We start from the raw sequence: 72,089 nt of genomic DNA, 5'->3' as shown, positions 1-72,089 counted from the left end.
ATGCTGCAAAAGCTAAAGGCATCCTGGGCTGCAGGTTCAGGGAAATGGTCCTTCCCAGCTACTCAACACTGGTGTGACCACAACTGAAATTCTGTGGCCAGTTCTGGGCTCCACAGTTCATAACAGACCTGGAACTATTGTAGAGAGCCCAGTGAAGGGCCATGAAGATGATGGAAGGACTGGAGTAACTCTCTTATGAGGAAATGCTGAGACTACTGGGACTTGTCAGCCTAGAGAAGTCTCAGGGGGACTTCATCACAGTAGATAGATAAATAAGGAGGGTGTGAAGAGGATAGAGCCAGGCAATTTTCAGGTTGTGCTGAAAACCAAACACAGAGCAGTAGACATAAACTGAAACTCAGGAGGTTCCTTCTGAACATCAGGAAACATTTCTTCATGGTGAGAGTGATTAAATACTGGAAAAGGTTCCCTAGAAATGTTGTTGAGTTTTTCCTCTTGCAGACTTTCGGAACACATCTGGATATGATCCTGGGCAACCATCTCCAGGAGACCCTATTTCATTAAAGGTTTCGATCACATGGCTTCCAAAGTTCCCTTCCAACTTCAAGCATTCCATGATTCTATGAAAAGAGTGTTCTAGAAACACTGTCACTGTCAACATAGGATTCTAAGTGAGTTCAGCAACACTGGCTGCAGAAAAATGGAATACATCAGTAACTGAGACACAAGAGATGAATATTCACATCCTAGCAGTACACACAGTGAGAACAACTGCATTTTATTTAAAGAACAAACAAACAAAAAAACGTATGAGACCTGGACAGAGGCTGCTTAATGGGGACCTATTTGATGACTTGGTGTAAATTTTCCTTAATCATTATGAAGTTCTGTATTCTACTTCACAGCAATTCTTATGTATTTTAACATGCTTATTGTGGCTTACAACAACAAAATTCTGGGTGAGCTGTAGGGCCAGAATATTTATTGTAAGAAGAAGGGAAGATTGATTTGTTGCCACAGACAAAACAGGAAATCTGGGATGTATACCCAGTTTTACAGCAGACTTCCTATGAAACATCCAAACTGTTAAAACTTATCTAAAAATACTGTAATTACTTTTCTGTGAATTTCGGTAAGTAAAATAATAATAAAAAATAGGATTACTTCTTTCACCACATGCTTCCCATTTGTTCAATACTATTTATTTCTATAATGAACATTTACAAATATAATGCTATTTGCAAAGTTTTTAAGAGATTTGGAGGAAAATGCAAAGTGTTACCATTGTTTCTTAGTCAAGTACTAAGAGTTCCTTTCAGAGTATTTAGATCAAGGCATTGACAAACCTCTAAATCAACTTCCTCCACACCCCAGCTCTTCCCCTGATGGTGCAAGGCTTATAGTGCTCCCATCAACTAGGCGGATCCTCTCACCAACAGTAAGAGTGAAGCCACCCAACGTTTAACTTTGAAAAAGGAAATGCATTTTCCTGAAAATTTGCCAGATTCTACTCCACCCCTAAGACTCTGCACTGATTAGTTTTACACAGTTTATCGTTATGAGAACTGCAGAGGAGTTAGTGATCCTTTACTAATTTATCACTGCATTTTTAGTGACAGTGACTCATTTTATTGCTTTATAAAAGAAAGTATGACTGAGAAAGTGTGCAGTACTGAACAGGGTACATAAGTAGGGTTATAGCTCTTAGGTGATTCTGGAATTTTCTTTTGAATTTGAGAAGTTGTTCCAACAGTTGAAGAGGGGTAGGCTGTTCTCTAAATGTCAAATATTTAAAAACAAGAGTGAAAGAACAAGAAAAACCATATTGTAATTAGAGATATTTAAATATACATATATAAAAAAAGATTATTTATGACAACAGCTTTGTAAGCTCTACAACACTAAATTAGAAGATAAAGAAAATAAGATAAGTGCATTACATCCAAGACAGTTCCTGTAAGTACCATACACAATGAACTACTTACAAAAGATCCACAATAACCCACAGCATGAGAGATATAGCTGCTTCAGTTCTCATTCCACTGTAATAGCCTTCAAAACAAACTAACAAGAATAAATCTTAAGATTCATCCAAATCTTAAGATTCACCCAAAGAAATTCTTAGAATAGATAGTAAGCCAAACTATCACTATTTCTGAATGATAATCTATCTCAACAATCTAATATTTTTGCCAGAAGCTTTATGAAAATATCAGTTACCTCTACAATGAAAACAACCCTCAATTACGAACATTATTGATGACTACACTTTTAGTGCAAGAGCTCTCCATCCCCCAGAATAAGAAAGCAGGCAGATGTGGCAGGAAACCAGCACAGCTTGGCAAAAACCTGCTGGGCAAACTGAAGGAAAAGAAGGACAAGTAAAGGCAATGGAAGCAAAGATATGTCACCTGGGAGGAATACAGGGTTGCTGCCTAGACGTGCAGAGATGGGATTAGGAAAGCCAAGAAACAGACTGAACTGGACTTGGTGAATGAGGTTAAGAACACCAAGAAGGGATTTTATAGATACATTTGTCAAAAGAGACAGGTCAAAGAGAATGTACCTCCTCTGATAAGTGAAAAAGGAGAACTGGCTGCAACAGACATGGAGAAAGCTAATGTACTCAATGAGTTCTTCGCCTCAGACTTTCACTGACAACCAGGATTATCATATTTCTCATGTCACTGAACCTCTTGGTGGGAATCGGGTTGAGATCAAACTGCCCACCACTGTAAGAGCAGAGCAAGTCCAAGACAGACTTATGAGACTGAATGTGTACAATTATGATATTGTAGCTGAGTTCTCTCCACCATATTTGAAAAGTCATGGCTCTTAGATGAAGTTTCCAGTGACTGGAAGAATGGAAACATCACTATCATTTTTAAGAAAGGGAGGAAGGATAACCCAGGGAACTAATGAGCCTCATCTCTGTCCTAGGAAGATCACGGAACAGATCCTCCTGGAAGACATGTTAAGGCAGATGAGGGATGATCAAGTGATCTGAGACAGCCATTATGGCTTCCACAAGGGAAGGTTTTGTCTGTTCAGTCTGGTGGTCTTTTATGATGGAGGGACAGCAACAGTGAACAAAGGGAAGGAAACTGATGTCATCTACCTGGACTTGTGCAAGGCCTTTGATATAGTCCCCCACCACATCTTATCTCTGTATTGGAGAGTTATGGATTTGAGGAATTGAGTATTCAGTGGATAAGGAATTTGTTGGAAGGTGCAGCCAGGTTAATTGCTCTATGCCCAGGTGAAAGCCAGTGATGAGTGGTGATGCCCAGAGGTCTGTCTTGGGACTGGTACAACATCTTTATCAGTGACACAAATAATGGAATTGAGTGCATGCTCAGCAAGTTTGATTCTATGATTCTAAGTTTGCTGATGGCACAAAGCCAAGTGGTGCAGTTGATATGGCAGAAGGAAGGGATGTCCCCAAAGGGACCTTGATTAACTCAAAAGATGGGCCCTTGTGAAGATAATGAGGTTTAACAAAGCAGAGCATAAGGTTTTACACTGGAGTCAGGGTAATCCTAGATAAATATACAAACTGGAAAAAGAACTTGAGAGTAGCCCCCACTGAGGTCATGGTAGATGAAAACTTAACATGATTGATAAGTGTAAGCTTACAGTCTGGAAAGCCAATAGCATGCTTGGCTGCATCAGAAGGGGGGTAGCTAGCAGGGCAAAGGGAGGTCATTGTCTGTCTCTACTCCACCACCATGAGGCCCTAGTTGAAGTATTGTGCCCAAGAAACCTACTATTGATTGAAAAACTGTTATTCCTAGGGCTTATCACCAGACATATATCTTATCTTAAGGCCACATAATTTCAAAAGGAATTATGTGCAACATGCTTCACAGAAGTATTTAATAAGTGATTAATTTTGTAATTCACAACTTAAGCTCAGTAATCCATCACACAATAAGGTCTAAAAAAAGACACATGAAAATTAATTCTATGTTTAGACAGCATCTGAATTTATTTCATCACTCAGCATCAGTTTTTACGGAAGAAAGACTAGGAAGCTTCATTTTAATTTTACTGATGACTCATTTAATGTTATGCACAGAACTATTGTTGAAGAGATAAATCTGTCCTAAAGCAAGGAAACAGATTTTTAAAATGATTTACTTTCCTTAAGCCCTTGGATAAGATTCTGGTTTCTATTACACAGCTGTAAGGAAACTGTTAGGTCATGGCTTGAGTTGGTGTTTGAGCACCTGGTGAAGGGGTGTGTCTGGTCCAGGGAGCACAGGCTTCTCAGGTGCTTCCCAGGTGACTAGAAGGTGTGGACACAGGGTGGAGCCACGCTGGGCTCATATAAGGACCAGACACAGAACAAAGAATGCAGAATTGGCAGAGTTTCTCCTTCACCAGTTGGGTAAGTTCAGCTTGTCTTTCTGTATAAAATCATTAACTGTTTTGTCTTGGAAGGGATCTTTAAGATCAGATAGTTCCAGCACCTCTGCTGTAAGCAAGGACACCTCCCAATAGACCATATTTCTCAAAGCTCTATCCAGCATGGCTTTGAACTTGTCCATGGAAAAGGCATTCACAACCTAACTATGCAACCTGTTCCAGTGTCTCGCTGCGAACACAGTAAAGAATTTCTTCCTAATATCCAGTCTAAATCTATCATCTTCCAGTTTAAAATCATTTCCCCTCGTCCTATCATTACGTGCCCTTAGAAAAAGTCCTCCCTAGCTTTCCTGGAGGGCCCCCTTTACCAGAAGGCTGCTATAAGGTCTCCTTGGAGCCTTCTCCAGGTTGAAGAGCCCTGGCTTACTCTGCCTGTCCTCATAGGGCAGGTGCTCCAGCCCTCTGATCAGCTTCATGGCCCTCCTCTGGACCTGCTTTAACAACTTTATGTCCTTCTTGTGTTGGGGGGCTCAAGAACTGGATGCATACTCCAGGTGGGGCCTCGCAAGACAGAACATTGCACGTGGCCTTGTTGAACCTCATGAGGTTCGCAGGCCCACCTCTTAGCCTGTCCAGGTTCCTCTGGATAGCATCCCTTCCCTACAGGGTGTCAACTGTACAACTCAGCTTGGTGTCACGACATTTGTCACAATTATTGGTCCACATGTGAATGCTTTGCCGGTATTGCTGAGAGCTTGTTAGGAGTAATTTTGCTTATTTGTGAGCAGAATAGTGGCCACAGATATAAATAAAATAGAAACAATTTCCTTTATTTTTTCAGAAGACATCAGGCTACTATTTACGAGTTTCCTCAAATGCATTCTCTTTTTCTGCCCATGTGGAATTCAAGGACTCTGGAAATTCCTCCAGGATTTTTGGCATCCATTCGTGTAATCCTACCACATTTTAGAAAAATAATGAGCGTGGATCTGCCCTGGTATCACAGAAAATCTGTCCATCTTTATGTCCATACAAGTAGGCATTCTCAGTATTTCAGGTTACAGTTAACACAGATCTTTCTGGGACTAAATGCAGTAAAATTTTATGCACGTGGCAGTGAACTGCATGGACTTCTCACAGACATTAGATATTCAAAACTTCATTTTCATAGGATTGTGTTAGCTGTCCTTCTCTCTTGGGCACCAAAATCCTCCATGACTCAGAAAACTGAAAGTTAATTACTATTGGTTCTCAAAGGAGAGTTGCTTTTTCAAGCTCACAAGAGGAGCAATGCCTCCAATCTCCCAGACCTTTTAACATTCTTACTATGTTTAAATAAATTCTCAATGGTGGAAACACATGTACGTAGCAGCACAAACAAGGCCTAAGTGAACCCAAAATCTAGCTACTCCAGGTAGTGAAAATAACTGAAAACTGTAAATTACTTAGCAAGGTACTGAATACCACAGCATTTACTAATACCTGATATATCATTGGTACGTTTTACATAATCTCCTACTTCTGGGCAACTTGATCTAATGAAAGATATCCCTGTTCTTGGGAAGAAGTTCAGAACTAAATTATTAAAATCCTATTCAAAATTATGCCATTATTTTATTTTCTACTATCAGAGAAAAAAAATGTAACTTTACTATTATTTCCATTATTTTAGCAACCATGCTAAACAGAATGTGGTCTCATGAGGAACAAAGATGAAACATGAAGTTTTCTGTACATGCAGGATTTCTGGCACAAAACCATTTGCTACTTCCTTCAGGTTATCCACAGGAGCCATTTATATAACAGTACTTACCATAGTCATTGATGTGACAGGTAAACAGAGGGAAAAGGAAGAAAAAGGAGAGATATGTCTCCCAGAACGTACGTACAGAAGAAAAGCCTGAAAGAACCAGAACCTGATTTTCTTTTCCTTAAGAATTTATCATCTTCATTAGAAAAAAAAATAGTAGCAGCAAACAAAACTAACTCACAGCCAACTATTCTCCTTATAATTTTGCAAATCTTCTCTTACTGTTCTGAATAAAAGATCACCAAGAAATACCAATAATGGTCTTTGAATAACCATGAAATGCTCTAGATTTGAAGGTTTTATGCAACAGTCATATCAGAATACTAATAAGGACATTATTCACATCCTATTTTATCTGATGTTTTCGTCAAGGACCACAGAGAGAGACCGTAAGCCATATATTTTTATGGTTATCTAAAAGGCCCACTTTTAGGACCTGAGACAAGTGATCCAAACAATAAAAAGGACATTTCTTCCAAAGAGGAAGTGATAAACAATTCTGCTGAGCATGCACAATTCCTACCAAAATATTCTGTGCCACTCTTCCTGATTTAAAACTCATCAAGTCAAGCAGTAGTTGTCCTACCTTCATAGCTCCTCATTGAAAGGCTGCCCAAAAGGCTGCCTGCACACTACCTGCAGTTGTCAAAACAGCTCATTGTTTTGCAAGTACATAACTTTCTCTGGCTTTTTTTTTTTTTCTTTTTTTCTTCAAACAGCCATTTATCTTGCATAGGACATAATGACTGTTTGAAGTGGTTAGTGTTCAATAAATATCATAGACCCCATCAAAGCTAATCAGGAGAGAGCTTGAAAGTAAACATCAAAAAATTATATTGTTTAATCAAAGTAAATCATTAAACCCAGAAATACCTCATTGTAAAAGGACTCTACACCTTTCAGGTATTGTACTGGAACTGTTGAATCACAGCCTGAACCTCTGATTGATCACCTGAGGCAAGCATGGAGTCAGCTGTGGGAGCACAGGTGAAGGTAATTTACCTGTGTGACTGGAAGGGGTGGAGCCTGGCTCCACCTCTCCTAGACCCCCCATTTAAGGGCTGACTGCCCCTGAGGAAGCATCTTTTTCTGGAGGTTGCTCATTGTGGAGTTTCTTGCAAGCCTACACCACTGGTGAGTACTTTCCATTTTTTTCTGATTGTCTTTTCCACCATGATAATCTTACTAGCCTGACTTCTCTTTATTCTTATTGGTCTTATAGCATATATAATTTATCTTCACTGTTAATTTTGGGTACAAGAAATACCAGTTTTTCCAGGTTCTCATTGTGGAACAGTGGCCTAATAAATGAAAGGTTGGTCACCCATTTGTAGTTAAAAATGATAAAAAACAGTTGTGGTTTAATGTAGAGAGTAGGTAAACACCACAGAGCCTTTCACCAAATCTTTTCTTTCGTCCCAGTAGGGTAGGACATAAAATAAGGGGGGAAAAAAGGTAGAAAGCATAGGTTGAGATAAAAACTATTTACTAAAATGAAAGAGAGAGAAATAACTGTTATGATATGTATAAATATATGTATGTATGTGTAATTGAAACAAGTTATACCCAAAGTAATTACTCACTACCTGTTGAACAATGTCTCTGGGTAGGGTCCCTCCCCCTGCCGTCTTCCCTCTAGTTGTATTATTTTTCACTTTATGGCATATGGTAGAATATTCCTTTGGCCAGTTTACGTTAGCTTTCCTGGTGCTGTCTACTCCTAATTCCTTGTGCCCCTGATTCCCCTTGCTGTGAGGTCAGTATGAGAACCTGGAAAGCTAAAATGTTTTTGCCTTTGTGAAGCACTGCACAGCAACAACTGAAACATCCATGTGTTATCAGTATTGTTTTTCTCCTAAAACCAAGATACAGCATCATAGTAAACACCATGAAGAAAATCAAATCTGTTTCAGCTAAAATCAGGACAAAAATGAAAAATCTTTCTACAAAATGTGGGCAGATCCAATCAGTATTCTGGTCAGGAGAGAATAAATGCTTGCCTGTAATCTTAAAGGCACTGAATAGATTTTGTGTGTGATTGATTAAAACAGGAGCAAGCACTTTAAAATGTCCCAAATTATCATAAAACAGTATTTTCACTAGCTGCTTCTTTAACTGTGATATCATAGGTTATTTTCATGGATGAATCATACAAGACATGACTGAAAAGCTGGAATTTAGGCATTCCTCTAGACTAAGGGTAAAACAGCTATTCTTTGGCTACTCGTTTTTATAAATAAGTATAGAACCACTGAATGCTGAGTTGAAAGGGACACACGAGGATTATTGAGTTCAACTGCTGTCTCCACCCAGGAACACCCAATATTCAAACCCTCTGTCTGAGAGCAATGTCTGAATGTTCCTTGAACTCCCACAGACTGGGGCTGTGACCATTGCCCTAGGCAGCCTGTTTCAGAGCCCAGATACCTTCTGGTGAAGAATCTTTTCGTAACACTCAACATGACCCTGCCTGACACTGCTCCATCTGATCTAGCTCAGTCTACTTTGTGTGAATTATAATCCACTTCATAGTTTTCTTCATCATAGTAGTAGGAGTTTATTGCTATCGAAATTTCTTATTTTGTGTATTTTGCTAAGCCAAAGTTATATTCTTGTAAGGATTGGGTTGAATTTGCCTTTTTTCTGCTTGTTTCTCACACGTTTCTAGTATTTGCATGTGGTCACATCAGAAAAATGTGATACTTATTCCTCTAAACATTATAGGGACAATCTAAGCAAAGTTTATGCAGCATATTTTCCAATGATACCAGTGTAGTAGTCAAAATATCAGACACACAACTTCTTCATTCAGAGGAGTTCACAGTTAAAGGAAGAAAGTGAAATAAAAGCTATCTTCTCTTTGATATAAAGTTTCACTTTGATTTTTGTATTGTACTTGCTTTAGAAGATAAGATGTTGTCTGGTCCAGCTCCTTAATGCAACTAGTCCCAGTTACCCTTCACAGATCTTCAGGTGTGTCCCTGAAGACTTGTTATTCTACCTCTGTACACAGAAGAACTTACACATTTCACTGATAATTTAACAAACCCCTCTTTATATGTCACTTCAGCTGACTTGATCTGCCACCATACGCCCCACTCCTCCTCAATCCAGCTGAGTACCTCGAACTTTTTTAAAGACACAACTGTGAACTTTCAAAGGAAAAGAAAATATTCTTCCGCCCTGGAGATTATTGCTTGTCTTGTTAGTATGTTAGTTATTACCTACTTGTCTGCTTCCCACAATCACTAGGGCAGGAACAGCAGGCACAAGCAGTTTTGCTCCCAAAATCAATGTACAGTCAAGCTAATAGGATCTGGTTAAGCTGGTTTTAATCTGAGAGGACTGTTGATTTGAATCAGAACTAGTAACAAAAATGTAGAAGAGCAAAGGGGGGGGTGGAAATAGATTCAAATATATGGGGACCACTATAATAGCTTTCATTCCAGTGCATATAGAAAAGTATCAGTTCAATTGATAAGGGGAGTCCTAATCTTATTCTTGCTGAATGTTTAATTTGGAATGAAGTTGGTAGGCTTATTTCAATCTTTCCATTTTATGTCATCATAATATATCTAAGACAGAAGAATTAGAGTCCCATTCTTGAATGAGTTACCTCTTCTTTACACACAGAAATGTTGCATAGTGTCTCATTTTTTTTTTTTTTTTTTTTTTTTCTTCCAGCCATCCCTAAGCAGTCACAAATCTGTGGCTAATTGTCAAATGTCTTCCTCTTTCCTCTGTGAGTGATTAAGTTTAACTATTAGGGAAGATAGTAGTATGGGAACTGCTGGGTCATGGCCTGAACCTCTGATTGATCACCTGAGGCGAGCAATGAGTCAGCCACAGGAGCACAGGTGAAGGCAATTCAGCTGTGCTGCTGGAAGGGTTGGAGCCTGGCTCCAGCTCTCCTGACCCATTTAAGAGCTGACTGCCAGTGAGGAAGGATCTCTTCTGGAGATCCACTCCCCTGAAGTTTTGTGGTGAGCCCAGGATGCAAGTAAGCATCCTTTCTATTTTCTTTTTGTTATCATAAACTGCTTTGCTTAACTCTCTTGTTTATTTTGTAATTATGACATCTTAATATTCATTGATGACACAATAGTATTTCCAGAAATAAAATATTTTGTGGGGCATACCCTCTGTCTCATATTCAGATGGGCAGTTATAAATTGATGACACCACAGCTGACTTTTCCTTCAAATAATGAAGCTTTTCCTATGTAACAACATGTGAATTCTAACTTGAGAGATATTATCCTTTATGAACAGTTTCATTGCAACTTCATAAATCATCTTTGTAAAGGATTTCTCCACGTTACATGAGCAAAATGCTGAACCTACCAATCCTCCTAGCCTTGAGTCTTGGGATAGCACAAAGGCATGAAAGATAAAAGAATGTGTTAATTCTTCTGAAAACTCTAGACTCAGCTAACGTAGAGAAGCAAATATGCCTGGCATTGCTTATTTGAAAGGTGCCACTGTCCCATTTTCACAGAGAAATATAACTAATGGTAATCTATTATCAGCAAAATAAGATAATGTCATCTATACATTTATTTATTTGAAAGGATAGTCTTGTTTTTTTACTTTCTACTATTTGGTAATTATACACTGCTATCAAGCCTACAGTACTTGCAAATTACTATTAAATCAATTTTTATATGCTAAAACTATAGGAATGTCCCTAAAATTCAAGGGATTTACCTGGGAACTCTGTGCCATGGTAAAATGATTATGACAAACATATTTATTCACTGATAATCTTTTACAGTGACTAGCTTCAAGGCTTTGGGTCAACTGATAGTTTAAGAAAAGAAAGAATGTGGATATACCACAACAGTACATTTGATTAAGTGCATAATCCTATTTGAAACTTTTGTTGGGGTTTCAGGGTTACTCTTGGGATACTATCAACATGAGAAACAAACATCAGTAGCAGAAACCAGTCATCTTAGTTAGCAACTGTTAGCAGATAATGTACTTCCGAATTTGATTTTTTTATGTCCTTAACTTCCTCTACAGAGCCCCCAAGGTCAGATAAAAAGGTTTGATTTTTAAAGATATTATCTTTAATGTCCTAAGGTGTGAAATCAGCATTTGACTGTCTGCCAGTCGCCTTCACAGAGGAGTCCCTCTGGCATGTACCTCAGTGCTGGGTCAATATGATGACATTTTCACGATTTAACAACTTTCACTATTGACAGAATCATGATCCTTATGGCACTTGGCTCATAAAGACATCTGAAACAGAACTGATATCTAGTTTGACTGTGTTTGAACAAGAAAGACAGAATGCAAAGTCACAAAGAACAGTGATTTGTCTCACTACACTACAAAAAAGGTGAAGAGAGTCCTCCCCACCTACACACAAAAGATATTTGGCAGAGCAAGATCTTTCATTGAGAAGTATAATTTCAGATTAGAAGAGTGATTCCGTATGTTTACTAATAAATAATCATCTGATAACCTGTTAAATTACCTGCCAACATCATATTGGCTTATTTTGTGTATGAGCTGCCCCAGCTGCTAAATAAGACAATAAAACTAAATCGACTCTCTTGTGAAATTTGCGAAAACAGTCAGCGCTGTTCTAACACCTGCAAAGTCCTTTGATTTCAATGCCAGCAGAAATTGGAAAACATTATAAAGGTGAATTCTTTCCGTATTCCTTTCCAAGAACATACAAATCTTAGGGTATGGAGAAATAATCATTTAATTGCAAAATGTTCTGTTTACCCGTCAATTTCTAAACTATGGTCTCAATTATGGTCTGCACTGAAACAAACTTTGAAACCTTTAGTAAAGGACAAGACTGTTCAAGACTTCTTTGGTTTTAAGCTACTTCTTAATTTTTGAATTCAATAACCAGAAAAAGTGAGAAGAATAGATATCATTTTCATATCTGAAAATAAGAGTGAATTGTTCATTGCTTTTCTTTTTAAATTCAGATCACCACTAGAATAATCAGCAACCTACTTAGGCATAGTGAAATCAAAGATAACAGAACCTTAAGAAACAAGATATGCCAAGCAGTATGAAGAAACAGGTAATTAGCTATTTACATTTCTTAGTAAGTTAAAGTTCCTTAAAAGTGCCTTATCTACATTTGACAGGTTATACTGCCTTGCTAAAGCAATGTCACTGCTTCTAGTAAAAACCATGGTCATGACATGAATTGCTTCCGATTTTCTAGCCAGGAAGGTCAAGTGGAACTGCCTGCCTTTATTTATGTCTCAAAGTAATTTAACTTGTACTTATATGATGCAAAAGAAAATGCAAGCTCAGAAAACACTATTGGCTAATTTACTTTACAAGGAAAAGCAAAAATTCCAGTCATTTACAGAGTTCTGGGAATCATCATTGAAGTAATATTCATACCCTGACTACATTTCCAAATGCAACTGCCAATAGGTGTGTCAGGTTCCACTTTCCTTCCCTGATGGAAGAGGGAGCCTTGGAGCTTAGAATAAAACAAAAATGAAACAAAAACCTTCAATTGATTCCAAGTACCTCTTCATTAACAGATCCAGCACAGGAATCACTGCTTGCACTCTCTGACTGGTTTAGACTTTGCCTTCAAGCTATTTATTCACATATGTACATCATAAGAGAAATTTTTATACTAAGTAAACAATTGTCTGCACGTTATTCATGCTGGCATAAGACTAGTTCACTACTGTATTTAAGGCTATAAATTATCCTTCAATCCATCTGAACTTCAGTCTCAGTCATATATAAATGCATAAACATACATGCACAGAAAGGGACTGACATATTATGAGTTCTGGTAAGTAACTCCTTGGAATTATTCCTTTGAAAAGGTTACACTGATCTGTTTGGAATCTGCATCCTGCCCACTGTTTTTTTTTTTTTCCTCCACTTCCCCTCATATTACTCACCTCAAAGTATAATGCTTTCTGGAAATCTTTTTAGCTCTCCTACCTGTTTTTATCCAGTTTCTCAGATAATTTACTTGAGGCTCAAAGAAATTAAACAGTTTGTGCAAGGTCGCATAAATCTTGGCTCAGCCAAAATCAGCATTAAGAACTAAAAAGAGTGCACACAAGATAGGGAGAAAAAGGTGAAAACCTCAGTGCTTTGAGGGTTTTTGCTGTAGATAAGTTTAGATAAGTGCTAGCGCTGTCAAGAAAGGATTTTCTTATCTGCTTCTGTGAAGCAGGTCCTTGATTGTGCCATACAACTATCTGCTCACACAGAATGAGCCAGGTTCATCACAGTTTTTCTCCAGTTGTACCACTGTTAAAGACAGAGTGGAGTGGAGTAACAGGCAGTGTTGCATTGGATCCTTAAAAATGGAAAGGCATAAATAACTGCTGGTAGCTACATTAAACCCCCTGCTGCATAACTATTTGTTTTCTTCTTGAAAGTTGACAGAAAAATAGGATGCTAGTCTTTCCTTTAAAGTAAAAACTAACTTTTTTTTTGCCCTCCTTTTTAAACAACCTCATGCTTATGCCTGAAAGTAGCCACATTTAAGAGAATTGTGTGAAATACAATAAAAAAAAAAAAAAAGGGCTTTTAACAGTGGGTAACAAAAGGTAATGAAATATTATCTATTTTACTGTTACTGTAAGCATGAGGGGAAAAAAAGTTTTGAAAAACTGTAAAGAATGAGAGCCTCATACACGGGAAAAGCTGGTCTCAAAATGTGTTAAAAATGTGTAGTTTCAAAATAGCATACATTTCTAAGGAAAAATGAGGACACAATGGTATATTTATCATTCTATTAAGTGTAGATGAGGTTATCATGCTATATAACCTTTATATACTTCATAATGTTGTTTCATTATTATTTCTTATCACTACCCCAGCTGCATGTCAACAGCATTATGATTGTTTAAAGTCTGTATGTTTTCAGGTCTAAGAACTGAAACTTATAAAAGGTCTACAGAGGAGGAAAACGTTTCAATTCATTCCATTATTTTCTTAATTTCTCCAGCCCTCAAAATCCTTTGTACTTAAAAGGAAACACTATCACCCCCTCTCTAAAGGATTAGCTTGTGCTTCCAACTGATCCCTACAGAAAGGAAAAGATTTCAGCTGATTGCCAATTTTTTACAATATCCACCCTCTGAAATTCAAATTTGTCTTTTTTTTTTTTTTTTTTTTTCCTAAAGGGTCCCGATGTTTCTTCCTACAATACCACCTTCAAGTTCAATTCCAAAAATGCAACTTTTTATATATATTTTACTCTTGAAAGGGACAGGATAATGTAATAGCTTTTACAGTTCTAAGTGTATGTGGCACCAGATTTTCTTATGCCTCCCAGTGCTGCAGATAGAAAACTCAGATTATTCCAGTATCCTTCTAGAGGTAGGAAATCACTCATTATGCACTTTTTTTAATTACTTTCCACTATTTTAAAAAAAATCTGTGGCCAAACTCCTTGGAGGTTTTTGGTTTCTTTCCTACAGAAAAAAACTCACAGTATTTGACATGCCCTTCAGCATCAGTATTTTTGCACTAGAATATATCTTCCCTTTGTTCATTATCAACATCTATTTCTGTATTTCCATTGGGAAATATCTGAACTCATAAAGCAACGAGAAAGAGCATTAATCCATTCATTAGCTGAGCATTTGATCTTTTCCAAGGCAATCAGGACAGAAAAAAAAAAAAAGACAGGAAAAAAAAAAGCTGTTTCTGATAGGTCTTTGAAGACATAATATTTAAAAAATCTCAAGAAGCAGCCTACCAAATGTCTTAAAAGATGTGCAGATATCGAATTATGAAGCCTAAAATTTTTACATAATAGGTAGTTACATGATCAGGGGGAAAAAAAAAAAAGGAGCAAAATCCCTGCAATGTAAAATATTGCTATTCATCTTCATCCAATATTCACTCTACTGGTATTGCATCTCTTGCATGTTAAAACATAAGGATGAATTATTTTTTCCCTACTTCCCTCATTTTTTTTTTTTTTCATTTTCCTCCAGCAATTTCATCACCTCTGCAACCCAAAGTAAGCCTACAATGTTATATGAAATAGATATGTCAGTATGACTCCAGACATAAGGATGACAAGGTTAGATTATTTTCTTATACACATTTCAATGAGATTATTTTATGCCTCTAAACACATTTGTGGAAACACTCCTTCGGCAAGCACTGGAGGAAAAAAAGGTAGTTCAAATTTCCTCTTGCTCAGCTTCTGTGTGCTGAAGTATTTATATGGTGCAGATTTTACTTTGGTTCAGATACCAATCTCAAATACCCTGAAAGAACAGTTAGGCAGGATTTTAAGATAATGCTGGTAATTTTGTGCTGGCCACAATGTTAATTTCTCTGGAACCAAAAAATAGCATCATACCAGATGCTCTGGGGAGAAAAAAAAACCAAAACAAAACAAAAAAAACCACCACAATTCCTTCCCAGCTGAAACTAAGGCATGAGACTAACAATCTCTCATCTAAAGTAAAAACATAAGCATATGCGTATGGTTACACCAAAGGTCCACACAGCTCAATATTCTGTTTGTCACGTAAGAACCAAACTATTTGAAAGACAACACAAATATGAAAAAAATCAATTGATGCTTCCTTCAAAAGCCCTCATAGCCACCTCAAGTCATTGTTGTATTTAGCAGAACTTTATGCATTTTCTGAACTACCTACATTCTTGTCATCCACCACAACCACCAGCAAGGAGTTTCACACCTGAAGGTCTGCTGTATGAAAAACTTCCTCTTTTTGTTAGTTGGGTTTGTGGTGGTGGTTTCTTCATTTTTTTACTTTTTTTTTTTTTTAACTCATCCTTCCTGCACTTACTTTTTGTTCCCTAGATCTTGTTTTGGGAAAGGCAACATATGATCCCACTTCATACTCCTTGCATTACTTAAGTGAAATTGTTTTGTAGCCCCCAGCCAGGGAACTACATGTTGTATCAACATGGAGCTGGACACAGTGACACTGAGTAATGGCAGGTCACGTGCAGGGCAGGCAGATTGTGAGCAGCAGCACTCGCTATAAATGGAGGCTCATTTTTCTGGCATATTATTCTTACTCTTGTTATGACAGCTCTTGTGAACTGCTGCTTTAAACATGAAAAGCCTCAGGCACTAGTATGTATAGGGGAGTTTTCTAGAGACTTCTAGAAACAAATACTTAATCTGCTCCCTCAGACTGCGGAGTAGCTTCCTTCAAGCTGTCAAGCAGTAATCATTACCATACCACAGAAACCAGACAAGGGCTTAACCCAGAGGCCTTGCAGAGAGCCCCTTCACAGGGCTATGTGCCTTGGCATACAGTGCCAGAAACTGGATATGTTTATATTGTTATTCTCTCCAGCATAAAAGGACAATGAGCAAAGAATATGGTTTATCTTCAGGCTCCATTGTGGGTCTTAATATGGATATCCCATACAGCAAGCATGCCAGTGATGCTGCAAGGGGCACTGGGGAAAATGGCATCAAAACAGTGATTAAAGCCCTGAGGGATATTGGGTTGTAAACAACCAGGTTGGGTAAAATGTGCATGAGGAGAAGTGTCATAGCTACAGCGCTAAAGAGGACTGACGCTTCTACTCACTCAGACAGTCTGATAGAGGAATAGGTGTACAGAACTGTCAGCATCCTAAGGCATAATAATAACTTCTTAGAGAAAATCAAGAATTTTAAACATTGCTACTCTTTAGGTAGATTTCCTTATACTTAAAAATTACATTTTATGAAAAAAAAAAGAAACACAATATTAATATCTTTTTTAAAAATAAAACAAATAATAAATCCATTTCTGAGAGCTCTTTTTCTAGCTATGTTTCCCTTGCACTACATTGTATCTCATATAAAATATTACAAATTTTACAAGCATAATACTCTTCCAGTGACTGAACACACTGCCTTCAATTTTAAAGCAAATTTCTACCAAACCAAACATCAGTTTCCTAACTGCAAAATGTAATATTCACGTTTGAATTAGCAGAGCTGGGGAAAACAAAAACAAAACCCTCCACATACTACAGCTTTTGCCATTTTGCTGTTCATCATATTGGTGTGTGCATGCAGTCGTTTGGTCCTGGCCTGGTTTTAGGTCAGTACCGTAGGAGACAATGCAACATACAGCTGAGCTCAAGTTTAATTCTGATATAAATAAATCTATATATAATTAATCAAATAATTTTGGTATTAACTACAATTTTAAGTGACTCTTGGAGGGATAGCTAATTCACTGAAAAGTTACATGAAATAAATTTTTATGTATGATATAGGCCTTCCTCAAATTAATATTAAGTTGTATTTTTTTTAATATTTTCAAAAATTTATCACTTTCATTTATGTATTATGCAATGATATTTTTCTTTTTTTTTTTATTGTCTCGAGCACAGGTTTGGCAATGCATAATAAATGCCATTGAATTCTAACTATATTACTCAAATTATAAATGCTGATTCTTGTTGTTGTTGTTGTTTTTTCAAAAAACTTTTGGATTCAGTTTTGCATGTAGCTTTTTAGAAAAAGGATTTGAAAGCTGAGGAGAGATGAAGATGGGGATTACTTCACGTACTTATTCCAGGCATTTTCTGTCTTTGAAGTATGGACACAGGGAAACAGCCTCGCGTAATGCTGGGGTGGGTTTAGATTTGATATTAGGAAGAATTCCTTCACAAAAACTATGATTATGTATTGTCCAGGGAAGTGATGGAGTCACTGTCCCTGGAGGTATTTAAGAAACATGGATGTAGTGCTTAGGGACATGATTTAGTGGACTTGATGATTTTGAGTCTTTGCAACCTAAATGATTCAAGATTCTATGGCATTAGCCATGATTTCATTAAGCTTCCATCTTGTGCCTCTAGCATTTCACTCTTCCACTCTTCCATTTATGAAGCTGATTGAATGTGAGATAGAAGTAATAAGGATTACAGGTATCTTGATTATAAACGTTTCAGACCTGCTTGCCTCAGCTATAAACTGCTACTCACCTTTCTTTGCTTACCATTTGAGAATGTATTCCATTTTCACCAAATTCACTGGAGTGAACAACAGAACAAAATCAGAGAATAACACGCATTCAAGATGGAGAGTAATCACGCATACCAAACTTGTAATAGGTAGATTTTTCTTAGGTGGCAAAAACTATGAGATGTCCCTGGATTTTGGTTTAGGGCCTAAGTTACAGAATATACAACAAAGTACATATCAGCTGTAGACAATAATTGACAATATGAACGCTCATTACTAGCTATCAAGGTATTTTTGTTTGCTTTAAAAACACATTTATAACTAGATCCTTGGGGGGGCAAGTGTTTTCTTAAATATGAGAGTAAGTTTAAGTAAGCCACAAGTAGAATAAAACATTAACTATGCATATCCTTCAAGACGTAACAATTCCTTACCTTCTGATATATATATATATATATATATATATATATATGATTTTCCAGAGTTGAAAAGGTTATTCATTTTAAAAAGAAGATCTAGGAAAGCATCAAGTGAACATGTGAAAATCAACACCAAATATTATTTCATATTTTGGAAATAAATAAGAACTCTTGCCCATCTTGGTACATCTGGAGGAAGACTTCTGAAACAAATTCTCATACTGTTATTGTTTTGTTTGTTTGTTTAGGAAAAAAAGATGCATATAACTTGCAGCAGATACGCAAATATTGTAAAAATCATGTTCTTGAAAATTTTACACTTTGAAAACTAGGCATTAATACAATTTGTATATGGAAATACTTCATTTTGAAAAGTCCATTGAGAGTGGTAGAAAGAACATATGAAACAGCTATAATCTATAGAATCTAGATTTTTAAGTCAGATACTCAAATCTACAATGTCAGGTTGGTTTTTTATTTTCTTCAGTGTTAGAACTTCATGCAGGTATAGAATACTCCACAAATCTTCTTGTGAATGAAATTTTTATTTACACACTGTATCCAGAAGCAGATACATAAATCCTTATACAATTATTTCTCCAAAATGTGCAAGAAATTACTATAATTTTGTTTACAAACCCAAACACATTAAAATCAATGGACTTTGGATAATTCACTCTGTGGCGTGCTTAGTACAAATAGTGCACACCAGGTCTGAAACAGAGAAAAGTGTAAACTACAGCAATCTGGATTGCAAGTATTAACTTCATGGCACTCCAACATCACTATAAAAATTCTTTAACCCGACATAAAGTCATAGAAAATTCTTGAAGATTTTTTCACTATCTTTGTAGAATTTAGGAGTTTCCAGACACATCAATACCGTATAACGAACTACCATCTTGTCCATTTTTTATTTATAAAGGATGTTTCTAATTTTTATTCTTTGCAGTCATAAAAAGATTGAAAGAAATGAAATTCATCCATAGCTTAGCTCAGAAATTGAAAATACAGTAACAGAGAAATACTTCCTCAACAGAATCATAGCCCATATATTGCTGGTATGCCGTGTAAAATTTATAATTCCAGTATTCACATAGATGAAATGCATCACAAGAAAAACTGCACAGGTTTCACTTAGCCCAGCACCCAATATTCAAAGAAAGAAATTGGCCTTAACAAAATGTAAAGTCAGTTCATTGATGAACAAAGAATTTAATTATTAATTGCATTTCTGATCCTTCTGACAGGAAAGCATCTTTATCAAAAGATGATATTTGCTATGTCAAGAGCAGGATAAGTGCTGTATCCTTCAAATTGATAAAAGAATACAACTTTCAGTTGTTTATAACACTGACCTATAAATTTTTTAAAAAAGAAAAAACAGTGCAAAATTTTATATGTTCAAATAACAGACATTGTTTTACTCTTCTAATCAGCGAAACACAAGTGTTACCAATAATTTCAGTTATTTCATATGCTCAAAAAAAGAAATTTTATTTCAAAGTTTCATTCTGAAAAACATTGTTCCACAATTCAGTTGCATAAAAGGCCTATCTTTTGAACCCTTAAGCTGTTGTGCTGAATAAATAGTTACTTTTCTACTCTATAAAAATGATAGTCACTTAAGTTTTTCTCAGTGTAGCTATTTTAAAAGTCCTCAAAATATCTGCAGTTATTTTCCTTTTTGTTTGTCAAGGACACATTGTTTCTCTAAATTTTACAAAGTAGACATAAAACAATTTTTTGTGGTCACTCTGAGTATTTTAAGTTGTCTCATAATTGTTACTGTGTTTATTCTATATTAATATCTCTTCCATGAAGTTGTAATTACCCTTAAGGTTTTCAAAGTATTTTTTCTGGGTTCCTTCTCCTGGCTGTCCAATTATCTTAACATAAAACATACTGAGAAATTCTGAATAATGAAACCTGTAAAAATAAGTATTGGGTTTTTTGTTTTTGTGTTTTGTCTGCTTACTACTGAATTGAAGTATTTTGATCTCAGTAGAAACATCACCTCCATTTTTATCAAGAAACAAAGCGCTATGTGGTCCCCACATCCTAGGCCTCCAGTACTTTAAAACGTTCCTTTTGTGGAAGCTTTATAGGAGGGGGAAAATGACAAAAGTAAGTTGACCTGATTAAACAAATATAGCAAGGGAGGAATTCAAGAACTGGACAGCTGAACTACAGTTTCAAAAATCATCAACACATATGAGTGAACAAACAAATCTGAAAAGGCATGGGCACGTGTTCTTACATATTTTTCAATTCAGCAATAAGAATGGGATATTATAGATTCAAATACTTTGATTTCAATGTAGTAACTGCTAAATTAACGCATGTGGCATAGTATAACTTTAATGCATTCAGTAGTGGTATTTAATGGCAAAGAAAATATTTATTATACAATAATCTTTCAAAGATTCTGTAGAATGCATAGGCCCTCCAGCTTGCACAGGGAAAGAATTTTTAAAGTGAAGTAAATGCCAGAGGTTTTTTTCCCAAGATGTATGCATCTGAAAACTATAAAAATTATTTTCTTTTTCTCCTCACAGACAGAACCAGAACACTGTACCATACAATAGGTTATTGTGCCTTTTTTGAATAAAGTTAGTGATTCTGATTCAGGGGGGTTAGAGCTGGGGAGATGTCAGTAGAGGAAAAAAAGAAAACAGAATTCACACTTGCATACATGCATCTCAATTGCAGAAACAAATTATGTATATAGACAGCTCTGATTTTTTTTTTTTTAATTTAAAACTTTTACCAGACTAAAGAAGAAATCCTTACTCTCACTTCCTTAAAAGCAAAGGCAGCCTTTATCTACCTTTGTAATTTTTTTGTTTTTTGTTTTTTGTTTTTTTTTTTTTACTTTTTTGTTAAACATTATGGTCAAAAAATAAATTAAAAAAATATAAATTTTGTCTATCAATTCAGGCAACCCAAGATGTAGTGCTATTACACCACCTTGCAGCAATAGTGTATTCATTACTAAAGACTCACTTCAGGGGGCAAAAGGCTAGATAAAACAAAAAGAAGAAAATGACCTAAAAAAAGAAAGATGTATCAAAGATAAACAGCCCTTTCTATGGTGATGTTTACTAACCAGCAACTCCTACCAGAGATGGGGAAGATGACACTCTGAAATACTAAAATCTAGGGACAGAGGGAGACGGGCAGAGTAAGCCTCCCTCCCAAGTCTGTTAGCCATGATCCCTTTAACATAAAAGGGACAGAATCAGAATTTAAAAAAATTAAAAAAAATAAAATAAAAAAGAAAAAAAGAAAAGGAAACAAAAAATGCCATGGATTAACATTGCAAGAATGAATGATTGCAGTGTGGAACCTGTATTCCCAACTAAAAGTCTTTTTCCCTATCGAATGTCAGAATAACTATAAGCTTTTCAAATGCCAGAATCTTCGACAGATATCATAAAAATTTACTTAATGGATTCAATATTTTATATGTCAAAACATATTTCATGACAGTTAACTGAAATATTTTCTGTGGTCATTATATATTCAAACCTCCCCTCCCCAGAATATTGAGGCCTATGAGAATAGAGCTTTAGAGATTCATTTCAAGCAACTTCCATCCAAAATATTATTAGTCCTATTTTTTCCTTTACAGAAAAATGGAAAATCCTGAAACTCCTAGTATTTTTAATAAATATTGTAGAAATCCTCCTATTAGAAGTTTTACCCAATCCCTGAAATGGTTTATCAGTTCGTATTTCAGTAAAAGCTTTTCCTAGAGTCTTCCTACAATTTCAGGGCATATTTTTGCCCAAAGGGAGGCAAGAGGGTGAACAACAGAAAGAGGGGTCCTGGGAGGAGTTTGCTCAATTAACTGATGGCATTTAAAGATATTTGATGTCATCCCGATACTGCAACTTCCTCATAGGTATGATGAATTGACACTCACACACTTCTTTTTTTAAAAGGCCATTTTTAGAAGAACAAAATACTGAGACATTAAGAAAGCCGAACCAACTTTCTCAAACACAAAGTAGTGTACAGACAATACAAGGCTTAAAAGAAAGATGTTTTGTTCTTTATTGGGTTTGGGGTTTTTTGTTTGTTTTTAAGATATCTGCTGCATAAGCATGTCTTTATCACACAGCTCTTCCATATTAGAAATTTATAATTAGGAAACTAAGAAATCGTTTTTAGGATAGATGTAAATTCTTTAATTTAGAATACCAATGTTTTAACCATGATCATCTTTTTCAAACAGGCTATTTTAAAGGAATAAAAACCCATTGAACAAGTTTCATTGACTTTTACTTATGGTTGAATACACATGAAATGTGCTTTCAATGCATAAAAATCACAGTGGATAGCAGCAAAGGACTTGGGGGAAATTAAGGATAATTTGATCATTCACATTGTGATTAATCTGCACATTGATGAAAGATAGCTATTTCACACTTCTAAAAATAAAGTTGAGATCATTCTTTAAAAAAAAAAAAAAAAAAAAAAAAAAAAGCCCCCCAAAATACACAACCCCCCCACCCAAAACAAACATAAATCCAAATGCATTACCTTCCTTTTACACACAAAAATGAAATATTGTTATGGCAGCAAAAGATTTTGATAATAATGAAAGTTTGTAAACTGTAATTCAATCTCTTTTGTTGTTGTTGTTCCCAAAGTGCAAGATGCAAGATTCCCATACGCTTTCAGTAGTGCTTTTCCTGTAAATAATCCTTCATTTTGTTTGGCAAAGGCAGTTTCTGAATCAGGTCTATCCTGGTGTACTGACGTATTACAAAACGACACAGGTATTGTAAAGAACGCACCTGCATAAACCGAGATACTGGATTTGTTAGTCTCACTGGATAAGTTGCAGATCCAGGCAATCGGGATCTTGAATAGCAGAAAGCTCCATTTTCAGAGTCCCTGATCGAATGTTCAATTAGGTCAACTATAGACGTATGCCCCTCCACATCTGGTTGTTCATAAAAGCTAAACCTACCATTTGAATGTTCAATTCTAGTGTGAAGTGTTTTCCCATGGGAACGAAAACTCAAACTTAAAAGATAACGGTCATCAGAACTGTCTCGAACAAGAAACGAGCCATCAGGCACATTAGCTAATTTTCCCTCTGCCTCCCAACGCGTAATGGGGCCCCAGTACCATCCTTGTTTTGCAAGTTTTTTCAGTTCTTCTGTGAGACTTGTCACAACCATAGGACCACTGTTCTGTACAGAATCATAAACTCTTCCAACTCCAGGGGCAGTGTTAGGATCAAAATTCAAATGGCAGCGCATACTTTCGGCCACATGGGCATCAGTGCCATTCAATCCATTAAAGTTCCTTTGGATTTGATTATTCTGCATTGGAGGTAGCAAAGGTGAAAGTGGAGGGACATCACTGTGATTAACTCTTGGACTTTGCAACATGACTCCTGTGGTACCAATCAACAAACCATTCACTGTCTGGTCCACAAAGATATCCGGTGCAACTACTACATCCTGATCCACTTGACTCTCTTCTTCATGGAAAGCATTTCCTCCCACTTGAGAAGAAACAGTTGAAACTTCCATGGGTGAGGAACTATCCAGACAGTAACTACGTGATCCTTCCAAAGGATACATTCCCTCATCTAAAGGCACAGTATACTGAATGTAGTCCTGAGGCATTAATCCAATAACTACAGGCACATGTTCATCAATATGAAGATGCAAGTCCCCATTCTGAGATTCCGTATTTTTTAATACATTGTTTTGTTCCTGGAACACGTTTTCTGACTGCAAGTCATGGAAGTCCTTTCGAACACCATTCAGTGCTGGGCCTGGATTAGAGGAATGGACCAAGGCCTTGACTTTCACTTCCATTTTTATGCAAGTCTCTTCTGAATTTGTAGGTCGAAGGGGCCATGGAGTTGGACTGTAATGATGATTACGGAGGGAAGTGGATCTCAGAGGTCTTTGAGCTCGCACATCTTTGAAAGTTATTGGAGCAGATGACGAAGAAAAGGTGTCATCATCTGCAGAACTTCCAGATGGTGTGCTGCCTTTGCCTTTTTGCTTTTGTTTTGCTGAAAGCCTCCTTTTTAACGTACCCATTAAACTTTCACTTTTTGATCTATTTTTGCCTCCTTTTTCATCTTCACTATTGACTTCACAGCTAGCCAAATCTTTACCATAGCAGCTGCCAAATAGGGAGTCATCTTTTCCAAATTCACTTAAAGATGGCTGTTGAACCACTACAAAGTCACTTTCATCTTTACTTTTATTTAAGTTAAAGGACTTGCGAATTGTTTTGAGACTAATTTTCTTCATTATGACAAGTTACCACGTCTGGCTGATCAGCAGTGCTTGTGGTGATATAGCCCTAACACATGCAGAGCAGCTTCTGCTTCATTTATGTGTTTTATCCAGCCCTCATTTAACTTCAAGAGCCATCTCCTGGAAGCAAATAAAAAAAAAGAAAAAAAAAGAAAAAAAAAATCAACTTCACAAAAGAAATATTTTTAAAATTATCAATAAAGATTTTTTTTTTTTCCCTCTAAACGAAACAAAAATTGCAGCACTTGAGTAAAAGGCATCAAATAAACATATGGGGAAAAAGCTGACGTGGAAATCAATGAGACTCCAAAAGTGAATCTGTCATTGGTGCCTTGATTTCCACAACTTCATTCTGCTTTTATCATGCTACTTTAAAATACACACATATCACACGTACATATATAAAACTGTAAAGCAAAGAGACATCTCTTTCAGAAAGCATGTAAAAACATCCCCACAAAAATAACTGCAGAACATAAAATGATGTAAGATACAAATCCCAGTAACAGTCACACATGCTTTAACACAGATTTAATACAGATTAAAGCATGATTAGTCACAGTCACACTTTTTTTTTTTTTTTCCTCCATAAGGTAGTAGAGCAAATCTCAGGTAATTGTATAATTACAGGAAAACTAATTCAAGTCAATGAAAATAGAAAGAATTTAACTGCAAAATAACATCTACTGAGAGAAAATAATGGAAGCCCCTTCCCAAAGCACTATTAAAAAAATTATTTCCAAACTTTTAGACACAAAGGAGGTAATTCACAGGCTTTCATTGCCTAGTACTACTACTGCTGTTCAGTACTTCTGCCAAGACTAAGCGGACACATCTTCTCAAGTCCAAGGCAACTGTTCCACCTGGCATTTTCTATAGTCATGTGTACACATACGAACACATGACCATAAGCTTGATTTTTCAGTTTCTTTTTCTTCAGCATTGACTAAACCAGTCAAAGAAGCAGTGCTGCAGAGTGGGGAGAACAAAGACAAGGAAAGTAGAAGAGATTGGGAAGTTGCTTCTGCCTTGAAAGTACAGTACTTTTAGTAGCAATCATTATGCCACAAGCATACAATTACACAGCATGTTAGCAGAACAAACTGCAGCAGCAAACTTGGCCCCTGGGCTAAGTATGGCAAACTGAAAGAGACTATGAATCTTAAAATACATAGGTGGATAGACACAGGCAGAGAAAGAGAGAGACATCTCCCTACTTTGAAGACAGACACCAATTTTCGCAGACCTCAAGAACACAAACGCTAAACAATCATATCAAAAACTAGCTAAAAGACAGTGAAAGGAATCTAAGGATTCTGAACTTTTTCTCATAAACAGCAGAAATGCTGAAAGCTTGATTTACACAGATTTGTATCTTAGCCTTCAATTCTTTACCATCTGCATCACACTACTCCAAAGACATGTTCTGTTTTTATAAATAGGAATTTAATATCTAAAATAATCTCAAAAGATAAATCTCTCTGGCAGCATATATACAGAAATGACAATGTTACACTTTGAGAATGACTATTGAATATGCTTGAACAAAACGTGTTCTACACTTACCAGTCTACTTTAATAGCTGATATTTTTAATCAAGCAAAATGCATGACTGCCCAAATTCTTGAAACTCTCTTTCTATACAAGTGATATTTCACATAAAGAAATGATAAAGACTTTTAATTCAAATATAAATCACCAGATACAGTGTGTGTGTGTGTGTGTGTGTGTGTGTGTGTGTTTACATTCAGAAGTCCAGCCCATTAATCCAGGAAAAGATTATAAAAATCCAGTGAATGACAGTCCTGGCCGAAGCTCTCTGAAGCAAACTGAGAACACCAACAAATCAGATAAAGTCTCTAAACAAGTTTTATCTAAAATGAAATCATGGTACATTATGACATCTTACATGCTTTTTTATCCAAGACAGAAAAAGCAAAAGTATCATGAAGTCCAATACCCCAACTGATCCAAATATTCTTCTTCATTTGTACTAGCAAATGAAAAAACTAGCAATTCTGCATTACATATATGTTTAAACAGTTCACAAAGTGAGATAAGCTAACATACTTGCAAGTATAAAATTTTTCACTGTCTGCATCCACAGAAGTTCAAACAGAAGAGCTCAGCATGCATTACTTCCTGGAATACATTAAAATGAGTTGCTGAATTTCATCAGAACTCTCAGCAATGCAGCAGCTTCACGAGTATTTTCTATATAACAAGAATTACAGCATCACTGAAGGCTTGCATAGATGTGCTCTTCCAGTGCCATCTGCTGTACTGTGCATTTAAGAAGTCTAACTAGAAATACCTCTGGAAATGTTTCTGGCAGGTATTTGTAACTATAAACATGCTCTGGAGCACATTAATGCACTGCAAAGCTTGGTTACTGTAAGCAGTAATATTTGGAACACTGACTGAAAGCAGGAGAATAATCAGACCCAGAAAAATAATGAAATATTAATGCAGACTAAAGAGACAAAATGAAAGATTAATGCAGACTAAAGAGTCAAAATGAAAGTTTGGCTTATCAACTTTCAACTCAAGCTCATTTCCAAATCCTTAAAATTATGCAGATTGATAAAACACAGGCATCCTGACTAACAGTATCAGGAATTACTATCCATTACTATCCATTAAATACCATGATCCTCTTTGTGCCATTAAAAATAATCAAACCTAAATATGTATACCTCATATTGAAGTGAAAAAAAAAAAACAAACTACCACCAACATATTAGTCAAAACATGAAGTATTAATGAACAGATACAAAGCTAAAGCTTTACAGGCTGCTTATCTTTGGAGTCAGTCATGTGCTCACATACTGCTATTACACAGGCACTAAATTTATGAAAAATTTTGAAAGCTAAAAGTAGCAGTTTGTGAAATCTAATTAGATGCTGCAAAATGGTTGCAATGACTAGCAGTCAAATATTTATGTCAGTGCATTGTATGCAAAAGTAGAAAAGCAAAAGTGATCATCTATATTTACATGGCCTTCAATCACTTCTTATCTATTTCACACTTCCAGATTAGATATACTCATTTCCTGAGACAAATCTCATGAAAAAATTCTGCCAAAAAAATACTACCACCAAAATAAAACAGCATTAACACTTAAGGATTGAAACAAAAAACATCATACTACAAATATACAGCACAATGCAACTTACAATTATGCCAAGAATTGCCAACTTTTTAATAAAAATATCATCCGTAAATTTTGTCTGGTATTATTAGTCAATAGTGCTTCAGATAGCTTAAACTTTCCTAAAAGAAATATTAATCTGCTCATTTATTTCAATAAAGTGAAATAGTCTAGCGTTTAACTTGATTTAATTTGCTTCCCTTGAAAAGTCTAGAGATCAATTAGAATACATATAATATTTACACAGAATCACAGTAAGAACTGCATCATTTACAACTTCCAGCCAAGCATATCTTACTTCAAAACATTTGGCACAGCTGTGTATGGAGCTACAGTGAAGAGAATAACATTGACAGGGGAGGAACAATCATGAAAAATACAGATCTGGTGATTTATAAGCTCAACTTTACAAAAAGAAAAGCTTTTCCACTATGAGCCCCATCAGGCATCAGAACACATTCCCCAGAGTTGTGTAATCTCTATCCTTGTAGGTTTTCAAGAGTCAACCCTATAAACTCTAAAGAAAGCTTGTCTGATTTCAGGGCTAAGGATGCTGAACTTGAGATGTCCTGAGATTTCTTTCAAACTGAATTATCTTTCAGTTCTATGACTTTAAATATTTTGTACTGCCTGAATTTTTATTAAACTTAACATTTTTTATGGACTTCACATGAAAATCAATGTTTGAAAACACTTCGGAATTACAACTTTCAGTGCAGTACTACAGATTCATTAATTCTAGTTTTGCTATTGCAAGAAGAAGAGGATTCAGCTTATAAAGAAAATGCAAACACTAGAATAAGCTGCAAATGTTGTACTGTAACAAGCTTCTTTGGAATCACACCGCATGAACCAAGTAACATGCTTCAAATTTATTACATTTTTAACAATTATTTTTATACTCATACATAAATACCTTTAAGTAAAACAAACAAAAAAAAGTTTCTGCATTCTTGGGGTGTGACAAATACCAGATTTTCATTACAGTAAGTGAATGAAACCTGCAGAAGTATGAAGCGTCACTCTCCTACTGTCCCCCAAACTCTTTCTAGAAAATACCCATCCATTATTTGGCAGGACATCTCAATAACAGCATCTTAAGGAAACACAGATAATATGAGAAGTAGTTTGTAAATTCCTAAATACCTCTATATATTCCAGCATTCCTAAACCTTCTAACATAAATTACCAGGAAGTCGTTCTGCATACATGTTCCCATTCTTTTCACTTCAACAATGAAATCTTTATATGATTGGAAGTTATATCTTTATACCAGTAACAGAAAATATTGATTCAAGTTATTTTCTCCCGCCTACTTATAGTTTTAGTCATAGAGTTACATATAATATACTCATTAAAAGAAAAGAGAGACTAAATACCTATTTCAAACACCATCATAATTTTTACAGAACATTTTATTAAATACAATGTGGCAGCTTTCTGACTAGACTTGCTACTAGCATATGGTGATGGTAAGGCTTATCACTTTCCTGATCTTCAAGTAAACTCCTACATTACATTGCTCTTTAAAAAGAAGACTCTCAAAATGAATTCATACAAATTCCACTATACGCTCCTATGTTGAAAGTTCAGACTACTTTGAAGACAACAAAATACAGTTTAAGTAGTAATTTGCTTGGTAATGGATGAACACTATTTTCAAATGAGTATGAATTTTATGAAAGTTGATATCATCCTCTCCTGAATACCTGTTTTTTTCCTCAAGTACGAATAAACACACCTTCATATAGAACTAGAACAAGGTAAAGAACAGATAAAAGCTCAGTACTGTCTACTCATATAACAATTCAAAAATACTTAATGCTCCCAATTTTTAAGTTAACAAGGCAAAAACTTGAACAGAGTGTAGATAGTATAGACCATCTGTTTAAAAATCCACCTCCTATGATTCGAATAGCCATGGAAATTTCTGTCTGTTTCTCTGAAGGCCATTATAGCTGAACTGGTATTACACAGAGAAACCCTAACCTCTAGCAAAGAATAAGCAAAGTATGCCTTTAATAATAAGTGGAAAAGTGAGGTAAAGTAATGACGAAAAAACTGACAGAAAGAGACTACTTCACCACTATCCATCCATAGAACTAACTTTATGCAAACCAGTAATGGAACCATTTACCCTCACTCCTAGCCCCTGTTGGAAAAGGATGTTTCTTGATCCGGAGATCTGGACTTTATTAATCCATGCTTGCAGTTAAGCTCTGTTCATCTTTCCCATATTTGGTTGCAGGACAGAATATTTCTATCTGATTGGTAATATTCCTCTGGGAAATTAGTGAGGAGTGTTAAATGGCATATTTGTATTACAGTTTATCTGTATATATACAGCACTGTAACTACAATGATTGCATAACTACAATAGCCCAGGCCAGTTACTAACATTAAACATCTTTGCCCAAAGCTCTATCACCCTCACACAAGGATGGACTGGGCTTCACGTCTGCTCTTGAGCTACCACAGGCACATTCATCCTGTATGCTAAACTGAAAACAGAGCTACCTAACATGAGGACAGAAGCCAGAAACCATCATCTCAAGATCAGTTGGGTGTCATTAGACCAGCACTGCCATGAGAGAAGTGAGCTCTGGGGAGGCGAGTGACCAGCCATCTCATTCATTCCTGTTAAATCTTTCACCGACAGGTGGGCATCAACACCAAAACACAGAGCAAAGCACACTGCAGTTTTTCATACAGTTCCTAAGAGTGGCACAAGTACCATCTTCCACTATTTCTTTTAAGCAGGCATTTGATAACATAGTATACTGCTAAAAAAAATTTCAAGCATGCTGAGAAAACACAGGAAAAAAAATAAAGCCCCAGGCTGGCTTTCAGACCCTCATGAACAGTGAAGGGAAAATGAGCAAACAAAAGTAACAGCAAATCAATTCATGCTAAATCAATAGAGAGAAAAAGCGAACCACTTCTGCTGAATCAAATGACAGAAGCTACTAAAGAAACCTGTTCTGCATAGCAGTTGTGCTTTCTCTGTTGGAAATCATATCCATCAAGTGCACATAAATCTTTCCTTTTCTTTTTCATGCAGAAGCAGACTAAGAATGAGAATAATGCTCAGTCAGGCTCAATTTTCATCTCTTGTTATTTTACCAGCCTGCACCAAACTGTCTGTCAGCAAAAATTAGGTTTAGTTTCATAAGCAAAGGTTAGATTTACCACAAGATGATATACAAGAATTTCAAGTAGAACTCCATCCCACTTCTTCCTGAGAGAAGGTATATATACCAAAACAATTCTCCTCTGTTGTAAGGTATGCTGGTACCCTCAGCTTGGTAACAGGGAAAACTTTATGCTTATCTAAGATATATACGCAATCCTCCTAAACATTAAAATATCTATGTGAGGAGTCAGAGAAAAGTTGCAAGACTACAATGCTCTACAAACCAGCTTCTCATTTAGCTTCAAGGACCAATAGCATGTTTTGTAAAAAGGAACAAGTTTTCAAACAAACTTGCTAAAAGACCTGTGCCAAGTTACCTGTAGTAAACTGTACACTGGCTACAACAATATAACGCTTTGGGCAATGAACCTATTCTGCATCTTCTTATTTGAGAGCAAAAATAGTGTCTGAAATGAAAATAGCAAGAACTAAAGAAGGCAGGGAAGGATAACCAGTAAAAAAATGCACTTCTATGCTTATTTTTATGGAAAGGTATACACAAATACTTGAATCAGAACATGTGTTGAAAAGAACCTATCCCATCATACAAATGGGGGCACCAGAAACTAATTCTTTACACAGTTTCTTCTTGAACCCAGATACATATCAAAAGTAATTTCAGAAATACTACCTGACTATTTAAAGCATAGGCCAGAAAGAAAGAAAAAAATCAACCAGAATATTCTCTCAAAGTGGTTTTCTGGTCAGTATTAATCTGACTGTTCTTTTAATATTAATGACAAATAATATGATTGTGAGAAAGTCTTCGAATCCTTCTGAAAGAAGGAATGAAAATACTGAGATATGCAACAGCTGAACATTATATTTTGTTGGCTTGTATTGGTGATGATTTTCCTTTAAAAGTTTATCTTTTCAATTTGAGCTACTTCAGGATGGTGTTTCTCTTCTTGTAGAAATACTGTCACTGTAGAGAACTACTGAAATAAGAACAAAACCTTCTGAAAAGGGCCACATGCCCACAGATATTTTGATGAGAACATAAAAGAGGCGCTGTGCATTATCTTTCACACATTATCAAAACAAACTTTCAGCTTCTCAAACCAAATCAGCGTCACCAATCAACTTCACAAACCACCAGACATACTGAAAGGGCAATACAGAAACACACCTCCCAGTTAGTGCATGTACATGAGTGCCTCCATCCTCAAAAATACTCAAAAGGAAAGAAACGAGGGGCAAGAGGGGCAAGAGGAAAATCCAGGAAAGTTAACAGAAACACCACCATCACAGAAGTTCACTACACTTCTTGCCAGTATAAACCTACTTTTTATGTTGCTGCTCTCTCAAAATTAAGAGCTGCTAATTTGTAATAAAAATCACATTTGCCTGTCCAGTTCAGCTGGTAAGAAAATGAGTTGTAGTTCGAAATCTGGATGAAATAGCATTTGTACACTATAGCACCAACCAAGAAGTAAGACTGGCAATGACAACTATGCTCTTCTTAAGCACAATATAGGATACTCTCTTTTTGACAAGAAGAGATGAAAAACCTAAGAAACAAGTCAAGAGAACTCCACAGTCACATTCATTAAAAAAAAAAAAAAATGGCATCAAAAAAGCACAAACACAGAAAAACATCCTGTGCAAATACTTTCCAGGTAGTAAAGTTACTTTCTAAATATTAAGGAGAAAAATCCCCTTTGTTGAAATACCCCAAGTTACTATTAATTAAAATAAGTTGAGTAAGAACATATTTTTCTTCAAGTAATAATCCAAATTTAGACATCTAATAAACTCCACTAGTACAAAAAGAAATCTTGTTATAACTCTAAGTTTCATCTTAAAAATAAATAAATAAATAAAATTCTTATTCCGTGGAGTTTTAACACATGCAGCACAAGTTGAAACAAAATAAGCTAAAACAAGCTTTCAGAATAAACAGATGGAGACTAGTTGGAAAATGTATGACTGAAAAAATAAAAATCCTTTTTGTCCACCCTACCTAATTGGAGGATCTTTGACTTAAGATTCCCACTCCTATTTTCAGCTCAGAAAAGACCACTTCAGCACTAGAAGATGCAAGCACACACACATACACAGTCAAACAGTAGTCTTACACCACTTTTTTTTCCTATTACTCCATCTTGGATCTTGCAACTCATTAAGGCTGGACCTGTGGCTTCAAATCAACTGCAGAGAGATTAGCTTCTGACTGGGGATGAAACATACTTTAAATTTATATGACCAAGTAGGCAGCTCTCTGAGATCTTTGCAGCTACCACCCTCACCACCTCTACTGTGTCATTTTCAATAACAGTAACAGCTTTCTTTCGTTAAAAGATACCACTCTATCATCTCAATTTAAGTTAAGATGCAGCAATCCTTTATAATGCAGTTAACCCTCTACATAAATAGAAAGATTAAGTTGACCCACTACAGTCTGAGTGGAAAGAAAGCACAAGGCCTTGATTAAAGAAAGGAGCAAAAAGATCTTTTGTATATAATATTTAATGTTGTACAACATTCGTACATTTCACTTAAATCTCAAAGCACCGCAGAGGAGGAAGAAGCAATTAATAAGAGAGGAAGGGACTGACCTCTGCTTTCAGACTTTCTTTACTTAATTATCAGAGGGGCAAATACAATTTATTTGCTACAAGGCACCACAGAGATCTTACCCTTCTCCTTCAGACCACATAAAAAAAGTTTAATCTCAGTACAGCATAAATACTTGCCTCATATAAAAGCATTAATTTTCCACACATCTTAAAGACTTACTAAATTTCAGACTTGCACAGACTCCTACATCTGTCCCTTTAATTTTTAAGCGCATTAAATCTGTTGTTTCCCTTACTTTCTCAGTGGAAAATTCTAAAACAACACAGAATTCAGTTTCTATATATGGAAACAGCTCTATTCTATATATTCCTCATCTGTGTGAAGTGAAAGAAATCTCATTTCTGTGTGTGAAATTCATGTATTTTTTCACTCATTGATTAAACACTTTTTTCCAAAATAATAACCAATTGTTTTGCTACAAATGCACATCATTAATAGAAACACAACATGCATAATAAAGTATATGTTACCATTCAGTCTAAGCCTGAATTACATTAAGTGAAACATGAAGTACCTGAGATGAAAATGCATCGGCTGAATTTAAATAAAAAGTATTTCTAGACAAGCCTGGATTTCCCAATCCTTGAAAAAATAAAAACTCGATAAAGCACTGTTTTATAGTAACTTATGCAGGCTACAGGTCCTACTCAAGAAACCGAGTTCCCTACTCAGTTCTTCAGAGGTTAGAGTTATATTCAATAAATTCAATACAGTTGGGTTTTGTCTTACTTTCTGTAGAAACAAAGCTTCAGCAAGCAAGGCTCTTTCTGTTCATATGCATCACATCCCCTTCAGGACTGCCAAAGTTTTAATCAATACAGCACGTAAAGGGCATCTGAACTGAGACAGCAGCCATTGCAAAAATTCATATATTCTTAGAAAAATAAAATCCAAGGCATGGACATCGCTAAATACAGGAAAAACTTCCTCTGGAGTTCGAAAGTTTATACAGAATAAGGGAGGAAGCTCAGATTAAATAGTCCCAGTCCTCACAGAGCCATGCGTTTCACAAAACTTTTTCACTATAACACAAAAAAAATATTTAACTCAAAATATCAAGATATCACATATGTTAATTAGAAGCAAAAGTGATTTGTTATTGTGATGTAGTTTTTATTACTGAGTAACAGACAAAACAAGAATGGTTTATGCAACACTGTATCACTATAATGAGAAATCACAAGAAAGAATATTAAAAATTGAAAACATTTTCTGTATAACATTGGTTCGAATTTTGAGGTTTTACTTCTGAAATCTGCTAGTTCCACTAGCAATTTTACTTTCCCCCAGCTTGTAAAATAATCACTAAAACTATCAAAGACAACTTCTGAAACAACTTCTAATCATTTACTTTTCCTCTTAAACAACAGTATAATGTGAAACATGGTTTTATACCCTTTTTCTGAGTTGTTTACATAGGAAACATATCAAAAAATTTCATTAGGGCTCAAAATTCAAGAACTCAGAAGTTGAGAAAAGCCAGAAGTTGCCTATGCAACTCTTTTCTGTCTTGCCTCATACAGAAAACAAAAACGCTTACATTAATTCTATTCTTCATCAAGCTTTGAAGTGTATGATCCTATAATTTACTTACAGCATACTAATTAAACTCCAAATTCCAGAGCTCACAAACAGAATTATTGGCTTAATTAAGGATTTTTGCTGTCTCTATATCAGACCCTTAAATGTTAATGCACAGGCATTCAACACTCCATTCAACACTTACTGAGCCAGAACATGGCGAACTCAAGTTCCACTGTTTTAGATGGATTCATAAGCTGACTAATAACGTATATGCACCAATGGGACAAATTCAGGTGATTTAATTCCAAAACCTGAATTCTGAACTTCAATGATGTGGAGTGATTTGAGGCAGGGAGAGTTTGACTTACAGGGGATCTTGAACCACTGCCTACTTAAAACTGAAATCTCCCTCATACCTCCATGAAAGTATATAATGTCAACAGAACAAAATGAGCATGACTCAAGTACTTGATTGCAGCAGCAAGTTGTCACCCACTAAAGGAGATCAATTAGTTAAAGCCTGTGGAGCCTTTCAGGAATTTGCTGACAACACAGAAATAAGCAAGAACAGAACTTTAGGTTTCATCTTTCTGATGTACTCAACCTTTCAGGATAGCTTCTACTGTTGTCCTCTACTTAGTAATGATTCAACTTTCTGACATTCTGTTGAATTCTGAAGTCTTTAAAGAAAGTAAACTCAGACAAATAGGCTGACTATATTCATCTCTAGAGTTTAAACTTTATATGAAACAAGCACTTATTATGCTAACTAGTGTCTCCATCGAGACAGAGCATTCTCACAGTTCCTACCATGTTTTGCTTGTGACACTACAGATCTGAGGCTGACGGCCTGCTTTCCAAAAATACAATTCAAAGCAAAGTACATTTTGACAAACTGCAAAGGTCAAAGCTACAACCAGCCTAATCTAAAATAGATTTAAAGTATCTGATTTTCATCCAAGCTAAGATTTTTTTCACCATACGTGACTCCCCCAAAACTCAACAGGGATTGCAAGTACGTGGGGCACAGAAGAGTCAGGTTCCTTACAAGCCCACAGAAACTAAGACCTTATAGTTAAGATATTGCTAATCAAAAACCCTCTCCCCTACACACACAAAGCTGCTTAATCAAGGAAGCGCTCAAACACCAGAGATGCTTTTTTGTTTCTCTAGTTTTAAATTAAAAACTCTTTAGCAGCCCTTCGCTTTATTTTTGCATACAAAAGCAGTACTCTATCTGGGCAAAACTGTACCTAGGCCTACTTCATGGCTATGCCTTGCTTCTCAGGCATGTTCTGAAAGGGAAACATGAAACTGGCCTGTCATCACCTCACAAAATCACGTGAAATAAAATATGAGCACAAACACTTTTTCTTCTGGGCATCATGAGAAATGGATAAGCTATTGCAGTATATCTCTGCACATCACAAAAAGAATTTTGCCCCATGGGAAAAATCAAATGACAAATTCTAGCAACCTGGAGAGCAGTCCTAGGCATGATGGAAGGGAAATTCTTAGTTATTCTTCTTTAAGATATTCTGCTGTGAAGAAACAGTTTAAGAAAGACGAACTGGGCCAGAAAGTCAGTCTGTGTATGTGCAAACAAGGGAAGTTTTGGGTAATTTTGTATTTAATCTTGTATCGTAGATAAATGTTGCCCTGTAGAACCTAAGCCCAACGTAGTTCACCCACAATATAGAACAGTCCACAATAAAGAACAGCTCAACAAGATGCTTCACTCAAACTTCAGAATCCGTTCTTAATGCAAAAGAGTATATAATACAAGTATAAAGAACTCAGTCTTGCATACAGTTACATTAGCATCTCATTTCTATTCTGAACACCCATGCTACTCAGCAAGATGCAACCCAACTGAGAATAATATTGATTTGTTTGAGGCTCTGAAAGTACCTAAAAGGAGGGAAAACTTAATTCAAGGAAAAGGTTTGCATACAAAAACATTTTTCTAATAATCTTATAATTTCTTCCCAAGTAAATAAGATGCACTCTGTTTCTCTCTTTCCTTCTTTCCTCCTATCTACACATATTAGTTATCAGATTCTTAAACCCATCTTCATCATGCTTTTAGGTATCAAGATTTTAAGGTTGAAAGAACCACAACACATAGAAAAATATAATGTTCATCACTCCATAAGTATCCTACACGATCTTCCTTGTTACACACAAATGATAACATTAGCAGTTAATATTACAAAAGGGGGTAAAATAAGAATTTTGGTTTAAAGATAAATATTTAAGATGAAAGTCCTTTTCTCCCCCCCAAATAAAGTAATGATGACTTCTTTCAAGTGACTTCATAGCTTGTGTTGATAATCAAACTATAACATTTCCCATTACTTCTAAATAAAACCATTTGATTTTTATGAGCAAAGACAGCAATAAAATCTCCTACAAACTGCAGTCATCACAAGCTAATATAATACAGAAGCAAGTTACTTCAAAAAGCTGGAAAAAATCATTTTAGTTCAGTTTTCGAAAAACTATGGTATTAATTAGGTTTAGTTTACCAGGCATGTTCTGTAAGTGGAATAAAATCACTGATGAGCGGTGAGAAAGACCAAATTTAATCTGCCTTTCAACAATCTGAAAATAAATCTAAGAATTCCTGTTGTTTGAAAAAAAAAAAAAATATTCCCCCCAGTATTTGTTCTTACTTAATTGCTTATTATCAAATTTGATAGTTTTATGATATTTAATAAGTACACAAAATCTCTATTGCCTCCATCTTCACTTCTAACTACCCCAGTAATCATATTAAGCTCTGAATACAATCAAATTTGGTGGCATTTGAGGGGAGGGGAGAATCCTCACTCATTCTTTCAAAACTCAAAGCACATGAACGGCTGTAACATAGCTAATCACATTCTTCACATTGTGCCTTGATAAAGCAATATTTAAGTAATACAGCAGTAATATACTAAGCTTCACTTGCAGATTCTGAAAACATTTCCAGAATCTTCAGAATCAGAAAATGTTTCATACGAGGCAACTAAAGAAAGATCATGTACCATCATGTTTCTTAGAGTACTGCACGTACAAACAAAATGGAAGAAGTCTCATAATTCTGTTCTCTTTTCCACTGTTAAGATTCCAAATTGTTTTTCTTCTAATCTTCATTGCAATATATTCTGTTTCTAATATCCCCAGCATTTTTTTTTTTTTGGACTCTCCATGATTGATAAGCTAGCCTGTCAGTTACTAGACAACACTAAGACAATTTTAAAGCTTTATGTTTAAGAAAGCTTTAAAACTTTATGAAAGAATTAATCATTTGGAATGGGACATTTGAAAACAATCCTTCCAAACTGTCATGGTTATTTCATTAACTGTGTATTCCCTACTTAAAAGTAAAATTGGTACGTTTGTTAAAATACGTATAGAAGATTATGTCAGGATTGCTTTCACCCCAAGTCTAACCAAGTCTATACACAGAATGATGAACACTATCTGATACCATAACCAAGCCTCTTACAGATTCAGTTAATGAAAGAAAATCAGGGCTTATTTACAGGCAAACCAAGAAGAAGGAAACAAACCAGAGAATGCGAGAGGACTTTCTTCTTGCTGCTTAAAGACTGGGAGATCCTCAGTCAAGATGAGACCCAAGAGAAAAATTTCCTCCTCATAAAGTGCCTTCTGTAAGCATGCAGCTGCTCTCAGAATACACTCTGGCAGAAGAGCCTGGATGTGTTGACCAGAAAGTGCATCCTGACTGTTTTTCCAAGTTCTTAGGACCCAGCGCAGACAATAATCCAAGCTCTGCATTTGGGAAAATAAGAATGTAAAACACAGCTTATTTAAAATATTTTCCCTCCCATTTTCAGTGGCAGAAGGCCCAATAAGAACAAACAGTAATTACCTTTTTCATGATTTATAGCTTGGCCATATAAGAGTAACAGTAGAAATGGCTGTCTTCAAAGTACTGTCAAATACACAAGGTAAACACACCTGTGGAGAGTGTTATCTCCATCTAATGTCAAAAATTTTATTATTTTGTTTCCCTTAAAAAAGAAAGTAAAACATTACAGAGCTTTTCTAAATTGACAGTCCTTTTCAGCCTAGAGTGGAAAAAAAACACTGCACAACTAGTGCATTGACTAAAATAGGAACACGATTTTTACTGCATGGGCAAAACTTCTTAGCAATTTTTTTTAATGAAGACCCAATTTGCCAGAGTTTAGGCTTTTTACAAGACTGCACCAGATCTGACAGAGTTTAGTCTACATGCAAATTCTGTGATTTGGGGTCAAAACTACACCCTCTTAATTATTCATAGTTAAGATCTTTTTTTCTTTTTTCATGTCCCATCCAAACCTACACTGCAATAATCAGCAGTTAGGAACATCCTGCTACGGACAGCACATCTGATGGAGAAAGAATATCTTCATTAAAGTTTTTAGAGAGACACTGTTTTGTCCTGATGCAAACTGGAAAGCTTTCAGGTTGGTTGTTGTTGCATTGATTTTTTTGTTTGTTTGTCATTACTGCCTGGGGTTTATTACTGTTGTTGTTAAGAAATATTCCACACAATTCTAAATAAGCTGATTTTATTTTTTTTTTTAATATTGAGTGTCAGCCCAGGAAAGATCAATTTATGAGCAGACATTTAACTCAATGGCACTGCTCACAATACAATATGTTTAGCTTGCACTTGAAGAACTGGAGTCTTAAACTGAGGAACTTCAAATTGGTGTATAAATTCTTATATGCAAGACCAAAGATAAAGTTTTCATTGTCTATATGAAATAACATGCTGCATGAAATTTATACAAACACAAAGTCCTTAAGATAGCTGTCTCCAGAGTGAGGTCAAATTTCTGCAGAGCCAGGAGTAGAGGAGCTCTGCTGCAAAAGCTAGCTGAGCTTGAAATTTCAAGCATGGAGGAAAAAAAAAAAAAAAAAGGGAGACATATATGCACACAGAATCTGCCTTTTCCTCCTGTTCTCTCTGGCATAGATTTAAACTTATGTACACTATAAATAAAATAAATGTGTTAACCCAATTAAGAAATGAAAATAGATACGTACATTTCAATGTTCACACACTGTTTTCCATGATAAACCATTTAAAATAACGCAAATTCCAAGAAGCATCTGATTTTGTGGTATGCAAGGCTTCTGATTCCCTAATGACACAACTCCCCTTCATTTTGTTCTCTTGAACATCACTGAACTACATTTCAAATAGCACTACAACAAATACGATTGGTCAGTATAGAGTCTTAACCTTTCAGCAAGTGACTGAAAAATATTTACATTTTCATTTATTTTCCCAAGTTACTAGACTTTTGCCCAAAACCATGCCAAAGACCTATGACTAATCCCTAATTATTTCTCAACATTATTTATTACTAACCAAATACTCTCTTTTCTAAAGCCAAGAAAAGGAGAAAAGTCAAAGTTTCAGAATGCATTGGATCAGAACTGGTTTCTTCGGTGGTTTTTTTTTCTTTTTTTTTTTTTAATCCTCTGTTTTCCACTGAAAAGAGAACAGTGAATAGGAGGGGGAAAAAGCCACTAGACACCCACCTTACAGTGATCCAGGAGAGATCTTCAATTCAGCCCAGAGACTTTACCTCTGAATGCACAAACCGACTATTCTGGAATCAGTCTCCTTGGGCTGACCAAAATTCCAGCCTGCAAGCCTTTCCCAGTGCAAGTTTCATCAAAACCAATATGCTTGCACAAACAGCTTCTGTTCAGTGAATCCAGTGAGAATTCTTCAGTCACAGAGTTCTCACCAGCATCTGAAAGAAGAGTGTCATCCTGAAAAGCTGCCTATCCTGTTTTTGGAATGCAGCTTCTACAAATCTCACACTATAAGGCACAATTTCTGGAATCAAAACCTCTTTACCTGATGCCACTGGCCTGTATTTCTGTATTTCAGTTATTAAACTCCTAATCTGATACCCAATCACCAGTCAAAAGAGTAGGTAAGGGATTCTGAGAGTATTAAAACCCATTACCAATGTCAGAAACACAGTTAATATCATAGCTTGTAACTGCCCAGTCTTGTAGCACTTCCCAAGGCCAAGTCCGGGGATTCTCAGAACCAGAAGGACAAAAAGGAAAGCAAGCTTCACCACTATTTCAGAGACATCTTGGGATCAAATATTCTTCAGAAACATGCGGAATAGCCTACTAATTTATTCTTGACCTTTTTAAGGAATACAGACTGCTTTAGAGAAGGGAAAAAAAAAATAAAAAATCACCTACTCAAGACTCCTACAAACTGCTGTTTTAGCAGATTTACCACAGAACGTCAAGATTAATTAAGAATAAAACTACTCAAGAAAAACAAAGATCACGCACTGTAAAAGGAAGCCTGACTAGAATCTCATTTTCAACGATTTTGTCATCGAGAGTAACAGTCTATGTATTGTTTTAAGTAATGCAGAATATCCCTGAGGAGCAATAACTAAAGCTTTACCTCTACGGTTTCAAATGCTAAAATTTATCCATTTATGTGCTAGCTACATGTATCACATTAACTTCAGACCATCAAAACCTTACACAAGTCTTCTTACAGATCGGTATCTAACTATGCAAGTTAAATAGTACAAATACAGCTGCTGATTATATACTGCTTTGGGAAGCAAAGAAAAATACCACATATCTGTACAGTTTACCTAACAATACTCATAGGTTCGTTTTCATTGTTTAATTTTTTTTTTTTTTTTAAACTAGAGACCACTTAACAAGCTATGCAAGAAAAAAAAAAAAAAAAAAAAAAAAAAAAAAAAAAAACCTAACATCTATTTATGCCTTCAATGCCAGAAAAAAATGGCTCTCATCCAAAACTGTTTTACAGCAGTTTACAGCAGAATTATTTGGTTTTTATAACAAAAAGCACACATACCTTACAAATCTAAGATTTTCTAAAGCTGCCAACTTACTTGCACTTACTGATGAAAAAGAATTTTTAATCGGAATACAAGAAACCTCATCTGCTCTGTGTGCCTGATATATACATAATAGGAAGCAATGTTTGGAAAGCAGCAACTGGACAGAAATACCTACACAGGACATCTTTAGGTTGAGGTTTTGTGCAAGCAAGACAAACATTTTCCATATACCTTCAACAGAGTTTTAATGTCAGAGTCAGAAGATGACAGCTAATTTACTTGCATCCTCAATAACCAAATGAAGATTTATATTTAACTTGAACAGTTTTCTTGGCAACACAGCATCCAAGGAACAACTTCTTAGGTAATAATATGGCTTACATCCTTATCATAAACGAAACCAACTGAGCTCCAAAGAGTTCGAAGTGTTATATGAATGATTAAAGAAACAGAAAAGAGACACTATTTTATCTCAGTATTTTCCAGAACAACAAAAACAAGAAAATAATTATGGCAAATAACACTTTATTTAAAAACAAAAAGACAGCAATTATCTGTTCTTGAATCCATATTACAGTCTTTAGTGAATAGTAATCAGATTTGTAAAGCCATACACCTCAAAACTTTCTGAAGCTATCTGGAGCTGCAGATGCTTATTCCTTGCATGCTCATACATGACAGAAAAGTCAGAAAACCATGAAAACTGTTACAAAAAGAAAAAAAAAAAATAATCTGGAGTAACTTAAGTAAATCTAAGAGCTCAATTTTTAACACTGATGTGAAAGTTTTAATTCTGACAGTAAGCAGCCTAAGTCAGAATCTGTATTATAATGTCTTTTTAACATCAGTCTATGCAGACTCTAGCAAGGCTTGCACAACTTTATATATTTAATATATTAGACAACATTTCACATACAGCCAGCTTCATATTTGCATCCAGGACAATAATTCACAGCCAGTTACTTGTGGGTCTGGTTTTAACTACTAGAAGAGGCTGAATTAGGTGAGCCATCTTTGTTTTATTATTCTTATCACAGAAAATCACAGAAATTCATTTAACGTATACATACATGTTTTGATTTGGAATGCAATTATTTTCAGAGAAAAATAGAAATAACAATAGCAGAAGGGATCTACTGATCACCATTTATCTTCAGGTCATATTAGAAGCATATCTATCAGAGTGGAATGAAGCTGCTTTTTAAACATGGATAGTGAATATTCTATTAGAAGCACGATCCCCTTATTTTTAAATAACATAGTACTGCACATATCCTGTCATCTGATATTGCCAATGAAAATTTTCAGGATTTTTTTCCTTTTGAAGGATACTTCACTTTTCTATTAAATGTAAATACATTGGGATCCACACGAGCCCCTCACAAGGAAGGCTCACAAAAACTTAGGAACTTTGTATCAAGTACATTTAGGAACTTTGTATCAAGTACATTTATGGCCTTCTGAAGACTTACATGTATTTCCAGAAAATAAGCATATATTAAAAAAAAAAATGGAATGAAATTAGATTTTGGCACAAGCATAAGGATGAGAAAAATTACTAGATACTGCTGTTCCTCTTTAAAAAAAAAAAAAAAAAAAAAAAAAAAAAAAAAAAGAGGAAGCAAAGTTCTGTATTTCTCTTAACACTCCACTGAAATATACAGTCAATTTGCATAAGAACTCTACTCTGTTTTTCAGTCCCCACCCTACCCAATTTCCACTCAATAAACTTCAGTACTTGCACTCACAAGTTAAAGTGTATTTACTTTTATAATATTTGTAGTATATTTTCCTCCATGCAGCATCACAAGCCTCTCTGTTTTGTTGCTAATGGAGCCACCCTCTCTGTTTTGTTGCTAGCACACATTAAAGCCTTACCAACAAGCCGAGACACACCAGCAAAGATCAGTCTCCTTTCCATTTACTTCTCTATCATTCGCCTCCCTATGGCATGTTGTACTACCAAAACAGCACTACATAGGCCCAGGGAGGAAGTAAAGTAACAGCAAACATGGCACATAATGAATTTCCCTGAACTATGGCCTCAGTTTTGCCAGCAATGATGCAGCAAATATGTAGTCAATTCAAGGCAATACTACTAGAACAAGTCTTTCAGACACCAATCCTCAAGTTACCCTACAAATACAGAAGTTTTCATAAAAACATAAAGAAATTAACATGCTTCTCAAGAACTCTTGATTAAAAGTCCACTCTCACTCCACCTCTTCACTGCATTAAGCAGAGTAATGTGATCTACCTGCACAGCAATGGGGACCAAGTTGTGATTTTGCCCAAGCTTCCTTTTCTAGGCCTAACTCAAAGTATCTGACTGACCCACTTCGCAACCTAGGAAGAAACAAATTAACAGCATAGTAAACATCAGTAACACCAGTATCTTTTTCATATTTTACTGAGTCAATTTTTAAGATTATCCTACATTGTAACTTACGCTACAAGAACCCTTAGTTGAACGTATCTAGCACCATGAAGACCCTCGCAAAAGCTTGAGAAACAATACAGTGCTTCTTCTCTACTGATCTACAGCAGGAAGCTTCTGGGGATGTTAGCAAATGCACATATCCACATAATACTACAACTACTCATACTTTTAAGGTTTAATTTCATTGAATCTTAACTGCTGGGGGAAAAAACCCAACAACATCTATTTAAATCTCAAAAGTCAGGGAATACGTGCTTGATTCAAGTGTACACAACAGGTGGGCCTGCTCTAAGTGAAAGTTCAGTTCTAAACTTAGTGTGATGCTGCATAATAAGAAGTATACAATAGAAGTGAAAACTTTGTTAAAGGTTTTCTTCACTAAAGTAAGCACTTCGAAAAAGCTGAAATCTGCCTTAGTAAGTTAGGCAGAAAAGCATGAGCTACAATTACTCTCTTGCTGTGAAAGACTCCAAAAATACCTAGATATTCTCCGGTGGTTTACATTTTCCAGCCAAGCTAGAGTAATTTATCTCATAACTATGCCAAAGCTTACATATTTTCTACCATCCAAGGATGGGCTAATTGATGTGAAACAAAAATAGCATCCAGCCATGGCAGAAATGCGGAAGGATTATTCTTCAAGTACTTCTATAGAAATCAGCTCCCTAAGACAGGAGGCCTGCAGCAGGCATTTTTAACTACAGGTGTGCTAAGAGGTTGGACGTGGTGTAAGCATTACTGGCAGGCAGGAAAGAGGGGTTGAGACCTCATCATGAAAGGGCAGAAGAATATAGTAACTGGAAGAGACACTTTCCCATTCCAAAGAATATTCTACTGCTAGTGCCATCTTAACAGAGTAACCTTCTCTGCAGAAAAATACTATCCTGCAAATTATCACGGTTCTAAAAATATGGGGAGAAATGATGAAAGAACGAAGGAAAAAGAAAGACATTCAAAGCATCTCACATTACAGCAGCATTCTCTGCATCTCAAAAGTTCAGGGTTTTGGAAAGGTCTTTCTTAGACAACAGATTGGCAAGGACCAGAACCAGTTGTTTCTGACCAAAGCTACACCATTAGGGAAAGAGAATGGAAGAGGCAGTTTGAAGAACAATAAAAGCTAGTAAAGTTTCTGTTTGTTTACCTGTTGTTTGGATTTAAAAAAAAATATATATAGAAAGATCTTAAGCTTTTTAAGCCTTTAAGTGCTGCCTGTCTCAGCTAGCAGTGCTTCCCTTACCCCTTACACAGCCCTTGGCATACCCTCAGTTAACAATAACATGACATTTACAGCTTCACCTTCCGCGAAGCTCCTTCACAGTGCAAAGCCCCGACAGCAATAGTACAAAATGACACCCCTGGCGACCTGCCCAGCAGCAGACCCTTGCAAACCTAAAAATGAAGGCGGATGGACGGGGAAAGGAAGCAGCCTAATTCGGCCGCCCCCCGGTCACGGCACAAGGCAGCTGCGTGAGCACTGGGGCAGCGGCCCAGGGGAGGTGGGCGCAGGGCTGCGAGGAGGTCGGCGGCGGCCCCTCCTGCCAGGCGGGGGCTGTGCAGAATCCCCGCGGCCCGGCCCGGCCCGGCTGCTCCCTGCCCGCCATGCAGGCCGCGCCGCAGCCCCGCTGCCTCCGCAGGGCCTGGCGCCGCCGCGAGCTCGGGGCGCCGCACAAACAAAGGCAGAGGAGGCCGGGGCTCGGGATGAGGGATGCGGGCAAGCTAAGAACCGCACCGTCCCCATCCTGGCTCTCCATCGGCTGCCACCGAAGGAAAGAAGAAGGGAAAAGAGTGGGGGAAGGCCGTTGCCCCGGGGACGCTCACCCAGCGGAGGCCGCGGTGTCCCGCTCGCGGCGCGGGCCTCTCTCCGGGCACCTCGGCGGCGCGGCCCGGCCTGAGCCGGCATCCGTGCTGGGCGGCGAGCAGCCTCTCCGGGCGGCGGAGCGGACTCACCGAGGCGGAGGAGGAGGAGGAGCTGGCGTCGCTGTTGCTCTTGCGGGGCCCGGCCCGGCTTCGGCTCACTCCCTCCCTCCCTCGCCGTGCCGCCGCCACCGCCTCCCTGTTCCTGGCGCCGCCGCCGCTTCCTCCGCCTCCTCTGCCCCCACCCCTCCGTCCTCCGAGGGGCGCACGGGGGTGGTGAGCCCGCGATGGCCGCCGCCTGCTGCAGGCACGGCTCCGCTGGTGCGGCCGCGTACGGCCCGGGCCGCCCGCCCTCCTCCGAGCCCTGCCTGCACCTTCCCGGCCGCCCGCTCCACCGCCTGTCCTCTGAAGCCCGGGCTCCGCTCTGTTCTGCTTCCCCTGACTCCGATCCGCCCCCTCTGTGGCCGCAGGGCTCCGAGGGAGCCGCGCTGGGGCCTTGTGAGCCCCCGGCCCTTTCCTCCCCGCCTCTCAGAAGGCTCTGCCTGGCGTTGCAAGTTCGTAAATAAAGTTCGTAGCGAGCTCCTTTTTGTCAGTGATGAGTGTTGCTGTACTTCATCCTCCGAGGGATTCTTTTCTGCCCAGCCCCAACTGCTGCCCCTGATCAGGAGCTCCCTGCCAGGCCCGTGGGTGCGAGAAGCTTGGCTGCTCCCCTCCTGTCCCATTTTGTCCCCATGTGCAGGAAAAAGCATTGTTGTGTGTGACGCTGCTTCACAGATTGCCTGGAGAAGAGTGCCGCTAAACTCCAGCCACATCAGCTGTGCCTTAGGAACTTCAGCCAAGCAGGCTGCTTGCTTGCTCTGCTGGTCCTTCTTTAAAAATAAAATGACAAATAAAGAACAACAAAGCAGTTCCTAGTTTAGGATGCGTGAGACTGGCAGAAGCGACAAGTGAGGGGGTGAAGAATTCAAATGTGTGGACAATACGGATCTTAGAAGTTGTGGAAAGTAATATTTGCTGACTGGTGTCTAGCTGGTGAAGTATTACTCTCTAAAGAGATTTCATCCTTCATTTCCTGCTTGTGGTTTTTAACTGATGCAAATATAGACTTTGATTTTGTGAAGATATGCATAACTTACTTATCTATAAGAGTCGGTGATGTTATTTGTGTGACTTTTTACTCACCCGCTTACCTCATATGGAGTTTAGAAAGTAATCACTGAAACTCATGAGGCTGTGAGAGTATCCGTACACATTCTGCCTGAATTGTTCTGCTGAAACCAAGGAGGTTTGTGGGCTGAGGTCTGAGAGTTGCTTAATTGCATGAGTTATCTGAGGTTAGGATGTGTCCTGATTGCATTTATATTTTTGTGTCTCAGATGTTTAGGGAGTGTCAAAGAATTTTCTTGAGTGTCATCCGAGAGTTCTATAGTTCTTTATGTGTCTGATTGACCGCAGATGCTGGCACACTACAACAATTTCAGGTGGTGATGTCTCCAGTAAGAGCTGTAAAAGGAAAGTTTTTTCTTATTAATTGCAAACACAAGCTTATTCAGACATGAATACCTAGATTTATTTATGCTTTTGTTAAAACTATATGTTTTACTACTATAATTAAATGTCTTCAATAGTACAAGGAAAACAAAACAAAACTAAGAATAGCTCCAAGTGTATCATTTGGGAATCTTTATGAAGCACAGCTCCTAGTGTGTAAAACCACCAGTATGAAAAATATGAGCAGCTTTCTGGTTGGCAGCATTGTCCAAAGGGAAAAAATTGCAATAAATAGCAAGCAAAAGACTTTTCAACACAGTATGTTCCTCCTTTCCTAGATAAACCATTGGGACTTCACCAATCTAATCCAAACAGGAACCAAGAAGGGCACGTGAGAAAGGAGGGCCCTGACTAGGAAAATTTTAGTTCTAGTTTGACATTATTTTTTCTCAAACAGAATTTTTGAATTCTTACATGCTTCTCGGGACATTTTTTTTCTTTCAATTGTGTTGCTTGGTATGCATTCACAATATTCATTTAACCAGTCTTCAGTGTCAGCAGAAAGATGGTATCAGGATTAGTTCTCGCCATATAGAAGCCATTCACCCTAACAGTGTTTTTCTGCGTTCGATTTTTTTGTTTGTTTGTTATTGGTTTTATTTTTGCCATAGGTTCTTGGAAAAAGAAAAAAAAAAAAAAAAAAAAAAAGGAAAAAAAAGTTGATTTTTAAGGATAAAATTTTCTAATCCATGTGTTGATCAAAGATTTTCACATTCCTCAAACATTCTCCCTGACTTGTTATGGTCCAAAATCTTAGGTTTTTACTGAAATTGCCTTCCATACTTTATTTTCAGCCTACACAAAGCCAAGAGGCAGTTTGTGTACTTGCAGTGATGGCAAGGAGAAAGGCGGAGAAGGTTCTATAGTGGTAATTTTGTCTACATGCTGCCAGGGTGCTGTTGCCTTGTCCCTGCCTTAGCCTGTAACTTCATATTTGGCATAGTTTTTTTGTCCAAATTTGCCAGCAAACAGCTGCATCCCAATATAAAAGCAACAGTTTTATTACCAGGATGAACTCACTTCAGAGTGCTGCTGGCACTGCAACATTATGGCAGACAAGGAGGAAGTAAGCAGAATTGCACAGATGAATATTTTTTTGGCTTAAGAACACACTGACCTAATTGGGCAGTTCATGCATTCAGACGTTTTGCTGTAATGCTCTCTACATACATGGACCTTTTACACTTAGCCACAGTTGCTAGCTTTCATTCAAAATGACGAAGACCAGAAATGTGATTTTAAGAATCAAAACTCAAATCTTTCTTATGCCCTTATGTTCATGAAATTTTATAGCCGGAGCTCTACTAAATTTTACTTACTTTGATTGTATCTGCAAGTTGATAGAGTCATCACAGTTACCTCTTCACCACCCACCCTCACCTCCTCCCCCACCTCCCCTGTCCCCCCCACACACACATACAACCTCTTTACTCGAAACTGTGATTGCAAATTCTTTTCTGTCTTGCGAACTGCATCTGTAGTTCAGATACCTAAAATATGAGGACTCATGGACAGCAAAGTCCATGTGATAGCCACCATATGCACTTTTCATCTTATTACTGCCTACCCAGAACACGTTACAGAGACTCTTCTAGCTCACAGGCCTGAACTGGATCTGGAGGTCAATGCCTTTGTTTTCTTTAGGTATGATGTTGTGCATGATTCTCTGTATTTTAAGGAAACAACTGCCTTTTTTTCCTTTTTTTTTTTTTTCACTTCTGTTAAAAATGATTCTGAAAGTGTATTTGTTGTCATTGTATTATAATCTTCAAACTACTGTGATGGCTTACAGGGATTCGGTCTCTAAAAGTGTGAAATGTTCAAGCGCTTTTGGAAATCCAGACATTTAAGTAGAGAAATACACACAAAGTTACTAAATATTGTTGGTTTTTTAAGACTAATGTAGCCTTATTTTATGATTTTCTGATTCTTTTATTACTTTTCTATCACATGCATATTATTTCATCTTTTATTGATTTCTGTGCTTTTGTTTCATGTATACTTATATTCCCATATTACAATATGTATTAGTAATGTTTATATATAATATCACCACATCAGTATGTGTATGGTAGGTTGATTGTTCCACTTTGCTTTCTCAAGAATTCTACTACATTTTCTGTAAATGAATGCAAAAATTTAATTTCCATTAATAGAGTGTGAATTTAATTTTTATTAATGCATGTGAATTATTTTTATTTTTTGTCTTCGCTCAGTTTAACAGTATTATTAAAAACAAAAACAAACAAACAAAAAAACCAACCTGAATTATGCAGAAAGTTCTTTCACCTCTGCTTTTGTCGCAGATTGGAGACACTTTTGCAGTGTTGACTGGGACTGCTGAAAATACATGAAGGTGTAAATGGTTTTAAGACCTCATTACAGCTACTGAGGATAATCTGTTCATAACACAAACATACAAAGTATGTGTCACCTTTTTATTAGAATAGTTTTATTGCTTCTATTTCATATTGTGGCTGTATTTTGATATTCTGTATCTTTACTTGTTTTGCTCCTGTTGAAAAAAAAATCAGTTGTTACCTATTTAAAATTGATACAATTTAAACCTATTTTTGACTGCCACTTTTACCAGTTTCATTTCTTTTCAAGGAGAAATGTATTTTAAAACATTTTATGTGCTTTTCTGAAATTAAAATTCTTAAATCCATCACAGAGTTTTCTGTTTATGGTAGGGGTGGGTTTTTTTCTGCAAAAGAGTAGCTCAATATTTTCTTATCTCAGAGTTCTCTGACAATTATTTTATGGTATGAAACAGAGTATGGCAAAATAACATTTTCAGTAACTCCGCAGGAAAACTAAAGTCTAATCTGCTGAGTAATGGATAAAGGTAGGATTCATTTTAATTGTCTATGGACAAAAAGCTGGATAAAGTCGGGGTAAATTGGGTCTCAAAAATGGATTCCTATTAGAGCCAAGGAAGTGATTTATCACATTTCTCTTTGTGAAGATGCACAATAAATCATGAGAAAACTTGGGCTTGTCCTTTGGAGAAGCAACATAGAATTTTTCTGTAAGTAGCTCTATCTACTGTTAGGTTATGCATCTTAATCATTGATTATCCCTATTGCCTGTACACCTGCTTTTACAGTAGCTCGGGTCTGCTATGGGTCATGTAGATGTGCAGATGCAGATAGGCATGCAAAGCAGTGAATCAATCCCTGTCCAGTTCTTATCTTTGAAAGTACTGTTGACACAACCAGACTGAATTTCTTGGTGGAGTACATTTTAACTTGGATTAGGACATCACAAGCAACTACATCCCTGTAAACAAATTCATTCTATCTAAAATCTTAATCATTCTTCACAGTGCAGATCATGAGCTCAGCTTTATAGCCCTGCAGGAGTTCACAACCAGCTCAGTGATTACGGAGTTCACCATGGGGCAATAATTAGTGTAAGTACCAAAGTTAAAACAAAGTAACTCCAGATGCCACTTCATAATACTTAAAGGTTCTGAACTTTTGGCCATGAGGTTGTCATAGGTCTGGAGGATCAAAAAGAAATTTCTGTGATTTGACTGAGATTGCAGAAAGGGAATGTGGTACTTAATGTCTTTATTTTTCAATTTCCCTGTCTGGAGGCTGAAACTGGCCAAGACAATGTTACACTTTGATTGTTTTTTTTCAGGGCAGAGATCATAAAAAATGTGCACCCAAAATTTTTTCGGTCATTTAAGAATAAATAATTCTATTTTTCAGAATTCTATTATTCTTAAACAGGACGGCTTAAAAGGAAAAGCAACAGTAGTTGCTAGGCCAAGGAAAGCCAAGGTCAGATTGAACTAATCTTGGCAAGGGGTGCCAAGGAGAACAAGAAAGGTTTCTGCAGTTGCCTCAATCAGAAAAGGTAAGTCCAGGAGGGTGTACCCCCTCTAGTGAGTAACACAGGCAAGCTGGTAACAATAGACAAGAAGAAAGTTGATATGCTTAATAACATTTTTGCCTCTGTCTTCTCTGACAACTGCTTGTCACACAGCCCTCACGTTTGGCTTGGGAGAAGGGAATTGGGGGCTCAATGTCCCTCCCATTGGAAGTGAAAATCAGGTTTGTGACCACCTGAAGAACCTGAACATCCATGTCTCTGAGTCCTGATGATGTGCATCCTCATCAGGATCCTCTGTTCAAGAGTCCTGAGGGAATTAGCTGATGTAGTCACCAAGACACTCTCAATGAGATTCTTAAAAACTCATGGCGATCAGGTGAAATCCCTGGTGACTAGAAAAAAAAGGCAACATCACACTCATTTTAAGAAGGATAGGAAGTATGACCCTGAGTACTACAGATCTGTCAGTCTCACCTCTGTGTCAGGAAAGATCATGGGGCAGATCCTCCTGGAAGCTATGCTAAAGCACATGGAAGATAGGGAGATGGCTTCATCAAGATCAAATCCTGCTTGACCAACCTAATGGCCTTTTATAATGGTGTCACTGCAGCAGTGGATAAGGGAAGAGTCACTGATGTCATCAATCTGGGCTTCAGTAAGGCCTCTGACACAGTACTCCACCACATCCTTCTCTCCAAACCAGAAAGATATGGATTTGATGGGTGGACTGTTCAATAGATGAAAAGCTGGCTGCAAAATCGAACTCAGAGAGTGGTGGTCAATGACTCAATGTTTATATGGAAATCAGAGATGAGTGATGTCCCATGGGAGTCAGTGCTGGGACTGATAATCTTTAGCATCTTCATGACATTCACAGTGGAGTCAGGTGCACCCTCAGCAAGTTTGCCGATGACACCAAGCTGTGGGATGCAGTCAACACACCAGAGGGATGGGATGCCATCCAGAGGGACTTAGACAGGCTTAAACAGTGGGTCCAGGTGAACCTCGTGAGGTTCAATAAGACCAAATGCAAGATATTGCACCTTGGTCGAAGCAACCCCCACTGCCAACAAAAAATGGGATGAAGGCATTGAGCATAGCCCTGCCAAAAAAGAGCTGGGGCACTAGTGGATGGGAAGCTGGATATGAACCAGCACATGCCCATGCAGCCCAGAAAGCCAACTGTATCCTGGTCTGCTTCAAAAGAAGCACAGCCAGCGGTCTGAGGGAGGTGATCCTGCCTCTCCACACTGTGCTGGTGAGGCCTCACCTGAGTACTGTGTCCAGATGTAGAGTCCTCAATACAGGAGAGATGTAGATCTGTGGAACACATCCAGAAGAGATGTAGATCTGTTAGAACACACCCAGAAGAGGGCCACAAAAATTATGCAAGGGATGGAACACACCTCCCCTTTGAGAGTCTTAAGCCTGGAGAAGAGAAGATTCTGAGGTGACCAGATAGCAACCTTTCAATATCTGGAGGTAAGCTACAGGAAAGACAGGGACAGACTCTTTATTACATTAAATTAAAAACATGTCTAGAACAGTAGTAGCAAGTGAACTGAGAAATTAATATTCTACTTCTGTATAGCTTTAGTGGCTTTAAATGTTGAAGCCATTTCCCCAGTTATGGAAGAGAAGGACAGCTGAGCTCTCTATAATTGTCTTTAGAATATAACTCTAAAAACATTCCTCAAAGCATTGAAAAAAATACTTAATTCATGGGAAGAAGCATATTAAAAATAAAAGACCCTTGCTCATAAGATGCATATATGGTAGCAGGAAGCCAACAGATTCCACAATGCCAGCTGAGCAGCTGCTGTCTGGCCTTGATCATCCTTCCCTTCTAGATCACATGGAAGACTCACATTTAACACTGTTAAGACACGCCTCTGATGCCATGAGCCATTTATCTCGATTTTCAGAACTGCGGCCTGATCCATTCGCTCCACTATTCATGTTTCTTAAGGGCTTATCATTCATTATATGGTGGACTTTCAGCCCAACTAGGCGTTACTAGGATACTCTTTTGGTCAAGAGCTCATCGTTACAGAGCGTAACATCTCCAGATGCTCGTTTCAGTTGAACATACCTTGTAAACAATTTAAACTCCTATTTATTATATTTATAAAGCTCAAATTTAAAAAATAAAAAATAAAAATCAAGCTACCCCAGATTATGTCAGTCAAAAAGTACGGTTCCCAGCTTTCTGGAAGAAAATTCCCTATCATTGAGGAAAGAGTATTTAAATCTAAATGGCTCACAGAGGTACATACGGAACTTTTCACATTTAGGTCACAAGTTCAAGCACTGTCTTCATTACCTGGAAATTAAAACTATCAATAACTGACATCTATTACATAGGAAATATGAAATGAGTTGGTTCTCTCTTTTTTTCTGAAATGGGTAGTACAGAGGATGTAATTTGTGAACTGTTTTCAAAATGTGCTCTGAATATACCTGTTTAAGTATGATTCTTTTAAGAAACGAAACTTCCCTCTCTTAAAAAAAAAAAGTCAACACTACTGACTTTTACAGTTTTCCAAAACATTGTTTTATTAATGTTGCCCTGACAAGTATTAAAATATTGACATTAAAAGCTCCATTGTACCTGAAACCTACTTTTTTACACAAGTCAAAGCTTTAAGCTACAGTTCTTCATGTGTACATTGGTCTGTCACTGAAGGTAAAGCCAACTGGAAAAGCCTCTCTTGCTCACACTTCACATTTTCAACAGGTTTTGGTCTCGTGTAACATCACCGTAAGATCCTGGAATGTCATTGCATCTGTCAGAAAATAGTCTTCTATGCCTCTCTATACTATTTTCAAAAACTTCCTGATTACATTTATTCAGACATCTGCACCAGTACAGGTCCACACTGTAATATAGCCACATTTAAGTGTGAGGAGGTTGAAATTTAGATTGTTCCTCAGAGTAATGGCCTGTCAAATATCTTGAACATTCCAAAATATGTTTATATTACACAAAGACAATTTCAGAAGGATAAATGTGAAAAATCTTCAGGCTGTGATTGGTCTTGCAGGCTATCCTCAGTGTGCAGAACAGCCAGGAAATGTTCCCATCAGCTTCTCTGTCTGCTGCTCAATGATCAGGGACGTGGTTCCAGAAGACTTTGGTGGAATAATTTTCACAATTCTTCTTTCTCAAATACTTTACAGACTTCTGAAATGTTTCTCTGCTTTGTATTTATGAAATAGTACATTTTGTCACTGTGATTATGGAGTAGCAAAGTTCTTTTTAATCATTCCACTCTGCTGTGGGTAGAAATGACTGAAGGCATCTTTCGGAGGAAAAAAACTCAGTAGCTACAGCATGGACAGCTGAAGATCATGCCGTAACTCCACTGTTTGCATCCAGGAATTTTGTCAAAGAAAAAAGCAGCACTGAATATGTAATGTCTTGTTCCAAAGCAAGAAATTATTACTGGTATAAAGTAACATTGCAGCATCATCTTTCCACCATAAATGCTGTGCATTTGAATCTGCTCCTCAACATATCACTAAAATCTGCATCAGTAAAGATTCACAAAAAAGAATGTAATGTTAAACCACTGGACAGAGGATTTTCAGCTGAAACTGGCTATTTGTTTAGAAAAAGGTTGATACATTTGCAAGACAGGCTTACATAGTTAATACATAACTGTCTTTTTTTTCCTTGAGTAAAAATCAGTCTCCAGCTGGATTTCAAATGCTGCTTCAGAAAAGAAAGTGCTTACTTTGATGGAAGCAATATCAGTCACATCAAAGTGATGTGCATTCAGGGTATTTCAAAGACGTGGAGGGCACTTAGGTGTCTCATGTATCCTCATATCTTTGATAAAATGTCCTTCCCCGCTCTGCTTGGATTTTTTTTAACTCAGAATTTGTTTCTTTTATGACTCATTCCTATCATTTCTTTGCTGTAAATAAAACATTATTTTGGTTTTATAAATATGTTGATAGGCAGCATGGAAAACATTAATCACTGTAAAGCTGAAGGATACTTAACAAAAGTGAAGAGTGCAAATTGAGGAATAGGGATTTGAATGGTACTCAGCAGCTACAGAAATGCTGTGCACTCTCAACATGCATGATAAAACCAGAGAGGCTACTTGGTTATACGTTAAAAATAATAAAATCTAATTTGAAAGAAAAAAGATAGTGAAGCAATATTATTCAAAAACGTATTTTGTAAACTAACATTATATTTGGCAATTACAGAACCTTTAGAAACAGTCATTTTTGATGAAGAAAATGTGTAAAATATTTGTAAAATACATATGTGCATACAATATGTGAACAATTTTTATACTCAAATAACGAAAGTTATGCCTCATTGGTGTAGATAACAGTCAGTATTTAATTTGATATAGCTAACAGTTCAAAATGAACTGGTAATTCCATTAAAATACTTAGCAGAATTGCCTTTCACTTCAGGACTGTCGCTTTCTCCACTTTGCCAAAATTCTAACAAGAATGGCAAATATTATGTACACTACTGAATATTAAACCATTCCTGTGGTAATTTAAGGCAAAAGGCAAAACTAAGAGAACATAATTTTAAAATCTTTTTGCTTCAGATTCAAACAAAATACTTTAAAAAAAAAATTATTAAAAACTTTAAAAGCAAAATGGTCTAGTTGCTCAGAGCCTGGTCCAGCCTAACCTTCAATACCTCCAAGGATGAAGCACCTCCCAAATCTCTGAGCAATCTGTTCCATTGCCTCACAACCCTTATCATAAAAAGCTTCTTCTTTATACGTTGCCTATTTTGTTGACCAATACAGAAGTTCAGTAGAAATTTCTTGATAATTTTGTCATTATGGTATGGACAGAACAAGTGAGGGGGACACACAAATGAGTCCTCCATCAGTTCTCAGCATTTCTGTCCTGGTACCTGGCTCCTAGAAGCTCCGAGATCAAGATCTTACTCTCTTGGGTTTTAAATCCTTTACTTAAAGGCATTATAATGTGAATAGGCAATACAGCTGGTGTGAAAGATGCAGTTTGACATAAGTTAAACATCACTTCAGCAGCAACAAGCACACAGATTTCCATAGTTTTGTTGTTTTTTTTTAACTGACTATTGCTGTTCTGGTTCCATAATTTATCTTCCCTAACAGGTAAGATCTGGAGAACATTTATAGGAAAAATTCCTCATTTTGCTGGCAAGGTTCCAGAAGGGACCTCATTCATAAACATCAGAATAATTTTAACTACTCACTTTATGCTGTGGGAGGATTCTTGTGGAAATGCTCAGGGATTTCAGATTTTCCAAGTCAGTCTGTGGATGTAAGTTAAATGATGAAAATCAATTCATTTCAGTGAAATTGCAGTAATTGACAGTAGGAGAGTCTGTTTTAAGCCAGTCATTTACTAATCAGTCAATGGTGCAGTAGAAAGTGAACTGCAGCCTTGCAGTGAAAACTTTTAGGTTACTGGCACATAAAATAATCACTATGGTGAAATTATTTCTCTAAAGTAATTTATACTGCTTTGCCTATCACTACCCTGTAAGCCACTGGATTCTTCAGTACCACATTGTGACTATTTATATGCATGTGGTTCTCACCAGCTCTCTAAGGACGCCCTTCATATCAAAGCTTAATTTGTGTATGATAATTTACTGTTATATTTCTTAGTTGGATTGCCCTAAGCAAAGAGTCTGTGTATCTGAAAGGGTCGTTTTTTTTCTAAGAGTGCAATTTAATAGAGCACTAGTTACAGTTTAACATTCGTCTAATAATCAAAACATATTTCATTCATTCATGTTATTTTTAGATATCATTAATTCACAGGGGAAATCTAGAAGTTTCTCCGGTCTGTAACACTAATATACAGATTCAGAGGACAAAAGCTGCATTGTCTGCTTCTAAGGAAATACTGCTGGAGGCATTTCTTTTGTTTTTCTAATGAACAACATATGAAAGCAGGCATAGAACAACTATTTACTTACATGCAGTGGTCTTCTAGGTACTCATGCACTGAGTATTTCCTTTAACATGCTACTAAGCAACTGCCAGAGAAATGACACTGATCAGCTTATGTACAAGGTCATGTAATTTTTTTTAATAATGCAATAATTTATATATTACCTTGACTAGAACATTTAATGACGATGCTCTGTGTAAGGGTAAAAGATGCTGTTATATACAGTTTGCCAGACTTAAACACATCAAAGAGCAATAATATTTAACAGTTTTAAATGTTACTAAGTCAACCCTGTTCATTTCCTTATTTCAAAGATCAGATTTACAGTTCGATAATACCACAATTTTTATTGTTCACTGTCCAGGAAGTTTCTCATTTGCCTGGTTAGAGATGGTTTGGACAATATGTTGGAAGAGGGTCTTACAGAACTTCCTGGATTAAATATCTATTGGATGTGGTTTTGGTGTTTGAGTTCAATAATGTGCAGAGTTGCTTTTCAGTCTAGCACTTCCAGCTGTGCCAGATCCCCACCAGTCAGTATGTGTATGCTGCTGAGTTCATTGGCCATGGAGCAGCACTGTCTACAGCATGGAATGCATCAGACCTTGGACTCCGTCATTCTGCTGCAATATGGGTATCAAAATAGCATCTGAATGGTGGGATGCCATGAAATATTTTTTATCTATCTCTTTTCATATCTATGCAGGTGTATACAGCACTATAGAGAACAGAATTAATTTGCAAATAGAACACAGATACAGACATAAATGCATATTTCCACACTCATTCCTTCATACAAATTATTTTCTTCTTTCTGAATTTTTAATTTTCTTACAGAAGAGAATTTAGTCTGCTTGTTTTGGCAATTATACCATTTTTATCACAATTATGAATAATTTCTATAAAACTTTCAGCAGATACAATACCTGTTAGCTTTAAACCTTATTTAACAAATAAGAATGCATTGTGCAAGAGAGACAGGCTGAATGTGAGCAAAAGTACAGAAAATGACTTGCAATCTTCCAACTCCTGTCTGGAAGTTTCAGAACTATTAAGCACCATTAGCTTGACATTACCAAGACTGCTATTAAAGATATATGGCTTTCATTCTGTAAAGAATGGACTGCAGAAAACTAGCATCAAAGGCCAATGAGGTGAGGCAATGATTTATTTATGTGCATCCTAGTATGAGAAAGTGACTTTCAAAGCTAAGAGGAATGTTTTGAAAAAAATATCGCCTCTACTAAAACAAAACAAAAGAAAACAGAAACAGTGCAGAACTCTATACCTTCTGTTGAACAGGATATATTAAAATGAAATTAATAACAAATATATCTGCAAATGATTGTGGAAATGTTCAGTTCAAAGAAATCATGTGTCACCAACAAGATCAGATGTGTTCAAGGTTTTTTGCCAATGAAAAGCTTGATAATTAAAAACACAACTTCTACAAGAGAAATAGCTACAGTTATTTCCATTTAATTATAATTTGAGTAAAATAAACTTCTATTAAATAAAAATAGCGTCTGCTAAGTAAGAATAGCAGTATGCACCTAATACTATGGAATAAGGAATTGTGCTTACATTCTTAGAAGAGCATTTGCAGGAGAAAAGTCGCAGGAACAGTTATTTTAAATCTTACTTCTCCCCACTTACACCTATTCTGTCTAAAATTGTAACTAATGGTGTGACATCTGGCAACCATGCTACCTCAGGCTATGACCTTGTCAGTTCTTGTAAAACTGTGGGAAAGGTTTAACAGCATAAGCATCAGGCTTGGATTTTTTTTTAACTGTCTAGAAGAACAGAATCAAATATAGATACAAGCTACTCAGCTCTTTAGTATCTAAATAGCTAAATCTGCTTTCCTCACAACAGTTTCTTTCAAGAGTTGCAGTTAGGTCTTATGTAGGCAGGGAGATCAAGTTGTTGGGGGCTTTCAGAATGTAGCAGTTTTCAGAGCTTACAGTGAGTCTACTTTAAGTTCCCATTTAATTTATATTGTCCATCTTGAAGAGATGTACAGCAGAAAGAAAACAGGTTGTGTGAAACTGTGAATATACTATTGCAAAATATCATAGCTGGAAAGCTTCTTGTAAAATTGAGCATTTTTGCTGTCCTTATGTAAAAGATGCTAATTTCAATGCTAAGGAGATGATAGTAAGAATTAGGCGCACTCCTACCTGAATAGGTTTAAAATTATATTTGTAGTTCAGGTCCTACATATCCTCACAGTTACTGTCAAGATGGTAATAGAAAGAAGCAAAAACATTTTCAGTCTGCTTTCTGGCTGAGGTTACTTTATGTTAAATTACACTGTGTTGTGGAGTGAGTTGCTTTGTCTGGACTCTGGTGAGTTTGTTGCAGTATTCTCTCACTGCACAACAATGATCACCACAGAGCAGAGGTTTTCATTTGAGAGATCATTCTGCACTGAGTATTGTGAGGAGTGGCATCTGGAGAAATCACAGCTGATTAAAAAAGGAAAGCCAGGAGGAATAGCAGCAATACCATTAGGCCCAGGAACACAGAACAGAAATTTTGGCTGAGTTGGCAATTTCTATTTACTTAGTGACTATCACATTAGAAGGCCATTTCATAGATTTTTCTTGTTTTTCCTATCAAAATTTCTTATGTCCTCTCCAAATGGCAAAACAAAATTGTTTATGTCTGGCAATTCAACATTAAAAAGGTTATGTAAGTTCTTTATATATTTAAAAACTTCTGTTAATTTCAAAAAATAGCAGAAACATTTGCTGTTCTTGCACATTTCCAGAAGTATGGACCATATTGTTTTACAGGTTGCTGTATCACCTAATACAACATAAGTGACACCCAGGCTGCAAAATGAAATAGTGTCATCATATGGATAAGTTCAGTAACTCAATAAAAGTTACTCCATATTTTATTAGCCTTATCTTCTAACAACATAGTGTTTGGTAGGGTATTTAAGCACTTCCTGTTGCAGTCCAGTGTTTGGTGACAAGGTCAGGGTGCACTGATGGCTAAATGCTACCAGCAAGCAAAAACTCTTATGTATCTACTCTTCTCCTCCATCACTGGAAAATAGTTGAAAGAAGTATTTTGCAGTATTAGGGTATTAACTTTCAAAAACTTTCTTGTTTGCCACATTGATGAAGTGTAGATTACATATTCTAAGAACAGAGTTTGGAAGAATCCCAAAAAAGAAACCGTATGTTGAACAGGTTCCTTCAGTATTTAGAATAAAATGCCATGCTTTCTTCTTCTGAAAATTGGTGTAAGTTTTGACTCTATTTATCTGCGCTTACGTTTTATCAAAGATATCATGCAACCATACTACTTGCATTGTCACATATTTTATTGAAAAATTCTACCACAAGCAGATACTTTCAGTGTTCTTCAGTTTTGTTTTTCATCATATAAGCTGAGTGAGAATAAACACTGAAACAAACATAACAACTTTTTTCAATGGATCACATAAATATGGCAGATATCTTCCTAAAAGAAGAAAATCTGAATCTCCCCGCATTTGTGAAAGCCCACAGTTACATCCAAGTATTATTTTGATAATGGCACTGACATTTGGAAGCTAGTAAAAATAGCTTTCTGCTCTTTGAGATATCTAAAATCCCAGTTGAGCTCTGCATGCTACTTTATCTGACATCTTAGTAGTGTGCTAAGAAACTCTACACACTATGAATGTTGCAAGTTATTGAAATAAAGTTCCTGTTTGAAAACATAAATTATCTCCATGGAATGTTGAAAAAAATAGAAACACATGCATCTAGAAACTGTCAGTTTCCCTAGAAGATCTGTCTCTTAGCACAGAAGTTACCATATTTCCAGAAATGACTTCTAATTTTGGGCACTGCAGTCTTTGGATTTAAATATTTGTGAAATGACCTTGAGGGACCCGAGAGCTCTCCAACCTTAACTGAAGAAAAAAGGTGCTTAATACTTGAAAATCAAACCTAGGGAAAGCAAGAACAATCCCTCAAACATGTTCTCATTTGAAGGTACTCAGTAAAATGTTGCCTGTGATGAGGTACAAAAGAGCAACAATATGCTCTAGCCACATCTCCATCTGCCATGGCACATGTGTGCACATTTCACGTGATAGAGAAGCAGACACAAGGCTGTGTCATCCTCCCATTCAGACTGAGTCTGAGTGTGCCTTTGTCTTTAACCAAGTTGCTTTCCATTACACATATGTAAAGCATTTCACCTCCCTTACCTGCCTCTTAGGGCTGTTGTGCGACCTAATTAGAAACAGCAGCGGATTAATTTCATGTGTAATTCTGCTAACTGTTATGCACTTGCCTGAGAATCTGCAAGGAACCTTCTCCCAGAATATCTTTATCTGTGACACAGGTACTACTTTCATTATTATTAAACACTGATGTCAGTGTCAAACTGACTGCTAATTGTCAATATTTGCCTGATCAAATTTTGCACATTAGGCTGAGGAAGAACTTCCCTAGTATAATTCTCCATAAATTTAAATTAAATGTAAAAGCTTCTTGGGAAAAAATCATTTTTCATATCAAGGTGTCCAAATGTTGGACAGATGTGACAAGTTTTCTCTCTCTCTACTTGTACAGACTATATTCCCTATAGAAATACAGATAATACTGTAAATGGTATTTTCTTTCACTTATTCTGGGAAAAAGAAAAACGAAAAAAGAAAAGAAGAAGAAAAAGAGGAAGAAGAAGGATTAAATCAACCATGATTTAAACACATATTTCAAAGACAATGCATTAAAATTAAGCAACTTATCTACTCCACAAAATCAAGAGTAGTAACTTCAGTGTACGCTACTAAGTTCACAAGTATTTGAATGTCTGATTCTTTATTAGATTTCTCTTGAATTTTAAGTGACTCAGAAAAGTTTGATGTTAACTAGCTTATAATTAGCTTTGTAAAACATTTGAAATACTTTTATCATTTCTTCAATTTTTATACAGTTTGAAAATAATAGTTATCTTACTGGCCATAATATTACCCGGTGTTCAAATCCACATGTCCATCAGTTGGCTCTGATTTATTTTGATCCTTAGGCTTCCAAATAATATTTATTCAAAGTAAAAAAATATTTTCACAAAGCTGACTGTAGAAAAGTAGACATTACTATGAAGCTATACTGTTTCCAGATATATTAAGATATTCAATAGGCAATCTTACCTTTACGTCATTATTGAAATTATACCAATGAAAGTATACACATCCGATGAAACAGTACTGAATTACACTCATTGAAGAAAGCAAACAAATCATTATTGCCTTTGTAATGCTCTAATTTTATCTTGGATAAATGACATTTTGTGTTCTTGACTTCCAGCTTCTGAAAAAAAAAAAAAAAAAAACCCACCAAAAAAACAATTGGAATTTCCTGTAACAACTTGGTCAGTTTTTTATCTCAGCTGAGACAAAGCTCCCAAGTTAGAGCAGATCTTGGTTGCAGTTTGCACAAATGTAACCAAGTTTTAAGAAAATGGCTTGCAGAATAAACAAAGAAATAAAGAATGCAGTGTTTTCCATGTAGCAGCAGTTTAACAATAGTTTCACTTCATGTGTAGCGCTTTTGTTTCTGGATCTGGGAACAGCAAACGGGCAATTCCTTTTACCCTCAAAGGTCAGATTCCATTATATCTGACCTCTACATTACAAATTAACAAACAAAGCTATTTGTGAGCCTTCATTGCTTCTCATTGTTATTCATGCAAATTTCCTGCAATGCGCTTGTCAGGACAGTCATTGTTGTAACCCAAGTTATATCACAATATATGCAAATAACCACTGGACAAAGATGCAAAAAAAGGAACAAGAAGTTAGCATCAAATTTTTGCCAGTTTTCCATATCTGTTGGCATTAACAGCAAATATCTGAAAATAAATGAATCAAGCGTTTATGGAGGAATGAGAATCTCATCACCAAGCAACTGCAGAGATGCCAGCAGAATAAAAGAGAGAAAATATGTGAATACAGTTTATCAGAGGTTTTGAAAAAGTTGAAAAGGCGAGAGAAAAAAAGTTTTACATCGTAAAGGTTGATTTCAATCAGAAAATGTATAATTTTCATACAGGGCACATTTTAATGGCATTGGCTGAATTAACAGCATTGATTGATTTCAGTGTAGTATATCCTGCAGGGTATTTTTGGTGCAGGCATTTGCTGTCAAGTGTCAGAACCCTCAGAAAGTGTATGTGCTACACCCTGAAGATGCCCTTGTGAGATGTGTTAATTTGGAGAAAGCAGGGTGGAGGGCACTAGTCACTTAAGAATTGACCTCAAACAACATTTCAGGCATGAAAGTTAAACCCATTAAAATAAGAAATCTGTAGTATCGGATTCAGTATATCTTAATCTCTCTTTTTTTTTTTTAAATGATAATAAGGTGGACTGTACTGACAGTGTAATGAACAATGGCAAAGAGATAGGCTGTTTGGTCTAGTAAATTTGTTTTGTTTGTAATTTACATTTTTATATGTGTGTGACTCAGATGTTTACAAAATACATTTGCATTATACAGAAATCAGTGAATTTTGAGCCAAAGTAGTTTGTAGCATTTGTCCCTGGCTTTCAATTGTGGGTATTTCCATGTAAAAATTAGCTGTTCTACTCTGTTAATATAATTTTTTAAAAATCCAAAATTTCATTATTATAATCTTGTATACTGATATGATTATGTGGGAAATTAAGAATTTTGGCATAACATAAGATCCATAAGATTATAATTAAAATTAACTTTCTCTGCATTCCTAGTTCTTCTCATCCATATATTCTATTATCTTTACACATGTATAATATGTAATACACAGTTGAGGACAGACAATATGTCTTTGTTGAAAGTCAAATAACCACCTTCATTCATAACACATTCAAGACATTTTTATTGTCTTGAAAAGTTTGATTGAAAACAAAAAAGAATTCTTTTGTTTGTTTGTTTGTTAATGACATTGTTAATGACATTGTTAATGACAAAGGAAGCATTGGTAGCGGTCTGTTTGACTTTTTAATAATATTTGATCAATAATATAATAAAGTGGATATTCTGAGTGTGCTTGATTCTATATTTACCTCTTCCTCCTGTTTCTTAAATTTAATGTCCAAACCAGGCTAGCTGGTCCAGTGTTATAAGCCACAATCCCATTGATTTTATTGATGCACGAGAATAAAGCCCTCCATGAATTTATAGAGCTACCTCAGTGTTTGGTAAAATATAAATCTGTCATTTTTTTTTCCTTTAGTCACCTCTACCCCAGCCAAGAATCTGAGCTTGACCTGCTCCATTGAATGCAAATATATTAGTAACATACACACAGATATTTTGTCTCTGCTTTAGATATGACTAGATTGTCCATAATTCCTTAATAGGGGAATAATTAATATTATTAATATTAATATTATTAATATTCAATTTTCATTTTTATTATCCCATAATTCTAGCCAAACTAAAAGTCCATGGAGATTGTTTATCTGGCAATCCAAAGCACCTTATCATATCTTTCCACATTTTGCAATAATTATTTCCATTTTGTTTGACAGAAAGAAGCACTAAAATGCACTTCAACATCACGAAATGCTGTATTGTTCATTGCAACTCTTCTACTGCACTGCTAAGCTGAATTATCTCTCTGATCTCAATACCTTTTCTTTACAAAACTAGTAATATCCGGGCACTTAGGAGTGCTTACTGTAACTGGGCCAGTATCTCTTTTTGAAGTTATGAACAATTTTCTCAAACAAGGAAGTTCTATTAATATAAGTTTACAGGCAAGAAGCCTGCGTCTGCGTCGTTCTCTGACTCATCTGCTATCAAAAGAACAAGTGTCTTCTTTAGAAACCTGTTATTTTCAAGTGGAGCCTGAAACTTCAAAATTATTCAGAATCTTTGAAAGTCAAAATTTTGCAATGTTAAGATCTCAGATTAAACAAACAGTAACACAGAGAGAAAAACACTATTTGTGTAATGGAAAAAAAAAAAAAAGGATTTATCACACTTGATCTACATCTGGATGAGCATCCCATCTAAACCTGATACTCTATTTACAGTTTTGCCCAGTATGAGGTACTTCATCTAAAGAGGAAGTTTTGATACTCCCTCAAATACTAAGATAATTGTGTAATGCTGCTCAGAACTTAGGAGATGCAAATGCTTCCTGACTTGTCCAAGTATAAACGGAGCCTTAGGTTTCCTTAATTCACAGGACTGTGTGTGAGAGCGTGATCGCCTCATTGTGCCTGGCTCTGTGGCATCCTTGCACACTTTCTCCTCCCCACCAAAGTCCTGTCTCAGTCTGCAGCTGCATTTGATTCTTCTCAATGAACTTAATCCAAAGGGAACTATGAAAGTAGTTATCTTAAAATGCAAAAAAATAGAGAACGATGGTTTAATAAAAAGACAGAGTTGAGTGTGGAGGAGAAGTGGATATTTACTGCTAAAAAATGCCTATGAGTGGATGTCTATGTGTGTGCCTTCACATCTGTATGTTTTATTAAATATCCTTCACATATGAGAAGAGAGTCTCTGCCAGAAAACGACATTTTATTGCTGCTGGATGAAGTAGCTTGCTGTGCTAACTATGAAAACTGTCACATCAATAACAAATAACTTCTGATGAAATATTTAAGTAACAGAATCTTCTTGGATTTCTATTGGCATTCTTTCACAGAGTAGTCACACTTGAACAGCTTATGAAGTCAGAGGAATTTCATCAGTAGTGAATTACTGTTCATTTTCTGAGAAGGATTTTAAGTTTGACTGTATATTTTAATGTAATTTTTCATTTTGTCTTAAAAGCAGCAGAATAGTTAGGGTTATCTCAGGTCACCATACGCAGCTTCATTTTCTGGAGCTGGTAATTGTCAAACAATTTCAGCAATAACTTTTATCATATAATACCTCAGACCTGGAATATATTATAAAAATTAATTGTAAAACATTGTTTAAATTGTCTCTCACTTTATCTGAATAAAATACAGAACAGAAATATTTGGGAACAGTGTAGCGTTGAGGCTTCTTAAACCTGCTAGTGTTGAGTTTGCTCCCTCTGTAACAAATCCTAGTGTTTCAGTAGTACAGTTTGACATTTCCTTTCTTTCCAAAGGGACATCAAAAATGGTTAACAGAGAACTGAAATTCGTAAGTGTAAAGAACTGGGTTGTTTTTGAAAAAATAATTAAAAAAATATATCTTACGCTGATGATTTGACCACCACTGAAAATTACCCTTTCACTCGACTACTAATTAAGACAGCGGAAATCACTCAGGCCAAGGTTTCAACCTCTGTGTAGTGGTGTCAGGAGTCTTTGAGCTTTATGTACTACTGTTTCTGAATCACACTGATGAAAACTGAGGTTTTTCAGAGGAGGAAAAACTTGCAAAAATGGAGGTGTTAAGTAAATTAGTAAAAATGAATGTACATAAAAATTGAATCAGGAAAGAAAGTTTGAGACAAAAAAACATGCCACCCATTGATAAATGTATAAGAGATGCTAGAATCTAAGATGGGAATAATGAGTTTATTGTCTGCTAGGAATGAAAATGTAAACACGCAAAATGGATTATAGAAAAACAAGATTAACCTTTAGTCTATTATTCTTTAAGTTAAAAAAAAAAAAAAAAAAAAAAAGTTGAAAATAATTACACAAGGTAAAAGTAAGAAATAATTTGAAACAACTAATGTAGGCTAAATAAATACTGCACAGAACAGTCTTTCCTGTGGTGCAAATCTGGAGAACTTTCCATGCTCTTTTTCTCTTTAATTTGCAATTCCTAGATGTGGCTGTTGCAAAACTGCCTAACAACACAGAATGCCCTGTTTCCCCTAGTGTTAATAAGAATAGGGTCTCTAGTTTTCTTAGCTACTAATAACTCTGAGTCCTAAACCATCATTACATGATTAAAAAGATAATTAGTAAACAATCTACTGCCTTTGAAGTGCTGAAGATTCTGTCCTCTCTTTTGATAGTGATACAGGTCCTGCATTGTTTTCTTTAGTTGTGTGTCTTCAGACAGTTATTACACCAGTGAAGTAATTTACTCCATTAAATTTTACCTTAATGTTCCTCAAGGGGACATGCAGGAAATCAATTTTCCTTCTGACCTACAGACTATAAATAAATTGTATTTCAATCCTTACCAAGTGTCCCAGACAGTACTTTCACTTGTGGCAGCGATGGCTAAGTGCGGAAAGAGTATATTAGCAAGCTCCAGAGCATAAACTAAGTTTTTGGAAATGTTATTTTGAAAGGTTGCGGTATGAATTCATTATGATCACTGGCTTAATATATGAGATCTGAAAAATGTATTTCAGGGATGATTTCCTTCTCATTGAGAACACTGTTGAAAGTGGCCCTCACATAGTGGCCAAGTAGAAGTGGTTGAACATTCCTCTGCTTCTGGCTATCTCCTGGAGTCACTGCTCAATTATTCTTCCATCTATTGTATATTTCATAGCGTTTCCCACTTTCCAAAGCTGTGCTTTTGGTGTATTTCTGTCTTTAGGGCAAGGAAAAGAAATGGTAACCGTTACTGATCTCTTGCACAGTGGCTCAAGTTGACCCAGAGAGATGGCCTACATCTCTTCTATTTTTAGAACATTTCCTTTAAAAAGAGAAATCGCAAACTAAATGAAACTAAACCAAAATAATCAAACCATAATTAGAGAAATAAAATAAACTAACTCAATTTTCGTAAGTTGTCTCACATTATATACAGTATGTCAAGCAAAGGGTGTCTACAAACTGAAAGTAGCGAGTCTGCAGTTGGTCTTCAGACAGCAATATGTTGCAGGTGAAGCAGAGCAGGATTATGGCATTTCAGAGTGTACAACACATTAGGCAGTAGGTTGGGGCTAGATTGTATTTGTGACTTCAGGCGAGCAGTAGGAAGATGAGCTGCACATCAATAACAGTTCCCAGGAATTCTCTCTATTGTGCTGGGAAGGCAGATGCAGTGGCTGCTTACAGAGAGATGCTGACACATTCTTTGTATCTATCCTGATCTGTGGACATCTGTGCATGAACAGCATCATTGCTTGAGCAGCATCACAGCTACTGCTGGCTGCTAATGAGGTTTCTGTCATCACTTCTGACAAGCCCTGATGAAACACATCTAATTCTAAAAAGGGTAAAATAAGGAAACAGAAGACTATGCTATTCTTTATCCTCATTCCTATGCACATACTTACAGAGAAATGTTATCCAACAGCTTGTCATTGTGTTGAGAGATGTCTGTGCAATGATACAGCTTTCTGATGGTTAAATGGGTGGTTTGGAGCTAAACGAGGAATCTGGGGAGGCAGTCTGAGACCAAGCATCTGATTTTGAAACATCACCAGCAAAATGTTTAAACCATACATAGTGAGGCAGTATGAACCCTCAGTTATATTTTTACTAAGCTGTGAATCACTAAGATTCTCTGACTTGAGAGGATGAAAAAATTTAGACCTAACAAAGTGATCTGTGCTTCATGTTGGACAAATGATTATCTAGTATTAGCAGTAGAGTATCCACATGCTTCTTTCTGAAAGGGTCACGAAGCTCAAATGGATTCTTAATCAAATTAGTTATTTTCTAATTGCAGAGCTAATTAAATTGTAAAGAGATACGAGCTGGCTCTGGAAACAGTCTTCACATTCTTCAGATAGAGCCTTCTTATTCAGTGAGCTGCTGAACTGCTTTAGGCTGCCTGGACCTCTGATTTAGCTGTCTAAACCAGGTTTCCTCAGTATCAGATAAGAACATTTCCTTAGTGCAGACCAAGAGACAATTTCAAAGAATACCACTATAATAAATTGCTTCTTAGAGATAAGTACATATCATCTTCCTTTAGTCAGTGAAAAGAGCAGTAGATAGATACTGGGTCACTCTTTCCTCTACCCCAGACAAGTAAGAATTGGAAGATACATGTGGCTAGCTGGCCCTTTGCTATAATCTTTGCTATGGCCTACATTGAACACATAGAATTTAAATTGGGGAGAAAAAAAAAAAAAGAGTAAAACATTAAAAAATGTAATTACATGAAGAAATAGTTTTTCATCCTGTAGATTGAAGAATAGAAACATTTTCCAACAAAACAGAGAAGTAACAATACTAATGGTCATCATGATATCAATTATTTTGAAAATTCTATTTTTCTTCACTAGATATAGCTTTGGAATGTTTAGATACTAATTACAAGCTGCCTATCTATGAGAAAATAAAAATTAAAACACCTTTTAATTTTCACTGTTAAATCCAAATATACATACCTTGCATAAAATTTGCTAGTAGATAGATTATGAAAAATAGGGGAACCAAAATGGTAAGGATTCCAGAACTGAACACAATTATTTTTAGCCCAGCATGTGTCATATATCTGGTGTCTTTAGGATGCTATTAATAAGGTTTTCCTATATGAAACCAGAAAAAGGCATTACCAGGCATTTCTTTTTTTTTTTCTCATTTATGCTTTGAAAAACAACAAAGAGCCACTCACCGATAATTCCAGAATGCTTATCACATTTTAATGTTTTCAGATTATTAGCAAGTCTTAAAAGTGTATTAAACCCTAAGGTAATGTGTGCCATGTAGCACTGGCAAAATTAGAGCAAATTAGGTGGAAATCAGAGAGAGGAGAAGGGATTCTTTGTGAAAATCTTCCTTGTTACCATACACATATAAAGGCTGCTCCAAAAGTAATGTCTTCTATTACATTTGTCCATGAAGTAAGTGGCAGATCTTGGTGGTATAACAGTAGAGGTTGAACCTTCTCACCAATATTCCATTAAATTTTGCTGCTGTGTGACAGATGGCAGCAGAGGGGCAGTCTGACACAATAGCGTCTGACATGGAAGTGTGTATGAAGCAAAGGTTTGTCAATGAATTTCTACACGTGGAAAAAATGGCACCCAGTGACATTCATTGATGCTTGCTGAACATTTATGCAGACCAAACTCTGGATGTAGGCACAATGAGGCAATTGGTAATGCTTTTTAGCAGTGCCGACAGCAACAGTTGTTCACCTCCCTGACGCAGACTTTTACAAGCGTGGCATGCAGGCTCCTATTCATTGCTGACAAAAATGCATAGCTAAAGGTGTTAACTATGTTGAAAAATCATGTTTTGTAGATGAGAATTTCCTCTATCAAACAGTGCTGTTTATGCTCTTTGTATCTATTGTAGTTTCCATGGAAAAAAATAGAAGACATTTATTTCGGAGCAAACAATGTACATAAACTCACAGTGCAGCAGAAACATAGATGTTTCTTTTATTTTGCCTTTTTAAGAAGTGCTAACACCAAAGCATCAGTATTTTAACACATCACTGTACATGACTGAAGTATCTGCATTTTATATTTAGTTTGTTCACCAAATGAAATTATGCCAAAAAAAAAAAAACAAACAAAAAACAAAAAACAAAAAGCAAACAAGCAAAAAAACCACCAAACAAAACCGTGAAATGACAAGTCGGCAGCCAAGCTAGGTGTTTCTCCAAGGCGACACATGTCAGAAGATAGACTTGTTGCTTTCAGCTACCTGAAAATGGACTCTGGCCCTTCTCATCTGTATGTCAGTAAATGCTAACAATCAGATCTGCAAACAGCTCTGGAGTCAGAACATGAACCATCTTCCTCATTGCTTGGCAGCTACCCTGATTTAGCAGGGTTACAGTTATTGAAAACTTATTTTTCTCTGCTAAGAAAATAGAACTAGGTGAAGGCATACATATGGTTGCATTTTCAAACAGACTTCTGAAAAATGTTCTCAAGATATTTGGAAAAATGCCTGTTTTTAAGGACATAACAGTTTTGGATGGAAAATTGGTTTCTTGCATGCACTGTAACTCTCACAAAGATTACAGGTGACTTTGCTAAGATGCTTCCAAAACTGTGCTTATGAAATAAAAAAAAAAAATAACCTGTAAGAACTGACATTCAAAACAAGCCAACTGACAGCCTAAAATTTTTAGCAATTCAGACAAAGATAAAAGGCTGAGTGAGAAAATAGGCAAACTATGAGAATCTGCTTATGGACTAGGGCATACATTTTTTCTCCCATCGGGGGAAAGCAGGAATTCAGATAACTCCAGGAAAGCAAGTTGGGCAGAGTTCCTTCTGAACCATTAGGGCTGGCAGTTCTGCTTTCTGGAGCACAAAAGACTATGATTAATGGAGGACTGGCAACATCTGTTCAAAGTTGTTTTGGTTTTCATTATTGTTTAATTTGTAACACTGGGGAAATGTGTTGCCCATTACAGTTTTAAGTGTGGACTATGCGTATGCACTCTGAGAACCACATGAAATCTACAGGAAGGGAGGGTGATAAACAAGAATTGCATAATTTCTGCCTGTCAAGAACATTCTACCAAAACTTGAACACTTACATTTTTACTGCAACTGAAGAGAACA

General features: G+C 36.5%; 1 protein-coding gene across 4 annotated transcripts; it reads right to left on the bottom strand.

Annotated features, from left to right (window-relative positions):
- Positions 1 to 19,009: 19,009 nt before the first annotated feature.
- Positions 19,010 to 46,556, bottom strand: SOCS6 (suppressor of cytokine signaling 6). Of its 4 annotated transcripts, XM_042838600.1 has the most exons (4): positions 46,353 to 46,404; positions 40,776 to 40,993; positions 38,783 to 39,005; positions 19,010 to 24,896 (listed from the first exon to the last, which is right to left on the bottom strand). In XM_042838600.1, exon 4 carries the CDS (start codon positions 24,768 to 24,770, stop codon positions 23,166 to 23,168), a length of 1,605 nt encoding a protein of 534 aa, XP_042694534.1. In that variant the 5' UTR covers positions 24,771 to 24,896; positions 38,783 to 39,005; positions 40,776 to 40,993; positions 46,353 to 46,404; the 3' UTR covers positions 19,010 to 23,165. The 4 variants fall into 4 exon arrangements, with proteins under 4 accessions (XP_042694534.1, XP_042694558.1, XP_042694550.1 ...); XM_042838624.1 differs by lacking the exon at positions 38,783 to 39,005; XM_042838616.1 differs by lacking the exons at positions 38,783 to 39,005; positions 40,776 to 40,993; positions 46,353 to 46,404 and adding an exon at positions 46,482 to 46,556.
- Positions 46,557 to 72,089: the final 25,533 nt, after the last annotated feature.

The sequence above is a fragment of the Centrocercus urophasianus genome, unplaced genomic scaffold, assembly GCF_019232065.1.
Source record: "Centrocercus urophasianus isolate 14NV4802_14NV808 unplaced genomic scaffold, USGS_Curo_1.0 seq_11, whole genome shotgun sequence".
Taxonomy (NCBI): domain Eukaryota; kingdom Metazoa; phylum Chordata; class Aves; order Galliformes; family Phasianidae; genus Centrocercus; species Centrocercus urophasianus.
This window is presented reverse-complemented; position numbering and strand designations above follow the sequence as displayed.

Excerpts from the sequence above, each read along its gene's own strand:
- SOCS6 (XM_042838616.1), bottom strand. The coding sequence starts at position 24,770 with ATGAAGAAAATTAGTCTCAAAACAATTCGCAAGTCCTTTAACTTAAAT.